This window comes from Metarhizium album (assembly GCF_000804445.1).
Source record: "Metarhizium album ARSEF 1941 chromosome Unknown scaffold_6, whole genome shotgun sequence".
In the NCBI taxonomy this organism is placed as follows: Eukaryota; Fungi; Ascomycota; class Sordariomycetes; order Hypocreales; family Clavicipitaceae; genus Metarhizium; species Metarhizium album.
This window is the reverse complement of record NW_024467580.1, coordinates 412,840-480,173: the sequence shown is the minus strand read 5'-3', so window position 1 is coordinate 480,173 and position 67,334 is coordinate 412,840. Positions and strand designations below refer to the sequence as shown.

Below are 67,334 nucleotides of genomic sequence, written 5' to 3'. Positions count from 1 at the left end.
ATTCCTGCTTCAAGATGCCGATGGTGAGTCGTGCGTGAGTCGTGACTGCTGTTGGCAGGTGCGCCCACTGGTCGGTCCTTCCGCCAAGGTAGCAACGCACACCCGGGGCCACTTGTGTATTTGGCGGGCAGTCGGCGGTCCACATTGACGCTTAAAATTCCCGGCGACGCCACTTGCGCACCTCCAATGTGGAACCCAGGAACGGCGCAGCTTAGGTACTGGGTACCTGGGCACCTAGGTTTCTCTTCCTGGAGTACCTCGGTATCCAAGCACACACAGCACAGCAAAGTCGTGTGTTTCAAATTCGTGTCAAAGCATCAATTAATCGACCTATCCGGGTACATTCGTACATTACTAATTACCTACTTACCTACTTAACCTAGCCTAGGTAGATACCAAGGTTGTGTGTATCTGCTCTGACGTCACAAAACACCCCCAAGTACATGGATGCTTATTAAGTAGGTGCCTTGTAGGTCGTACACGTTGCAGTCGACCTGTTATAGAGTTGGCGAATCAACCAACACCGTCGTCGGTTGCCTTCTTTGCTGGCCCGCCAACTACTTGAGTACTTTCGAAGAAGCTACAGGACGACATCAGCACTTCAGCCTCTTGTACCAGGCCAACCGCCCAAGCGTACGGGCTGACTAGAGTCTGGTACAGGTTTTCTTGCTGTAGGCCTGCGCTGGAGACTTGCATACGCCTCTGAAGCCTTGGCTTTTCGTCCCGGCGTCGTGAGCATCAACTCGCGCCACCCCGGTGCACCCAACGGTCGACCCGCCGTCGCCCGTCGCCCGTCGCCCGTCGCGCCTTCCACTTGAAGCTCCCGGGCGCTCTTGCCTGAATCTTGCGCATCAGCTCCCCCATCCCATACGTGCTTGTGAACGCCACCAATTCACCGTTGACACGCATCAAATGGGCACCAGTCGACTACTTCAGCCCACCATCGCCCATCACGCCCAAGGCTGTGCTTGACTTTCTGGTTGCTTGCCCGTGCTCTCTCCGTCTCGTCTCTCGTTGTAGCTTGCCTCCTCCCAACAATCGCAACCTCCCATCATCACCGTCGCGCATCGTCCACATCGTCCACGTCGTCTACGTCGCAAGCTCGCCAAGCTCGCCTCTCCTGCATCTCCCTCGCCGCCGCCTCAGTTCTGCAAGAACAGGGTCGTATTGCCAGAGCCACAAGAGCCAACAGTCGCAGAGTCGCAGACCCGCGCACCGCCATGGACTTCTCGTCGCAGCCATTCCCCTTCACGGCTGGTCAGCCCTACCACCAGTCCTTCATGAGTGTTCCCCCACTGACGCCGTCCAACTCCCACTCCACGGGCTCCGACGACTACAACACCGCTTCTCCTCCGGTCAGTACCCTTCGCTCCATTGATTTCTGCTGTCTGCTCCCCGCCATAGCGTGCCCGTTTTTCGCTCTCTTTTCTTCGTGCTGTCCCTCCCCTCTGGACCGAGTTACTGGGACCACGCCGCCAATCCGCTTCCTCCCACTTGTCCAAAGTTGCCACCCCTTCCACAGGCATCGTACTTGTATTGCTCCATGCCGTCATCTTTTCGCTAACCGGTATTCGCGATTTGCAGGAGGTGTTTGACAGTGTTCCCAATCCTGACCAGTTTCGAGGCTTTGAATACAATCAAGGATTCCACAATCCTTCCCGACACCAAACTTCAGGCTTTCCTGGTCCGCCGACTCCCCCGAATCCTGCGACGTATCCTGGCCAGCAACCAACCCCACAGCTTCACCATCAAGCTTCCAGCTCGAATGCTCATCTCAGTGGTGCACTGTTGGGAACCAGGTCCGATGGCGCCGACGACAGCAACCATGCTCGGGTGGGTAGTGACGAGGACGATTCCCTGACGCCTGCTCAGTCGCGACGCAAAGCACAGAATCGCGCAGCGTGAGTGCCCAATGTCTTTTTATTCGCCTACACCTACCGGAGAAAAGTACGTTTAACATGGCCATATTTAGCCAACGTGCGTTCCGTGAACGGAAAGAGAAGCATGTCAAGGATCTGGAAGCAAAACTTGCCCACATGGAGGCCGCGCAGCAGCAGGCGTCGGTGGAGAACGAGAGACTCAAGCGGGATTTGCAGAAGGTTTCCACGGAAAACGAAATCCTGAGAGCCACTTCCTCAGTGAGCAACGGACACCGTCTTTCGCACTCTCCTGAACCAACAACAACCGGCCCCATGAAGTATAACCCCACCGACTTTTACTCCAACGTTCTTCAACACCACCAGAACAAGTTCCCCTCACATCGCATTGTCACCTCTGACGATGGAGAGCGCCTGCTCGCTGCTGGCGCAACTTGGGACTTCATCATCAATCACGACCTCTACAAACGAGGCCTTGTTGACGTTGGTGATGTCAGCGAAAGGTTGAAATCCTGTGCTCTGTGTGACGGGCAAGGCCCTGTCTTTTCGGAACGCTCCATTGTCAGTGCCATGGAACAAAGCGTAGCGAGTGGCACCGATGACCTTTTGTAATCGCCCAACCGGCTTGGGCTGAAAAGGTCACGTACAATGCCTTGGCTCTGATATAGGTTTGACGTTGTAGGGCCATGTCCATGCAAGTCATGTCGGAGCAGTAGGGCTTCAAACAAGGTGTTTTGGTGAAAGGGGTATTTCGAATTCAAAAGGCGTCGGACTGGCTGTCACTTGTGGGTTTTGGGAGCTAAAACATGAGACGTGCTTTTCGCTGCTCGTCAGTATTTGGCGGCGCATGCGGCGCTGTAGTTACACCACCGCCTGATGGGTTTTGCATTTGGTACCGCGGCTGGCGCAAGCTGGGTAATGGCAGTAATCATTGTCCGACGTCGTCCGCCAAGCATGGCCCCTGGCCATTGTTTGCTGATTTGCACTACTGGGTAATCGGCATCATGGCAGCAGCTCTGTTGGGGCGTGGACTTGCGGGAGCTTGTGCGTCACCAGAGAGCATCGATGCGTGGCCACGGCCACGGCCACGGCCACGGCCACCAGGCCAACAAGCGAAGTGTCTGAAGCCGATGCCATGATCTGGACGGCCATCTTTTCCTGGTGGAAATTTGGGGCGACGCCACGGGAGGCGTTGGGTCGAGGACGGAGTGCAGGAGGTTTTGGTTTTATTATTTTGTTCTTCAGTTTCAATCTATTAATATTTCACGCAGACATGTATTGCCAGGTTCACTTTCAATACAGGCTGCTCTTTTTATTTTATTTTATTTTATTTTATCTTATTTTATTTCGCCGCACCGCTTCGTTCGTCTCCCCGGGATATACGCGTCTCCTGCACTGAGCTGCTCCCACGTCGTCCGTCAATACATTGCGACAACGGTAGCCAAACAATGTGCTCCTGCATCGACAGCTCTGCCCCGTGTGACCACCCGCACTTCACTCGTGCGGACCAGCAAGGACATCATCCGTCTCGTATTGATAATACAATGCGGAAGCCGAATGCGAGCAGAAAGACGGACCGATATTATGCAGCGCAGAGGATCCACGCCATGTAAAAACTAAAAGCAACTGATACGCTTAAGACTACGTGCCTCATAACTCTTACAACATGTCTGTTCCCTAAATTGCAACACGACGTCTTCCCTCTTCTTTTCCCGCGTCCACGGCAGCGCCGCGGTTTCCGTGTCCGTTTCACAAAGCAGCACAGACGGCACCGACAATGGTGCGATCCAGCTCCTTGGCACCGGAAACCCGCACTTTTCGCTGGCCACTTGTATCTCTATGCGCGTGACCCATGGCTTTCGTTCTCACACGTCCTAATCCATCATCTAGTGTGTCCCTAAATCTCTCCTCTGTTCGTCTCTTCATCGTGTAACCAGATATTTACTCGCAACTGTTCCGCGCCATTACTGCAGCCCTCACACATTTTTCGTTTCCGGTTTTGGGAGAGTCAACCCCGACAGAGCGGCTGTCTAATGTATCTTCTCGCCATTCATCTTCGGGACGAACTCGTCAGAAGGGTGCTTGATGGTCAAGCACCAAATATCGAGGTAGTCACATATGGACACGATGACATCAACGACAAAGCTGCCATAGACACCGAGGGCGATACCAAGGATGAGGAAAACAAAAGAAACCTGGTATTCATCGTGTCCAAGAGCGCTGGGCCAGCCAACGCCGAATCGTCTGACGAAAACGGGTCCAAGAGCATCGATGACGCCGCATGCTAGGGGAATGCTGAGAACATTCCAGTAAGGGAAAGGAAGCTTGACGAGGTGGGCCGTGATCATCCGTCCAACGCTGTAGGCATTGACAATACCGGCGAAAAGCACAAAGGGAACGAGGTGGTGGTACAAAATGTGAGGCTGCAGGTGCAGGTAGGTGACGATCATAGCCCACATGCCAAAAAACGGTAGTAGGCCGACAAGAGCTCCGCGTGAGCGGTCACCACGGTTGTGACGGGCTCGGATGACGTTGAACGAGGACTCGACAGTGTTGAGGACTAGGACGACGGCGCCTTGGGCGAGGTACCACTCGGTGAAGGAGAGCTCGTAAACGAGTTTGGGGATCCCCAGAGTCTCGGGAATACCAATAGTTTTCAGCATGCTCTGTTGCCAGATGTGAGCTCCGCCAAGCAAACCGGTGAGGGTATATACGGCGACCAAAATCAAGACACCTTCTACCGGACCGTTGACGATGCCAAGGGTGAGAGTCTTGGTGTGGTACTCATCCCAGGTCTGAACGTAGAAAGTAAGGAGCGCTGCAGCTCAGAGAGACGTTAGCAAACGACTTTCCAACCCTGCACATCATTAGGAGAAGTGTGCGCACGCGGACCTACAAGCAAACAGAGTAGCAACCGTCTTCCATCCTTGGCCCATGTTTTGAGAGGCAGCGAAAATGAGGACCTCGAGACTAGTGTTTAGAGCATCAACACCGTGGTCAAAGAGCTCTCCGAGGGGACCGGATTGCTTCGTCCGGCGTCTACAGGTTGCATTAGTTGCAAACGTTCCATCGTGGAGGCCAGGCTCCGGTTCCATTCCGAATTTGACGCTGAGATGCCACAAGGAGCATGTCATCAGAAGCGGTGGGGTATAGACTCACGCTTGAGCACCGTCGACGGCATCAAAAGTCTGGTAAAGGAAGAGACCCAGAGCCCAGCTGAAATAGACCCAAGCGGGACAGTCCTGGTCGAGGGTAGGATTATACCACAGGAGGGTCAAGACGTTGATTACCACAAACAGGAAACCAGTGAGCGTGATCAAATTGGGTGCCATGCTCATAGGAAACAGCTTGATGACGAAGTTATTGTAGAACGGCTTGAGGATGTACTTGGACGTGAGCGAGCGATCGACCGCCGAGTACTTGTACTCCTTCAGCGCCGGAAGCTGGTTGTGTCGGAGGTAGACCATCTTGGACGACGTGCGAGGGCAACTAGGAAAATACGAGTGTTAGGTGAGCGTACACGCGCGTGGCTTCGATTGACTGTTGAAGCAGAACTAACCGGCGTGCCACGACAATATTATGCACGCAGTCGACAGGTCGGTGCAAAATTCGAAAGGGGTGTGGGACGTGGGAGAATCGACTCGGTTCGGACAATCGCAGGCTCAACCAAGAAGTAGCGGCCAGGCAAGAAAGGAGATACGTCAGATCAGTAGTCAGCCCACGGCAGCGGCACTTGGCCTTTTGATCAGAATCAGATCCGCGCGCGCGAGTCTAGGGACAGTAGACACGCAGACTGGGAAGAGAAAGGGATGCTGTGTGTATCCAGGACTCAAAGTTTGACGGGTTTGACGAGGGACGAGGGACGACCGACGAGGGACGAGGGACGAGGGCGCCTGGTTAGTTATTTGGTTACTTTGCAGGGTTGCGCCTTCCCACTCTCCTGGTCGTGTCGCGTGGCTTGCGAGTACCAGTACCCCGGTATTCTATCAGGTGAATGACCCGTCTCAAGGCTGTGAATGGTCCGGTGAAGTCGTACCGGGTACGTGCCAAGGTAAATCAGTAGGTACAGCGGACACTTGACAGGGTTTGTGGATGCAACGCTGCTTGCTGCGTGCTGTGCGCTGGCTTTTCCACTTCTAGCCAGGTCCCTCGAACAGCTCCAAAGTTTTCATACTGGCTGGCACCGACGCCGTCGGCAACGTCATTTTCCCCTGTGCCGTTCGGCGCTAGCCCTATAGCGGTTCACCCTTCTCACATTCTGAGCCTGGGCCCGACGTTGGGGGCTTGTAGGCACGTGTACGTACCAGTACCAGGCGTCACGTGTCTCTCTTAGCCAACTTACCCCGTGCGCGTCCAGTTCAGAACGAGCTGCCTAGGTGTGTTGGTGAAGAGGACCAAGCAGACTTGTTCGTGAATTTATGGAGAGGATGCTTTGCCGGGTACCAGAGGAGGGGGTCACAGCGGCAGAGCTATTTGATGAGCCCTGGGTACATTCAAAGTCTAGGTAATTGCTAAATGTCGTCAGCGGAATGTCTGTACACCTGCCTGTGGGATAAAGCGTCCAGCATCCATCCTGTGTTGCTTGGGACTCGGGCCGAAGGGAATAGCTGTAGCAGCAACCTGGACAACCTGGACAAACTTGTTGGCCTGCAGCACGCCCAACTCCAGTAGAGAGCTTGAGGGCGATATACAGTGTTGTGAGTACTGACGTGACGACAAACATTAGACAGACGGCGTGACTGGGTTTGTAGTAAACTGTAATACTACAAGGGTCTACGGCCAATGGCGCCAAAGACCAGGGCGGCTTAGGTTTGTTTGGAAGTCACAACTCCCAAGAGGCCTCGTTGGGCGGCCAAAGCCGCAGCACTTGGCTTTATTTTAATAATCTAATTCTAGTATCTAATGTTAGTATCTTTAGCTGTTAAAGACTTCAAGGCGTATTTGCTTTAAACTCGACGAGTTACTGTTATCTTAGGAGGCTTACTTTATTGAACATAGCTCGCTAAATCTACTAAGTTTAGTACTTTTTATATTCTTTAATTTATTACTTTTACTAGCTTTTATTGAAGCGTTTTAGGCTTGAACATATCTTGCTAAATTCTGAAACCTTTATGGAAAAAGGATTGATACTAAATATACAAGTCGAAATTTTTAGTATAGCTACTAAACTAATGTACAATAACTAGTATGCTTGCAATACTTAAATTTTAGAAGTTAACAAAAGAGAGAACCGGTTGCGCTCCTTACAAACGTCCGTAGCTCCACACATCGGGAAGCGCAATATTAAATATCCGCTGCTGTATTACGATTCACCTGTTACACTTGTTTGTGTACCTGTGTTCGTGTTGAACGCCTTCACCTTCAACCTCAACAAGGACCCATATCGTCCCCCCCCTTGGCAACTAACCACCTAGATACATACCTGTCTAGGTAGGTAGGTAAGTATGTTTCCACATCGTGCAACGGCCAGACAAAGAGCTGCTTCGACTCTGTCCTCGGACTCTCAAAAAGGATGGCAAACTAGACCGCACTTAACCATCAGAGTTGACGACCTGCCCGCCGACGTTTCCACAGAGCATATTTACCGATGGTTTGCATCAGAGGGCAAGATATTGTGGATATACATTTTTGGCGCCAGGGCCTCCAGATCTGCGAGGCTTTGTTTTCAGCCTCCGCCACGGCGCAGCTTCTGGGGCCGCGAACCCGTCCAAGTCGAGCATCAGAATATTCAACGGCATCCAAAAAGACTCAAAGTGAGGGTGTCTCTTGTGGTGGAGAAGCCATCGGTCATGACGCTCAGTTGTGCAGACAGAATTACACTCGAGCTCGATTCTCTTGCCTTCGGCAGTATGCTGGGCCCATCCTTGATGCGAGTGATGAAAACCATCGAACCGCCAGGAGGCATACCGCTGGAACTCCATGTGACAAAGCAAGTCATGACCGCCTCGTTCTCTACCATCTCCCACGTCGGCGGGTGGGAAAGTTCCAAGGAATTTCAAGTGAGATTTCCAATCTCCAAAATCAAAACTATCCTGGAGTCTACTACAGCCAACAAGGAGCTACGGCATTGGGTTGTATCTCTTCCCTATCCTCCAGAATATTTTGGGAAAGTAGACAACCTCTTAGAAGTCTTGCAAGGCAATCCTGAAAGATGGCACTCGGCCTATACTTGGCAAAGAGCTACAGAGATTTCTCCATTTGATAATGACCCACCAACGCACCCAATTTCTATGCACGATGAGGTGCAGCCTGACGAACATATCGATATCGGGCGGTGGACTACTTTCCGTCTATCCTTTAATTCCGAAAGAGCAGAGAATTCGAAGTCATACTCGCATCTCCAGGCTGCTTTCAAAGGCCTCAATGTACTGGTCCGCCCAAGTTGTGACTTCGACACCATGACAGAAGCCCCCAGCATGTGGGATTACCTCGAGCATCCATCGGCGGTGCGGGCCAGCCAGCCTTCTGCTCTGCTTAGTATGCCACAAAAGATACATTTGCCTTTTCAAGTTCGCTACCAGCTCGAGGTGTGTGTATCTCGGGGTATTTTAAACGAATACACAATCGGCATGGACTTCTTGAAAGAACTCAACAGCCTCCAACCCCTGGATGCAACCCGTCGGCTAGAATACCTTGTCGACCAAAACACAAGACTGCTTGATCCCATGAAACTTTTCGGCATGGAAGATGCGAAAGCCTTTGTTCCGTCCACAAGAATTCCGCATTATTGCACCTATGTTCGCAAAGCGTCTATAACCCCCACGACTATCCGCTTCAACTCTCCGACCGTGGAGACATCCAACCGAGTCGTTCGGAAGTACAGCCACCTGCAGGACCGATTTCTTCGAGTGCAATTTGTCGAAGAGTCCGAGTTGGACCGACTTGGAAAATCAAACTATAATAATGACAAAATCTGGAAACGCATCGAGAGAGCCTTGTTCCAAGGTATTCGCATTGGGGATCGACGGTACGAGTTTCTGGCGTTTGGGAGCTCACAGTTGAGACAGAGCAGTGCCTATTTTTTCTGCCCTACTGCCCATGTATCCTGCGACAACATTCGCGCATGGATGGGACAATTTGATCACATCAAGTGCGTTGCCAAATATGCAGCTCGTCTGGGCCAATGCTTTTCAACGACACGGGATATCCGAGGCATATGGGTGCCTCATATTAAACGCATTGACGATATACAGCGCAATGATTACTGTTTCACTGACGGCGTGGGGCGCATATCGAAGTTTCTTTCTCAGCTCATAGTTGAAGAAATGACTCTAGACATATTCGATCAGCCAACGGCGTTTCAATTTCGCATGGGAGGCTGTAAAGGGGTTCTTGCAGTTTGGCCACAGGCCCAAGGCATGGAGGTTCACATCAGAAATTCTCAAGAAAAGTTCAAATCCAACTTTCAGGCTCTGGAAATTGTACGCTGCGCGACCTGTTCGACCGCGACTCTAAATCGACAAACAATTACAATATTGGAAAGTCTGGGGGTGCGAAGAGAGGCTTTCATGAAGCTTTTAAAGCAACAAGTAAACTGGGTTGAGAGTGCAGCAAAAGACAACTCCAAGGCCATTGAATTACTGACCAAGTTTGTGGATGAAAATCAGTCTTCATTGGTTCTGGCCGAACTTTTAAAGGCTGGGTTCAAGACAGATAACGTGCGGGATCCATTCACTGTAAACCTTTTGAATCTCTGGGTGTCTTGGTCACTACGCCTCTTGAAGGAAAAGGCAAGGATACACGTGCCAAATAGCGCCTTCGTCCTCGGGTGTGCGGACGAAAGCGGAACTTTGCGAGGTCATTCTACTGAGACCGAAGGCAGTGCTGACAAGGATATCAAGAAACTCCCCCAGATCTTCTTACAACTTACGGACCCAAAACAATACGGGAAAACAAAGATCATACAAGGGCTTTGCATAGTGGGAAGAAACCCATCACTCCACCCAGGAGACATTCGAGTTGTCGAGGCCGTGGATAACCCCGAGCTTCGACACTTGAAAGATGTTGTCGTCTTTCCGTCAAAAGGAGATCGGCCGGTCCCACACATGCTTTCTGGGGGTGACCTCGATGGTGATGACTTTTTTGTCATATGGGATCAGGAGCTTATTCCCATGCAATGGAATCGCAAGCCCATGGACTACCGAGCCAAAGAGCCCCGACAACTGGACGGGAACGTTTCGGTTGATGCTTTACGCGAATTTTTCATAAACTACATGAAAAACGATTCTCTGGGTCTCGTTGCAGTCGCGCATCTGGCACTTGCGGACAGGTATGGACCAGAGGCACCAAGATGTAAGCAGATTTTTGGACTGAAAATCAACCAGTGGGCCGTCAGTGCTAATATGTTCATGTATGATTAAGGCTTGAGGCTGGCAGAGTTGCATTCTCAAGCCGTAGACTTTGCGAAAACCGGAGAACCAGCAGAATTTAGTGCTCAAATGCAACCAAAAAAATGGCCACACTTTATGGAGAAAAGGTCGACTTATCAGTCGCACAAAGACCTGAGGGCGCACATTGAGAAAAGGTCGACTTATTGGTCACACAAGGCCTTGGGGGCTTTATACGACGAAGTGATCAAGCACACATTCCAATTCCGTCCTGAATGGGAGCACTCGTTCGACAAGAGAATCCTCGATAAATATGAAGCAGACGATGATACCTTCACCGCAGCCAGAGCAATCAAGGCGCAGTATGATTCTGCCATACGGCGACTGTTGGTCCAGCACCATGTCGAGACCGAGTTTGAACTGTACACGGGCTGGGTCATGTCCAGCAATGGCATCACGAACAATTACAAGAAACAGGAAGACGTGGGCCTCGAATTCAACGTTGTAAAGCAGCGGTTCAGAGAGCAGTGCTGCAATGTCGCTGGCGGCAGCGAAGGGCCCCAGCTGGATAGGTTTGTTGCTGCCATGTATAAAGTGACCGCGGAACAGGTCGAGGAGGCGCGAATCGGTGGCGTCGAAGGATCCGTCGAATATGACATGTCCGACTCGAGCGAGCGCACGAAGCAAAACGTGCCGTTTATCAGTTTTCCCTGGATCTTCCACTGGGTCATGATTCGACTTGCCATGGGTGACAAGTACAAGCCAGGCGACTCCGTTCTGGCCGCAGCTCGGCGGGCTCGTCTGTTCAACAGCCGCTCAGACGTGGAAGGTCGTCTTGAGCCTATCGGCGGTGCAACGGCTACGGCGCTGCGCAACGCCGACACAAACAGCAGCACGAAACAGGGCGCTCTTTCTAGCCTGTCGGAAATTGGAGAGGCTCCTGGTGGTCACACGACTAGCTTGAAGGGAAACGACCCTGTCCGGGAAAGTGACGCCATTCCAGCTAGTGACAAAACTCTACAGCAGGATGAGGGCGATATAACTGAGGACATTACCGAGTACGCCGTCAACCGTGACTCGCAGTCGGGCGAGGCTTCTGTTTTCCAGTTGGCAGCCATGCTTGGTTTGGAGGATCACTAGATGTTGCAAGAGGTAGGCAGTGATGGCGCCAGTATACACGGGGAGTTCAGACAGTCACTTGACTGCGGGAAAATGTACTACATCCAGGGAATAATTTGCGTTGAGGTGGTTGGGTCCCGAACTGCAGAGGACCAGACTATGCGTGTTGCTCGGACGTCCAAGATTGCTGATCACTAGCTATTCCTCCGGGGAAGCCCATGACTGGGGCGCGGGACGGAGAGAGGCATTCGTATGATAATGCAGGCCAAGACGACTCATCTGAGCATCATGGAACCGGTAACATACATTTCAGATGCCGGTCAGATCATATATCTAGCTCGTTTACATGACAACTTTCTACAACAGACATAGTTTAATTTTACACTTGCCACGTCGCCACGCTGCTGTACCGAATCGACTAGATTCTTGTTCTACATATAGAGGCTTTTTTATTTAATTCTTGGAGTTTAACATGCATTTGATTCGTGGCATCTCAATGTAACGCAGCATGTCCCTCGACTCCCACAAACTCATGGCTTGTGTTGGCTGGGCCCAATCATGAGCTCCGGCTTGACGAGTGCGTCGAATTCTTCCTCAGTGAGAGCCTTGAGCTCCATGGCGCTCTGCTTCAGGGTAAGGCCCTTCTTGTGAGCGTTCTTGGCGACCTTGGACGCCATGTCGTATCCAATTTTGGGGTTGAGGCAGGTGACGAGCATGAGGCTTAGACGTGTCAGCTTCCTGGTCTGGCATCTAAGAATTTGAATGAAAGAGGGGGCGGGGTAGGACTCACGATTCCTTCATGATCTGAGAAATCTTGTCCTCGTTGGCCTGCAGGCCAGCAACGAGGTTCTTCTCAAAGGAGCGCATGCCGTCGGAGAGGAGGCGAGAGCTGTGCAGCAGGTTGCGGATGACGAGAGGTTTGTAGACGTTGAGCTCAAATTGGCCGTTCATGCCGCCAATGGTGGTGGCCACGTTGTTGCCCATGACTTGGGCGCAGACCATGGTCAGGGCCTCGCACTGCGTGGGGTTGACCTTGCCGGGCATGATGCTGCTGCCTGGCTCGTTCTCGGGGAGGGCCAGTTCGCCGAGGCCGCAGCGGGGGCCGCTGCCCAGGTAGCGAATGTCCTGGGCAATCTTGGTCAGAGAGGTGGCGACGGTATTGAGGCTGCCGTGGGCCTGGACGATGGCGTCGTGGGCGGCGAGGGCCTCAAACTTGTTGGGGGCGGTCTTGAAGTCGGTGCCCGTCATCTTGGTGACTTCCTCGGCTATGGCCTCTGCGAATCCCTGGAAGGTGTTGATTCCGGTACCGACGGCGGTGCCGCCCTGGGCGAGCAGACGGAGGTCGGGGATAGAGCCCTCGACGCGCTGGATGCCAAAGTCGAGCTGGGCGACGTAGCCGGAGAACTCCTGGGCGAGAGTCAGGGGAGTGGCATCCTGCAAGTGAGTGCGGCCGATCTTGATAATCTTCTTGGCCTCGAACTCGTCGACCTTGGCCTGGAGAGCGTTGCGGAGGCTTCGGAGGGCGGGGAGCAGGTCGTTCTCGAGCTCAAGGACGGCAGCTATGTGCATGACGGTCGGGAAGGTGTCGTTGGAGGAGGCGCTGCGGTTGACGTGGTCGTTGGGGTGGACTGGCTTCTTGGTGCCCTTCTCGCCGCCGAGAATCTCGATGGCGCGGTTGGAGATGACTTCGTTGGCGTTCATGTTGGACTGGGTGCCGGAGCCGGTCTGCCAGACGACGAGCGGGAAGTGATCCATGAGCTTGCCATCAGCAACCTCCTTGGCGGCTTGCTGGATGGCTTGTCCGATCTTGGGGTCTGGGAGAAGTAAGTATTGTGTTGGTGCAATCCGCTCACGGAGTCGGTGGTGGTGGCAGCCAGCCGTCAAGTAGGAACATTGAATCGAGGTCTTGACGCACCCATCCCATGGTGCTCCGGCCACCCAAGACATGTATGTCGAGGCACACGTCACACGTCACTCGTCACACGTCACGCAGCACTCACCCAGGCCATATCGCATGTTCACCGTCGCAGCGGCTCCCTTCAGGATTCCAAAAGCCTTGACAATGGGAGGCGGCATGCGATCCTGGGGCTGGTTGATGCGAAAGTTCTCGAGGGATCGCTCCGTCTGGGCCCCCCAGTACTTGTCCGCGGGGACCTGGATCTCGCCAAAGGCGTCGCTCTCGGTTCGCGTAGCTTGAGCCATGTTGCTTGCGGTGCTGTGAATGCTTCGGTACGACGAGATTCGGGAGTTGAGCTGTGCTTGTAGCTGCGGGGTCCATGCAACGGCGCCGCCGTGTCTGGCTGAGGATGCTGCAGCATTAGCAGCTCGTCCGGCCCTCGGTCTCGGTGTGCTCGGTATGGAGCTCTTGACAAGGCCCGAGGCCAACGCTTTGGATGACTTGGACCGCAGCATGGCTCAATTGGCGTGTTTTTCCTTTTTTTTCTTTTCTCCTCTTGTGTATTTTTCTTGGTGAATTCAATGGCTCCGCGCAATGCTGGGAAGTTATTGGCTGGTAAACACGGAGAAAGGAAAGGAAAAAAGTGCAAGCACTGAAGCAGAGCCTCCGGTTTTTCCCTGGCGTCCGTCCAAGGACCCAGGTACGCTCTTTCCTCGTCCTCAAAAATGCGCTCGAAAGGAACCGAGATTGGCCGGAAGTTTTGTTTGTCCACCGCCGGGAGCCCCTCGACCCAGCCAATCCAATCAAGAATGCCGGGTCGTGCAAGCACCTCCTCTCCCAAATAAATGTTCGGCAAGCCTCAAAGTTGACCACAACTCTGACCAAATTGAACTTCTCACGCTTTTCACCTTGGATCACTTCGAAATCGGTTGCTTTTCACCATGGGGACGATCCAACCGCCCGGGTGGCGTCAAACCCATGGCCCGAGCGCTGAGGACGTCGATGCGGCGCGTGATCCGGTTCCCAACCCTGCCACCACTCCCAAGCGTCGGTAAGCCTTGTATAAAAATTGCCTTTCTCATTCCATTGCCAATCAAGGTACCTATCAAGAGCAAGATGTTTCACAAACGCAAGCGGCCTGGCAGCTTCTGCACGCGACACAAGCCACTATACGCGATGTCCCTCCGAAGTCAATCTATCATCATTCCTAAGCATTCCTCCAGCTTAGTAGACATGTCTACAAAAGAAACCTCGAGACAGCAATCCCTTGGAAGAAAGAGAAGGCGCAGGAAGATACTCTGTCTGGAAACAGATTGAAGGCTGGTTTGCTCCAGGCGTGCGGAATTATTGCTACCAATCAGCCCATCGCCTGGGGCCGTCGCACAAGTTCTCCATCATTGGCTTTCCCATGACCTCTGGCGTAAGCGAGCAGAAGACTGTAACCTGCGATTTTTTACTGCGCAAGAAGTTGGAAAGTACACTTCACTACAGTCAAAAGACTCTCTGCCCTTGGCCGATTAAGTTCAAACTCAAAGATGGCTTCTGGGTTGTTCTCTCCCCACTGGGTAGCCATGATCATCATTTCCTTCATCTAAGGGACAATGGGAATGCCCTGCCTGCGAGAGAAGAAAAGACTGCTGTGGTCTTCGACAGACTCGCATACCTGTTCGACCTCTGTTGCCTGCTTGAGGTGCCGACGATTGTGCCAAGCGAATACGAGGCACACTTTGAAATGCGCGAACGGAGGCGGTGTGGTAAATGCCGCAAGGCGTTTCAAAACCAGCACAGCATATCACATTATTTTATTCCTGTACAGGTTCCTTGCCATCTATCCTCAAACTCTCCCGGCAGCCCTAACAAGAACAAAGCTAGGACTATCTCCAAGGAGGCTAGACTTCCCCCTTATAACTACTCTATAACAGGATTTAAAGGGGGGAAAGGGCAGGTGTCAACTGTACATTCTTACAATTCAGCAGGAACCGACGCTCTTGTTTGCACGTCTACCTACTGGTGGTGGGTTATGTGAACTTGGGTCATTTTCCTCGTTCTTCATTTTCATGCCCACTTCACTGCAGACCGGAGGCTCGCTCGGGTGGGACAACGTCCGCGCCGAGCGTGGGCGTGAATTCCTCGAGTCCTGACCCCTACTACTCAAGTGTCGAATCAATCCTCTCTTGGCTTGCAAGTAGCAGAGGCTTGCGACTCCTCCGATTGCAGCTCCCAGAACACACCGCATGCTTTGCCCAAGAAGTGCCTCAAACCCAGCACCTTCGCGCGACGCTGTTGTGGCTCGCTGTAAAGAAGTGACGGAACCAAGGACCACCGGCATTGCACTACAACGACCGGGTTTGGGTTAAATCCGGCTGGCAGGTGAGGTTGGCAGAAGTGGCCACGCTAAAATATGTACGCGAGAATGCCGACCCTCGTATCGCCCACATTCCTGCGGTTTTCAACGTTTTCAGCATAAAAGGCTGGGGGGAGCGCTGGGACATATATTGTCATGGAACATATACTGGCACCGGATTACAACGCCTGGAGGAAAGCAAACAAGAATGGAGAAGCAGCCAAGCAAACGCTCAAGGCTATCACGACCACGGTCTACCATATTTGGGATATTCCACCGCCAAAAAAAAATATCCCCTAGGGCCGTTTGAGCGAGAGATCTCCGTTGACAGATTCTTCTCCGACTGCGGGGCAGGTCGTCGGTTTCACAACCTGTTCGAGCTGGAAGGCTGGGTTAACGGCAAGATGGAAGAAAAATGTCATCCAAACCGGGTCGCAATGCAGGGGGAGACGTTTCACCTCTGCCATTGCGACATTGCGATCTTACATAGAAGTACATCAAAGTTGGCGAACAGATCGCCGTTATTGACTGGGGTTTCTCTGGTATATATCCTCTTGCTTTCGAGGAATTTGCCCTCATTCACCAATTCAACCTCCAGGGCCTGACATCTGCGAAAGCTCTACAGAACGAACTATTTGAAGCTGGCATCTCCAGAACAATAGTAGCACTAGTGCGCCCGGCAACATCTCACGCCGTTGACCGCTAAAGGAAGTCTTGAATACAATTCAATGTATGAGGAGTAGTCTCACGCCATGCCAGGATGGATGTTTGATAGAGTGAGTCGAGCTTGTTCATTGTCCAACCTGCGCGGTTGTTTTGATGGTGCAATCGGTACCTGTTCAAAACACATTTCCAAAAAGAAACAACGTCTCATGAAATCTTTAGCGCCGGGCTCCTGATCAGCCCTATCCACGCCTACGCGTAATAGTCAACACTCTGCATCCTAAAATTGACGTCCTATCCGGCCATCACCTGCGTCCAGCCTATAATGTTTGAACAGGACTGTATTGTTCGCTCGTTCAAGCCTTCCGCGCTTCCGGTCCTCCGCCTTGAGCTGGGCTCTAGCACCCGTCATTCGCAGTCTCGAAAGCTGCGCGGCAAGCAGGGCCTCACAGCTACACGCAATTTCGCGGCTTCCGCCCCCTCCGCGCCGCTGGAGAACCGCGAGGCTAGAATCCGAGGCTGGTTCCAAGCGCGAGGTGACAGGATCACGCTCCCGGTTCCGTATCGGTCGGCGGGCGGCTCGACGCTCATGGGTGTCGAGCTTCTTCCGGTGAGAGATGAGCTTCCCCGATGGCAAGCGGACCGGCACGCTGGCGTCGCGTCGCGTCTGTTCAGCCACGGCGTTTGTGGACGGCGGCATCTCGTACAATTCCTCGGTGTCGGGGGAAACGTTGAAACGGCAGTGGCCCCTGGCCACCATGTGCTGCCGGGCGCCTTCGACGCTGCTCCGCCGCGCGCCGCAGGCTATGCACTCTCGGTAGCCGCAGATGATGAAACGCAGGAACGACACGACCGTTTCGAGGTCGACGGCCAGAAATTCCCGGAATGGCACGCTGAAGCCGTGCGCGGCGGCCATGTGTGCCATGTTGTCGTCCAACCCAGCCGACCCGTGCGCGCAGAAGAGGCATTGGCCAGGATCGAACTCCGGTGCTGACGGCTCGTCCTCCCTGTCGCCAATGGATTGCCGGTGTTGGCTAGCACTGCACTTCCGCACATCGCCCGTTGGACCGCATGACGGTGCTGCGGGCTCTTTATCCGAACCTGCTGGGTGAGGAGGGGTGGGTGGCGGCGACATGACTCTTCCGGGCTCTGCTACCTTTAATCGAAGCTTGTAGACGCTGGGGACCAAGAGATTAGCTATACATACCTCTCTGTCTGTCTCTTCTTTCAAAACGAGCGAAAAACAACTTGCTGCCCCTCGCTCTTCACGTGAGCTCGCCATGTTTGCAGACCAAGCAGTTGCACGTGGCAGAGTCTGCAGAAGGACGGGGCTTGCGCAACGGCGAGTGGCAGCTGGTCCGCGGCAACGCTTGCGTCTGGCATGCCGGCCATGTGTGCGGTTTCGTATTGTAAACCCGGGGCTCAGGGCGTGGTGTTGAGAAGATGGGGTCGAGTCGATTGGGATGTCGTCGTTGGCGAACTTGGGGGCAGGTGCGACAGACGGACCGTTATTTGTACTTGATACGGAGTACGGAGTACTCGTGGTAACAAATCCGCAGCCACAGTGGGGCGGCCGGTCCGTCCGGGTCCGGGTCCGGGTCCCCGTTTCGGCGGCGCGAATTGCCATTTTGGGAGGACAGTGTGGCCAGTGTGACTCACGAGCCAGCGCAACAAGCCGTCAAGTGTTTGCCAACATGCTCCCCGTTTCGGGTGGGTAGACATGGCTGGCTTGTCCGACACTCTGATACCCAAGACGTGGGCCCTTGATGGCGGAGTGGTTTTCTGTTGCAACATGATTGTGACGCAACAGTCTCGGGAGGCTTGGAGCGTCGGGGGCCCGTGTTGGAGGCTGGACGCGGCCCCACTCGACCCTGCGCCACTATGAGTCGAAATGACTACGTACTCCGCAGGACTGCCATGCCAGCGCTTGACTCACCAAGGCGCATCTATGGGGTTAATTTGAATGCCACCAGCATATGAGATTTCGCCACGCGGGCAGGAAAGATGAGGGACCCTCAGCATTCTAGCGCCAAAATGGTCGACCGAGTGCGGTGCAGCAGCAGCAGCGTCGTCGTCGCATGTACCTTTCGACGAGGAATCGCGGAGCAGGCCCGGCGTCGCGCTCCGATCCGCACTAAATCCGGCGGCTAAAACTGGGTCCGTCGGCGCCACACAACGTTGGCCGTCGTGCCGGACAGAGCTGCGCATGTTGAGCGAAACATGGACTTGCTCAACATGTGTCTAGGTCTAGGTGGGCGCTAACTATTCCATGTCGACATACCAAGGATGGGCTTCTGAAGATGAGAGCGTCGATCCAGTCTATAGAGAATACAAGCAAGGGTGTCGGGGTGGATGGGGAGTCTCGAGCAGCGAATCCTCCTCGAGGCGCATCTTGATCCCCGACCCCAGACACCGTGGCAACAGCGTGTGCGAGGAACAGTACACCGTGACGGCTGGTTCTTGGGAGATTTACACGACGCTCTGTTGCAACAGGTGGAGCTTGTATTCGGCGGAACTGAGACGATTTTGGTCAGTCCCTCGAGTTTCCAAGGTAGCGTAACCTGGACCTCTTCAAGACCCCCCGCTGGATTATTACGACAAAAATCGCACGAGCGAACGATGCTTTGTGCCTCTTCCTGCCTCGATGCAACCGCTTACCATCAGTGCCAGCGCAACATTTTACTGTCGACTTTCAAGAATGTCGGGTTGGGCTGGGGTGTGTGGTCGTGTGCTCTAGGGTAGCCATGCCGTCAAGAAGCACGACTATGCGCAGCTTCAATTCGACAATGATCATGCCAAGAGCCGCACAAGCAGCTGATCTGCCGGAGAGATCGAGACTGCAGCCCTAAAATATCGCCGAGTCAGTGCAGCAACCCAACGATAAAACTTGGTATGCAAATGCGGAAGGCCATGCGAAGCGCCAAATCATGATGACGTAATCCCCGGTACCCCATACTCCGTCCGTACGTGCCAAGATTGGAGCAGCGACGCCACACAAGCTCGACTCGACGGGTAGGCGGCGCTGCGCAGCCACTCCTTCCTTCAAAACCCGCCACCGACATCCCAAAAAAAAGAACGTCCACGGCTCGGCATCGTCGCAATCGCAGCGACTCAACCACGACCAAGGAGAAAGAAGAGGAAGAGGAAGCGACCGACCGCCCTCACCGACGCGACGGAACAGCCCAAGGACAGTGGACAGTATTGTATCCCCACAGAGCGCAGGACGCAGAGGCAGTCCAGTCCAGTCCAGTCCAGCCAGCCATGCCGCCTAAACAGCCTACCAACTGGCGCCTCTGGACAAAGGTCCTAGTCGGGTGAGTGATTCTCCCCCTCTCTCCTCTCCCGCTGGGACAGGGAGGAGAAAAAAACACGCCGCAGACGGCATACGGCATACGGCATACGACGTACGGCAGGTGGCAGACGGCAGCTAACGGGAAACAGCGGCGCAGCCATCAGCGTGGGAGGCCCCCTGCTGACCATGAGGCTCACGCCGACCGAGGACGAGCTGCGCGCCAAGTACAATCCCGACCTGCGCAAGAAGAGCATCGAGACGAGGGAGGAGCGGCAGCAGGAGTTCGACGACTTCGTGACGAGGCTGAAGGAGTACTCCAAGTCGGATAAACCGAGTTAGTTTTTGGCCCCCCTGCGAGTTCGTGTATACCATTTGTTTTTTTGGGCTCCCCCCCTCAACAACCAGGTGGCAAAGCCCGTGGCCCGTGTATACGCATGACGCGTATGGGGGAAGCGAGTGTGCTGACGCGTACATGGCTCGCTTTCCGAACACAGTCTGGATCGTGGTCAAGGAGGAAGAAGAGAGGCGCAAGAGGGCCGTGCTTGACGCGGCCAAGGTGCAGCGGCAGGAGGCGGATGCTCGCCGCGACGAAATGCGACGGGAGGCCGGCCTGGCCGCCAAGTAGTGGGCGAGCAAACATGCACCTCTGTGCTGCGTATGCCGACGAGGAAATTCGAGGGGGGGGCAGCATCGTGGGGGCACAGATGCGTCCGTCGATTTGTTGGACGCTTGTCGAGGAGCAGTGGTTGGGGAGAGACGGTTTTTTTTTTGCGTAAAACGCCAGAGAGGACACACTTTTCTTGCGGGACCGCGCCTGCATCGTCGCTCATTGCTTGTCCTTGTACGGAGTGCAAACACGGCTACAGGACGTCGCTGGTGGCTACCCTGACCCTGTTCGTTCCAAGAGCCTCATGGCACATGGGGCACGTGGACACAATGACATGGGCCCGGGCATATGGGCATATGGGACCTTTTGCAGACTATTTATTAGCAATAGTACGCAATGGCAACGCGAACGGGTCGAGACGTGTAGTTAGTTGGAATCCAGTCTGGGGAAACTGGACAAGGGGGCTCGGCGGGTGGAGGCGGCTTGAGGTGGCAATGTCAGGTTTGACATGTCGATGCGACTTCAGATCTGCCTACCGTGTGCTCCATGCTTGCTGGGTTCCATGGACAGCAAAAAAAAAAAAAAAAAGAACGAACCAGATTGCCGTCTCGACTTCAAGCCAGCTACTGCAACTCCCCTCCTCGCCACTGACTGTAACAGAACCAACGTCCGGGTGTACGACGAGACGTGGCGTTTCACCGCAGCCATCTTCATTGCGGCGGGACTATTGCCCCGTGACAGGAACTTTTTTTCCCTTCTGGCAATCCAGATATTGTGCATGCGTGGCAAGAACCAACGCAGGTTGCCAACGTGATCCAGCTCCATCATAGTTCCATGTCTATCGCAAAGCCAGCTCAGACTCTGGGAGGAAGGAAATCAATCTCATGACTGGATATGGCCATCTTCCACACCCCCCTCTCCCATCTCGACAATCATCTTCGTTGGGATCTTGACCGAGTACTACTAGTTATTCGAGCGCAAGTTGTACGGAGCACAGGCGGTACCACGCATCAACGAGTCCATGGTCCATGGTTGGCACAACCGGGCTATGACCAACCACACCGACTTCTTTGCGCCTCGTCCGAATCAAGCGTCTTGGCAGCAGACAAAAAGTTCCCGTCAACCAGCGATAGTCCCGACGACAAACTGCCCTCTCCCCCCAACGACGGTCGCTGCATCTTCTTCCTGTTGACTTTATTCTCGCACCTCATTGCGGTCATGGCCTCGGTGTGGTTGTGGAACAGTTGATGGTAGTGTACTGAGAACCTGACAAAATGGCCGACGATTCGACAGGGAAATCAGTCAAATGTTGCCAGAGTTGAAAAGTATTTCCAGCACCTCTTCGTTTCAAACTTGCGTTGCTGCTCATCCTCCCTCGAATTGGACCACTCGAGACCTCGCCATGGTTGAAGAGGAGCAGTTCAGGGTCCGGATCAACGAACCAGGGGTGGCCCTGCCAGGCTTTGATTGCACACCGACGACACGGAAAAGTTGCTGTACTCGAACATGGGCCATGGCAGCCGGCGCAATGCTGGCTGACGAACTCGGAACAGTGACGGCTCGTAGCCGACTGGGCCCCTTGGGAGGGGCCAAGATTGTGCACGCGCGCCGGCTTCATTGAGGAAATTGCCATGTCAATGGAATGCAATACGAAGTCGACAGCGAGCGTACAAGCATTGGCGAGGCTAAGATAACCGATGAATTGCGCGATCAGTCGCAGAGTTGCTTCGAACCCAGACGGCTGCCTTTGGGGGGAAAAGGAAATCACGGTTTGCTGTTTGCTGTTCGCAGCAGCCACAGAATTGCATAAACCACCCAATCGTGCGGCAGACTCATCACTTGCCGACAATTCCTTGGCGATACGAGATGCCCAGAGATCCGCAGTACGCCATGGCGTCTGGTTGTCAGCAGTGAGCACCTGGGGGAAAGCGTACTCCGTACACTAGTAACAATCTTCTAGATTGAGCATTATGACACGAGAAACTCGGAAACCCGGCGTCCGTGATTACCGTACGCCGTTGCCACCTGCAGGTGGCAAAGAAACTGTCGACATTTGCCTACCCAAATACCCCTGTGTACTGGCATCAAGCAGGGTTCGCATTAGATGCGGGCCTGGGCCCTGAATGGTAGGTTGCCATTGCTCCAGTTTCGATGAGATCCTCAACCAAAGTAAAACACCAAATGTGGAATAGTGCAGCCCGCGCGTTGGTCCAGGAGAAGCGTGAGCTGTCCCTATTTGAGCATCAGCCAGGGAGCATGAGACGACGGTTATGCAGAGTACTCCGTAGTACGACCTGATATCTGTAACTGGTCCTCCGTACAGTCTTCTCCGTACCATTGATTGATTGTCAAGATCCACAAGAGGCGGCCTTGTTGGAAAGAAGAAGGAGAAAGAAGAGGCTTGTGTCGACGCAGTGACGCCCACGAAACGCCACTGAACCTGGCCACTTCAAACGTCAACCGGTCGCATTCCGCGCTTCGTACTCCGTATAATCGAAAGATCTGGCAGTAGTGGTAAAGGTCGCACGCGACAAGCCCCCAACCGGCTTGTCTGCGACTGAACAAAAGTTCGTCTGGGGTCACTCGTCCCGATACCGTTGACCCTCTCTCGCGTCTTGACCCTTTACTCCATCATGGTCTGGGGAACCATGGCAAGTGGATTGATTGGTTTTCCAACAGCCGCTACGATTTCTGGCTGCCAATTAGAGGCTAGTTCAGCGGCGCGGCGCCGATAGTATCACCAATTCGATTGGTGGTCAGTTCGTGAATTGAGCCGAGAAGCCACGCGCACGGGCCGTGGACTTTACGCGCATTGAAGCTTGGCTTGCTAGCCGAGTCTTCGAGTCGAAAACTCGTGAGTGCGTTGGGCTGCCGCCACGCAAGCCGTCCTCTGTATGTGGCTGTATGTAAGTCGTGCGTTTCGTCTCTGTGCTGCCAAGTGACGAGGTGGTCGATTAGGTGCCAAGTACGGAGTAGTAGTGCCTTCGTTCGCATCCGTCCAGCTTTTCGACCATGTGGCGAGACCTGTCTCACTGCATCGCCCGCCACCGAAGCTGAAATCGAACGCGGCCCACAGACCAAAGGGAGACCAGACCAGACCGCCGGGGAGGGAGGTCCAGGGACTGCTGAGCGACTGCGTAGGGTTAGGGTTGGTGGGATAATTCCTGGGCAGATATATGTGCCAAGTGGCCAGTAGAGACATTGACCGGAGAGCACGGTCGTTTCACTAGCCCAGTACGGAGTACGGAGTACTCGGTAACAATTTGGTGGCGATAACATCCTAGATAACATCCTAGTTCGATTTTGCGAGGTTGGCAAAAGGTCCTTGCCGTCGCATATTACTCCGTCCGTCCCTCCCAACAGATAAGAAAGCCACTAGGAATGCACCGGGAAGGGAAACATCCACTCTGGTCAGTACAGACCTGGTCCTGGTGGTGAAGTCGGTACTGAGGAGTTGACTCGCTGCGAGGTCTCGGTACGTAATATCGAAGCTAAAGGACTGCTGGCGCAGGTCAGCTATCAGCACCAAGTAAGTGGCCGAGGAGCTCAAATACGCCCACGAGATGGACAAAAACCGAACCGCTGGGCAGCCGTATTGGGCAGGTCGGCGCATCACTCCGGTTCCCAGTCTTGTCATCTGGAGACTGGCACAGAGTGGTCAGGCCTGAGGGCGCCGAGGCCAGTGTGGAAGCGGGGGTACCGAGTACCACATGAGCCCGTCGTGCCCTCTGTCGTACCGCTGAGCCTGGGGTGTGAAGGTTGTCGTGAAATCGTGATGGGCACCCCAGTCTCCAGGGGTCTCCGAGTCCCCTGCCTCCATCATGCCCCCATTGCACGACCAGCTGGTTGCCCACGCCCAATTCAGATGCGGCACATGCAAAGACACCGAGAGGAGAACTGACCGCCCACAGTGTTCCAGGCAAGCAGAGCCGATGGGACTTGGCTTGACGCTCCAAAAACAGCCTGTGTCTCGGTCATCGGCTCCTCACAGTCTTCCGATTTCGTGCGCCTTGCTGCACCAACCATCCATGTCTGAGTGCAAGGTGCCCCGTACCGCTACGGAATCAGCGCCGTGCTGTCTGTTCTCGGCCGGCTACGGAGCCCTCTAGATGATTGCCAAAAAAAAGGATGTGGCTGTGGCGGTGGGTTGGAGGACGGACGGTTTGACCTTTCTGTGTGGAAATGTCGTGCTCCCGTGCTTCATTTTCCTTGACGTCTCGTTCGGTGCCCCCCTTGGATATAAACGCCGACGCCCCTCGCTCCTTCCCCCTCTGTGTTCGTCCAGACTCCCCGGCCCGCCGTCCTGTCACCTGTACGCCTGATCTACCGGTGCCAGCACAGAACGTGGTTCAATCATGGGCCTCAAGGAACGCTTTGGTGTCAAGTCGACTGAGACTGCGAGCGAGACAACCGGCGCCGATGTCCTCCCCAACGCTGCAGGCACAGAACGCGAGCTGCGCCGGTTCAGGCGCCAGCACCAGTGGGATCCCTTCCTGGACGTCGACAAGCTCGACAACATTGACGATGCTCTCACCTCTGGCAATGCCGAGAAGGAGGCTGCCATTGACGAGTCGCTGATTCAGGAGAACTCGCCTTACGCCGAGGTCCGCAACTCGGTATGTGCCAGGACTCTCTGTCCATCCTCAACCGGCTCGCCTGAGCCCTTGCTGCAGCAAAACAAGCAGCGACAATCCGATTGTCGTTGAACGGGCTGACAAAGCTTGGCCGCAGGTTCCCCCCGTTGACCACGATGTCCCCGTCAACACGCTCCGGGCCTGGACTATTGGAGCTCTTCTCTGCACCGTCGTGGCCGCTTGCAACGTCTTGCTCAGCATGCGTCGCACCCCGATTTCCATCTCATCTACTGTTGTCCAGTTGATCGCCTACCCGTGAGTCCTCATCCTACGGCCTGCGCGCCGCTCCAGCCTCACCCATGTCCTGATCATTTGTCTCAGAATTGGTTGCGGCTGGGCCAAATTCATGCCCGTCAAGACATTCAAAATATTCGGTCACACTCTTGAGCTCAATCCCGGTCCCTTCAATACCAAGGAGCATACCATCATCACCATGATGACGGCCGCTGGTAGCTCTCTCAGCTACGCCATTGACATTCTGCTTGCACAGGAAATTTTCTACAAGCAGGAATTCAAGTAAGACTGGACCGCGTAGCTAGCTAGCTCTTCATCGCTCTACTCCGCTAACATGTTGGAACATAGGTGGGGCTTCCAAATTCTTCTCATGCTTTCCACCCAGGCCATGGGCTTTGGCGTCGCTGGTATTGCTCGAAGGTTCCTTATCTGGCCGTCGTCAATGGTTTGGCCTGCTACGCTCATCACCTGCACGGTCATGTACTCTCTTCATGACCATCGCCCGTCCGATCCCTCCACCACGAACGGCTGGAAGATTGGCAGATACAGCTTCTTCCTTCTTGTTGCCGGCTGCACTTTTGCGTGGGAATGGTTTCCTCTGGTCATTGCTCCTTTCCTGAGCTATTTCATGTGGCCTACTTGGATTGCTCCAAACAATGTTGCTGTCAACCAGGTTTTTGGTGGCAACACTGGCTTCGGTCTTATGCCAATGTCCCTTGACTGGGCTACCGTCACTGCTTTCTTAAGCTCACCGCTCCAGACGCCTGCTTTTGCCATTCTCAACGTCTGTGCTGGCATCTGTCTTATGACGATAGGTGCTGCTGGTCTGGCCTTTGCTGGGCCTGAATACTACCGATACCTTCCTATCAGCGCCAACAAAAATTTCGACAGATATGCAAAGTCCTATAACACGACCCGTATCCTCACCCGAGAATTTACAGTCAACGAGACTGCCTACCAGCAATACTCACCTATTCTCCTCGGTCCTACCTTTTCCCTCTCTTATGGCTTAGGCTTTGCTGCACTTATATCTACTGTGATGCACGTCATCCTCTTCTATGGAAGGGACGTATGGAGCCGTGCTAGAAACTCACAACACGATGAGCCTGATGTGCATATGAAGCTCATGCGCAAGTACAAGGAAGCCCCCGAATGGTGGTTCGCATGTATTTTTGCAGTCAGCTTCGCCTTTGGCATGATTGCCTGCCAAGTCTGGGACACCCATCTACCCTGGTGGGCATACATTGTGTGTATTCTTATCGGCGCCATTCTTTTCATCCCAATTGGCATGGTTCAGGCCATCACCAACCAGCAGACCGGCTTGAACATCATTACCGAAATGATTATAGGATACATGATGCCCGGGCGTCCCGTCGCCATGATGTTGTTCAAGAGCTACGGGTACATGCTGTCATACAACGGATTAAACTATATTTCTGACATGAAGGTCGGCCACTACATGAAGATTCCTCCTCGCAGCATGTTTGCTGCTCAGGCGTTTGCTGTCATCTGGCTATCATTTGTCCAGATTTCCGCCTACAACTTCCTTCGCGGCAACATTAGCGAGATCTGCACCGAAGATCAGAAACAGGGTCTAACCTGCCCTAACGCGCGAACTTTCTATAACGCGAGTGTCATCTGGGGTGTCATTGGCCCAAAGAAGGTCTTTGGTGCCGGTGGAATGTGAGTATTTACGCTTTTCAAGACACTCCCTTGCAGACTGTAAGAGCTAATTTCTGGACAATAGTTACTCTTGGACAAACTGGTTCTGGTTCATTGGCTTTATTTGCCCCGTCATCCAGTTTCTGGTTGCCCGGAGGTACCCTCGCAGCTGGGCACGCTATGTCATTACGCCTGCTCTTTTTGGTGCCGCTGGCATGATTCCTCCCGCTACCCTCTACTTCCTCTTCCAGTGGGTCATTGTTGGTCTCGTCTTCAACCTCTTCATCCGCAGGGCTTTCCTTGGATGGTGGAGTCGTTACACGTATGCTTTATCTGGTGCCCTCGATATCGGCACTGCTCTTTGTACCGTCGTTACTGGCCTTGGTCTTGGCCTAAGCATGACGGATATGCCGGACTGGTGGGGGACCACTGTCTGGCAGGACACGTTGGACTTCCATGGCAAAGCCGTGACAAGGGCGTTCATTCCAAATGTAACCAAGCCTCTCGGCCCCGACACGTGGTGAGCGGAGGAAGAGGAGCGACACCATAAATAATAAGCCATTGAAGCCCTTTAGGAGAAGCATATTCATATTCACATCTGGTAGTAGATATGTGATTCAGATGTCAAGAAGCGCGCGCCTCTAGCAAGTTTGGTACATTGAGTCATGGAGAAAGCGGAGTACCAAAGTAGCGCAAATGCTTCAACAATGATGAAAGCCGCCTCGGCAGCTTCACGGAGCATCTACATCTATTCTATACGGGACGTGAAGGCTTGGGTATAGATCTATGCTGATATAAGTGTATTGCTACATGATGTACCTGACTGTCTGCTGGTTTTTCCGAGTGAAGTCAGTGGATGTGAAGTTATTTTCATATACTGACGATGGATGTGCTGGGAATTCTGACAAGCTGAATCTGGATTTGAGACTGCCTCGTGGAAGAGGACAAAAGCCAAAACCACAATAGTGCCGCAAACGCCCTACAGCTGTAGCAGGCGTACGCAGTAGCACCTGCTGAAATTGGGAACGTTCTTCGGGGGGCGGGGCGCTAGCTAGCCCCAGATGTCTGGCCCAGCCAACAGCCAACGGCGTTGAGCAGTTGAGCACCAGTGGGGTATCCTTTCGGGCAATACATTTTTCCACACGCGAAAACTCTTGGCAACGCACAAAAACGACTCTTTCTTTGCTCCATCACCAATCCATGCCTTCGGCGACAAATCAGCCTCTTTGACGCAACCCCTCATCTTCTTTCGGTACGTGTTGACTCTCCCAACCAATGTTGTAGCTCGGCTATTTGATCTTGATGTCGGCGCCGACTGATCCTGTACCCGAATCCCTACTCTGGCAGCGGTTTTGTGCGATGAGTCAGAAGCTGACAAGTTGACGGGCGGCGGGCCAATGTAGTCCTCCTCCATTTCCTTCGTAACCTCTCAGCATGGCTGACGTCCAGGAGCGCCTCAAGAAGCTTGGCCAGGCTGGCCGTATTGGTGAGTAGAGCGAACCATGGGGAAGTTCAGTTGCTGGAGAGTGCCAATGGGAACTTTTGGGGGGATTGCTAACTCGTCCACTTAGGGTAAGTTCCCACCGCATATCCGACTATATTTTTAGCATCATCATCCGCCCGTTGAAGTTTCAACAATCTGGTCACTCCACGGACAGCTAATCAAATCATTTGATTCCGAAATACGCAGCGGCAAAGGCACGCCCCGAAGAAAGGTCAAGCGTGCGCCCGCTCGGTCCGGCGCCGATGACAAGAAGCTCCAGCAGACCTTGAAGAAGCTGAACACTCAGCCCATCCAGGCTATTGAGGAGGTCAACATGTTCAAGTCCGATGGCAACGTCATCCACTTCTCTGCTCCCAAGGGTGCGTATATCTGTCCACCTCAAATCAACCACGGGCCGAAAGCAGACCCCAGGTTCTCCGGCTGACATCCCGCCGATGCGCACAGTCCATGCCGCTGTCCCCTCCAACACGTTTGCTATCTACGGTAATGGCGAGGACAAGGACCTCACTGAGCTTGTTCCTGGGATCCTGAATCAGCTGGGCCCGGACTCCCTCGCTTCGCTCCGCAAGCTCGCCGAGAGCTACCAGAACATGCAGAAGGGCGAAAAGGGCGAGGAGGACGATGACGAAATTCCCGACCTTGTTGAAGGCGAGAACTTTGAGAGCAAGGTCGAGTAAAATCTGCCTTTTGAAGATTTCCTCTCCAGCACGAACATTGTCCCATGACAAACGGGAAGAAGAGGAGGGGAAGGGGCTTAGGACGGGATGGAAAGGGTCTAGGGTGGCATATTCCTCTGAAATGAAGTGCTGTCAGGCTGGCCTTGGAACGAAGTACTAGGTGCTTGGTGATGCTTTTCTTTCAATTGGGCCTACTCTGGTTTGCTTTCTTCTCCGTCGTGGAAAGGACCCCAATCACATATTTTCTGCTTGCTGCAGGAAACTAGTCTGCGACATTTTGCCATTGTTTTCTTTTTTTGTTTTCTCTATCAAAAGAGCAAAAAAGGAGTTGCTGCAAGAACGGTCGGGACACTGCTGGTTTGACGGTGGATGTAGGCGGGACGGGAGCATGAAAACTGTCTTCAGCTGGTTCGGGGTTTGGAACAAAGACCCCAATCGCATTTAGGGAAAATGCCAAATCTCTAATGATGTGACCTATGTTGTCAACCAATACCTGCTCACGGATGGCCTTTGCCCTCTCTCTCTCGTCTTGGTTTTCAGGCACTGGTACACAGTGAGAAACTTGAGTCGCCTCGGTTTGGAACCCAGCCAGCCAACGCAGTCGTTCGAACAAGGTCCTTGACACGTCGTCTATCCGCCAATAAGTCCCCGTCCTTGACATCTTGGTAGGTCTTGGAGCTCAAAAGCTGCCTGATGTCTTGGTGGCCATCTAAACTGTTAGATACTTCCACGGCAGCAGCCCACAACTGTCTCCTGGACATGTTACTCGCACCCTTTGGGTCGAAGGGCTTCCTCCCTTGGATGACACCACCTAGTATCGTCTCCTCCACCCCCGATGCAGACCATGCGGCCGCAATATTACTCGGCGCCATCTTTTCAGAGTCTTGTCTTACTTTATTTCGCGAAAACTCAAACTCTTCGTCCGTGGTCTCGACTTTGAACGGACGGAACTGATAGCCCCCTAGCCAAGACGCATTCGTCAAATTGCTTAGCCGTTCCGAGAACGCCCTCTGACAACCCTGAGCTGAGTACTGAGACTCGGGGAGCACCAAAGTGTCGATATACGCGCTGGCCGGATCGACAAAGAGCGACGTCAGCGATGAGAGGAGCGACGTGCACTGCTTGAGGGCGATTTTGTCGGAGCAAGATTTGGACAAGGTGGGAGGGGCATCGCCCCGTGCAGGCTTGCGTCGAACAACACCCAACTGGGAGAAATAGGCTCGACCCGGAAGCGATGTCGTGGTTGGACCTGACTGTGTCGTCGCGGGCGACGGGGGGACATCCCATGGCGATGCGTCGTCTTGGGCTGCCATTATCAACTCCATGCTTGCATCTCCACCTAGGGAAACTGTTCAGATCCTCATGCTAGAATTGAACGTGAGGAAGGCAGGCATACAGGGTGCTTCCGAGCAGTACATGTGAAGCTTCAAGCCGTCTCGGATGCGGAAGGGTCTACGTTGATGCGAGCCGCTTGCCTGCAGAACTGAAGTACGCTTCTCTCTCTGTAAAGATCGGCACTCGTCCATGACAAACCGGTTGAATGTCCGAATAGCAAGAACCTCGGCGTGCCAATCGTGAATCCCGTTTCCATTTGCCTCATGAAGCCTCGAGGCCGGAAGACACTTCATGCCTGTGCTGGAGCAAGAAAAAGCGCCGCGTGTTTTAGTGCCCATGTCTTTCCAGCTGTGCCTTTGACCGGCGAGAAGGCACTCACGCCAAGGCTAGACAGGTCCATTCTCCATCTTGTTCGGCGACAATGCCGCTCAACGGAACCCATTCGTGCAGCCCGTTAGTTCGGACGGCGGGCTTTCGCTTCGCTGGTAGCTTTCGGAACTGCGATATGACGGTCTGCGCGATGGCATTCGCCCTTGAGGTGGATGTCATTTAAGAAACACGGCGGCTGGTCTCACGGGGCCGACAGCTCCAGTCGGTAAAAGAGGAGGTCGAGGCTTGATTACTTTGCAAAGTTTCGATGTATATGAGTTTCGTCTCATAAAGTTTGTACAGACTCGGCCTTGGAGGAGGGTCACCTTTTCGGCAAGGTGGAGCCCCACTCACCAATTGACCACCCAGAGTCGGAGTCAGAATCACAGTCGCTCGCGAAACGCCCATGTGATCACTCACGTGCCTTGGCATGCCACAATTTTAGCGCCTCGCCTGCCCTAGACGCTTAGTCATGTTGGCACACACCTCCAATTCGAGAAATTGCCCGTATCACGCCGCTCAACTTTGCCAACCCGCCAAATCCACGGTCCTCGCACATACACCTTGTCGCTATAAACCCACAACCGCGACAAGATGCGTACCTACGACGATACATTCTCGGGCCAGAGAATTTACCCTGGCAAGGTACGATGTTTTGATACTTTTCCCCTTTGGAGTGCTCCCTGTCGTCATGGATGTGTTCCGGTGGCGAATCGGTTTCTTGACGGACGAATTGATGCACATAACAAAGAGTGAGGAGAGACGGTTTAAGACGTGGCATTCAATGAATATACGTTATTTGGACAAGCAAGCACCCTTGATTTCAGACCGCAAGGCGTCATGACGAGCGGGAGGGGGGGATTGGCCGAGGTTCGGCAGACATAGCTGCTAACACGACGTCTAACAGGGTAAAATCTATGTCCGTGGCGACAGCAAAGTGTTCCGTTTCCAGAATGGCAAGTCGGAGTCACTGTTCCTGCAGCGCAAGAACCCCCGTCGCATTGCCTGGACTGTCCTGTACCGCCGACAGCACCGCAAGGGCATCTCTGAGGTACGATCCGACTACGTGAACCGGTGCTTGTTTCCGAGACGGGACCGAGCAGACGTTGCCGAGCCTAGGCCCGAGGCTTTTTCTCTTTTTTTTTTTTGCGAAATTCAAGGGACACCAGCCAGCTCGGGAGACAGCAACGAATACTCAGGTCCTCGTCGGACGGATGCACTTGGGGATTCCTCGCCGCACAACCAAGTAGTCTACTAACGCCTCCTTGCAGGAAGTTACCAAGAAGCGCACCCGTCGAACGGTCAAGTCCCAGCGTGCCATTGTCGGTGCTTCCCTGGACGTGATCAAGGAGCGCCGCTCCATGCGCCCCGAGGCCCGATCTGCCGCCCGCGCCCAGGCAATCAAGGAGAGCAAAGAGAAGAAGAACGCTGCCGCTGCTGCCAAGAAGGCCGAGAAGGCCAAGTCTGCCGCCGCCGCCGGCAAGGGCCAGACCCAGCGAAACATCAGCAAGCAGGGCGCCAAGGGCGCACCAGTCAAGGTTGCCGCCCGTACTCGCTAGGCCAGGATTTGAAATTTTTGTCTTGCGGGGTTTGGTGCAAAAAGCGGCATGAATTCAAGAGCAAGCTTGGAAGAGTGCTGGAGTATGTGGTTCTTGTGTCCTTTCCGGCCGGTTCTTCTACAAATTCTCGGGTGCATGGAATGCCAAAGGGTGCATTGGTAGTTGAGCAAACGACATGCCTGTGCAACGGTTCAAAGCAAAACCTGGTTCCTCCTTTGTCGCGTTGCATACTCTGTGGTTTCCGATGACTGGGGCGGCAAGGTATTGTTACAGACAGCCATTTGTCATGGCGGGCACATTGTATGCTTGCTGGGCCCATCTATCTATGTGTGGCCAGGGATCGATCACAGCTTGTCCTAGTTGAATTCAAACCGCGGCCTCTTGGCAATTGCCGAATGACCCCGACGTGAATGGCCGTCATTGTCAAAAAAAAAAAAAAAGAAAAGAAAAGAAAAGAAACCTCAATCTTTTCAACGTCTGGAGGCTCATCAGTTGCTCGTCCTAATCGTAAATCCATCAAATGCGCGGTAGTCTATCTAATGCTGCTCTGCCGTTGGCGCCTCGTCAAGTTTACAGATTGGCCAAAACACCCTCAGCGCCAGACCTCTCAATGCCACTCCCGTCCTCCTTCTCGGCATAGACGACCTTTCCGTGGTCAACGACAATGGCGTAGCGAGCTGTGCGTTCGCCATCGTTCCAGCCAATGGACTTGCTGAAGCCCGGGTCGGAGGCACAGATGATGAAGGCGTCGGTGATGCCGTGGGCCTTGGCCCAAGCAGACATGACATAGGGGTCGTTGTAGGCAATCATGACGACCATGTCAACACCCTTGGCCTCGAGAGCGGCCCGGTTGGCAACGTACGAGGGGAGGTGAGCGGACGAGCAGACGGGGGTGAAAGCGCCGGGGACGGAGACGAGCACGACTTTCTTGCTCCTGAACTCTACGTGGCACCGGTCAGCTGCTGGTTCGTCGTCGCGTAAAGCCCACTCCAGGAGCTCGTGACGGGGAGGCCCGGAGCATACCGGCGCTGGCATCCAGGGCCCTAGGAATCCCGCAAGTGTTGATGTCGTCGCCAGAAGGCTCGACGTAGAAGAACTTTACTCCGTCGGGGAAAAAGTCGCCGGCCTTGAGTCCAGACATGATGACGGTAGGTGGTGTGGTGGTGTGGTGTGGCCGGGTTTTTGCTTTGAATCTTGTCTGTCGTCTTTGAGCTGCGGTCCAAGTAAGAAGCGGCGGGTAGTCTGAGACGAAGCAGAGAGAAGCAGGGATGGCCCGAGGTCTGCGTGCGCATTGACTTTATAATTGTTCTCTTGCCCTCGGAGGGGCCGCGGTTTACGATTCGAGGGCCCATAGACGACAGACGACACGACAACTTCAGGGCAACAGGTGCAACAGGGCTCCGGACCCATGGCAAAACTAAAAACACGTTACATGCATGGTTCGACTGCCCAGGTGGCCGGCTCCAATTGTCGAGAGGGGCCGCAAGACATATCTCATGGTAACTACCCCGGGGGATTGCTTGGAATTTTGACTTGGCGGGTGGCGTTCCTGCCTGGCCGTCTCTCATCTCTCAGACACCGATGTCGCGCCCAAAAACGGCGGTGCCCACACCACACCATCCCACCTTGTGTGCTGTGCGACAATTTATGCCGGCAGGAGCGGCCTGGTCCGTCCGTGACGAGAACTGTAAGCATGACGAGGCGCCCATCGATGCACGCACTCCGTGCTCTTCTTGGTAACTCCATCTTGTCGGCAACGAGGCTCTACATTTTTCACAGCCCCTTGCTTCTTTTATTCTCCCGCGTAGACGCGCAAGCAACATTCCTGGCTGCAAAAGAGGCCACGGTCGGTCCGACACCGACACAGTCCGTCCCTCGCTCACCACCACGGAACCATGACTGCGAAGCCGGGCACCCCGATGGCTTCAAACGCCGCGGGCTTGGGGACGGTGTCCTCTCGGGCGGAGACTGAGCTCCAACCAAGGTGAAGAAACTTGGCCGACCAGCACGGATAACGCGTTGCCGAAGTCGGGCGACTTTTCTCGGACACACCTTCGCACCTAGGCTGAGTGCGAGGCCTCCTCGGTCTACGACGACGGAGCTCGTCGACTCGGGCCGTGACGCTGTGAGTAAGTTGGTCGGCCCCCAAGCGCTTCGGCACGTGGTCCGGGAGGCAGCAACCCCCTGTCGGCTCATTGGACGGGTGGGCTGTGACGTCCTCGCTCCCCCCTTGGGGCCGGGATGTCCTACTCCGTGGAGCAGGACGAAACTTTCCCCAGCACCGTCTGTTTACCACGTTACTCGGGCTTCGAGACTCCGGGCGCCCGGAATCTCTCCAAGATGCCTTGTCGCGTCAGATGCTCCGTCCCTCTGACGATGATGATGTGAGGATTCGGAGGCCGAGCCGGTAACCGATAATGACGTCGCGGTATTTGCTCATGCATCACGATGGCCCTTGTCAGGCCCATCAAGTCGCTAAAGAAACCCACCCACGCCAATCATCATTCCACGCACAATGTACCGTTCTGGCCGCTGTTTCCAACCATGACATGCGGACGATGAGGTCTCGCTTGCTTTGTGGTGTCAAGAAACTGAATGAATGTGGGCATGGCTGCCTCATACAAGCGCTGCTTCATCACGTTGGCGTCAACCCGAGATACCACAGTGAACCGACATACTTGACGCAGGCACGAGCGGTGTATGTTGTATGTGCACGCAGAGGCCGATGGGCGTTTCTGAACTCAGAGGCCGTGCCCGTCCATCTTCTCTCAGAAAGTAGAGCCGGCACGAGAAGACCATATGGCATGCTCATCTAGAAGCATTCTTTACCGGGTAGCATTGAACGTGGCAGTCATACGGAGTGAACATCACTTGGCAAGGAACGTCTCAGCTTGGCTTAATTGTTCTTTTACTCGTATTCCACACGCGGCCGGCTATGTTCTCCAGGGATCATCATGGGCCCCAAAAAGAAGAAATTCGTCAAATCCGAGACTCCAGTTCCACATGCCAAACGAAAGTCTGTTTTTTTATTCCCTACCGCCTCACTCCCTAACCCACAGGACTTCCGATTACGCTGCTTAGCATGCATGGCAGCATGAGGAAAAAAAGGCAACACTTAGTGGGACACAGCGAAAGCACGGCGGCGGTCACGCTCCTCAGCAATGGTGAGCTTGACACCCTTGCCCTTGGGCAGGGAGATCCAGGGCTTGTCCTGGCCAATGACGAAAACGTTGCTCTCACGGGTAGCGAAGCTGTTGTCAATGGCGTCCTTGATGTGCACAATGTTGAAGCCACCGTCGTGACGCTCACGGTGGGTGATGACACCAACACGGCCCATGTTACGACCACCAGTGACCATGGCGACGGCACCCGTGTCGAACTTGATAAAGTCGGTGATCTTGCCAGTGGCGAGTTCAATCTTGACGGTGTCGTTGACCTTGATCAGGGGGTCAGGGTAACGGATGCTAGATTTGCGCAAAAGGAGATTGCAGTCAGCCATCTGGGAGCTTTCTCTGAGGGGACACAACATTACAGCCGTCGCAACAAGCCACGTTCTCGTCTCTTTCTCGGAGCCTCTTTTCGTCTTTCCGGTCCACGTTATTTTCTTTTCCCAGCCCCCAAAATCGTATGTGTACCAAGCACATTACATCGTGACAATGTAATCAATCGATATGGCAGAAAACGGGTGTGGAAAACCACGTGGATTCGAAGAAAGAAAAAAAGACACACGAGAAAGAGTCCTTGAGAAAGGAATCGACCAAAGCTTGATCCAACGGCTGAATGATGTCTGACAGAACAGGGTTTGTTTTTGTCCAAACAAAAACAAAAACTCACGTTCTTGCATCGTGCGTAACCAAGAATGGGATTCCGCCACGGCCAAGCTGGACGCGCTTGACCTTGCCGAGCTTGTACTCGGCCTCCTCGGCCTGGATTCGGTGGACGGTGAAGCGGCCCTTGGTGTCGTAGACGAGGCGGAAGTTCTCGCCCGTCTTCTCGATGGCGATGACGTCCATGAAGCCGGCGGGGTAGGTCATGTCGGTGCGGATCTTGCCGTCAACCTTGACCAGGCGCTGCTTGAGGATGGCCTTGGTCTCGCGCAAGTTGAGGGCATACTTGAGGCGGTTGCGGATGAAGATGATCAGGGGCAGGCAGTCGCGGAGCTTGTGAGGACCGGCCGACGGCTTGGGGGCATAGGTGCCGGACAGTTTGTCCAGCAGCCAGTGCGAGGGGGCGCTGAGGCGCTTCTGGTGCTTCTTGCTGTTGCAACAGAGTTAGCAAACCCAGCTTCGGAAGACAAGGTGTGCCTCGAACCGGCGGACTGCAAATGTCAAGAATTGTGCACGACGGTTGCAGGAAGAAAAAAGGACCGTCGAGCAACTTCTTGACCTTGTCGTCCCCCTCTCGTGGAATTGCAATTGCCGACCAGAGTCACTTACATTCCGCGGGCCATTTTGTCGACTACCTGTTGGCGATGGGCGTGATGAGGAAAGGTCAAAGGGTTGAGCCAACGACTTGCCGCTGGTGCAAATATCGGGGCCCACGGCTTTTTTTTTTTCCCCTGCCCGCAGACTGCGCTTGAGGGGCTTCGTGCCCTACCAGCCCGCAATTATGCCACTAGAAGCGAATTTCCAAAAGTGGAGCATGTGATGTCGCACGTGATTCCTCTTATCTCTCCCCTTACCCTCCCGTATCCTTGTTGTCCGACCGTCTGCACGACCCTGGTCGGTTCGAAAGCGTCGCGAACCATGATGGCGCTTGTTGATCCAAGACTTGGGCTGATACCGGACCGTGGTCTCCTCGAAACACTCGGCCCTTTAGCATGTGAGATTCCGTCGCTGGCCTTTTCCCTGGCGTCTCTAGATAAGCAGGAGCAACGTTCCAATCAATTGCGCCGGGGCTGGCACGTGCATTCAACATGGGATGCTCTGCTTCATTATTTCCTGCCCTTGACCTAACTATGTCTACCTGGACGGGGTGGGATCAGCCTGAAGCCCAGCGTCGGTCAGCTGCAATCCGATTGCCCCGAGAATGGCCCATTGTTTCTCTCCCGAGGAACCCTGCCAAATCTTCCAAAATCCAAAAACGCCGAGGTAGTACTAGTATTATAGCTCAAAACAGCCGGCGGGTCCCCGTTGTACGATGCGATGCTCGTTTTCAACATGGACATTCCCTTTGTCTAGTCCACTCCTCTATTTTGATCGATGAATTTATCCCCAACTCCGTCCCAAGGCTCGTAACAATTCGTAGAAATACAATGCTATTCGACCCAATAGCAAAGTTTCCTGATTTCCTCCCAACCTTTGTCATTGACGTAGAGGGAGAAATAAAAAGAAATAAAAACAAGAAATAAAATGGGTATCTATCTCAACATCGGACGGAATGGCTAGCGTGCCTGTCGCGGCGCGGCTCTGTGATATAGGCTGGCGGCGATGATGGATCGGGAGAATAGTCTGCAGCATGTCGTGCAGGTGCCTGAGTCATCCTGGAGTCATCAAGCAACAGTCTCGAAATGTCCATCTCACCACCCATGAAGTGTGGCCCACCCGTCTCACCAAAATCAAAGGTCTGCGATGGCTGGGTACAGTTGGACGCGTCAACGACGTGCAATGGCCATGTTGGCAAATCCTCCTTGGCGTTGTGGCTGGATCGAGGAACCTTGGATGATTCCTTGGACCGTTGTAGAGAGCTGTCGATGGACATGGTGACGGAAGGCTCGAGAACGTTGCTTCGAGCATCGTCCTTGGAGTTGAAGGTTCCCTTTTCAATGCGCTGATAGATGCTGTGGTACTTGTTGCGGACGCGGTCTCTCAAATCCGTCGGCTGTCTGCTGGATAGGTTGAAGCGAGTGTCACGCTGGATCTTGGTCCAGGCCGGGCCATATATATCCAGCCCCTCGAGGATCTCACGATCATCCTGCTCAGTAAAGGGTCGGCGTTCACGTCTATGCGACTTCTTGAACGGGCCGTGAATACCCAACTCGGCCAGGTCCTCGAGCTTCTTGCGGTGGGCACGGCTCTTCCTAGGCTTGGGCGTTGAGTCGGACTCGCCAGCCTCTTTCGGCGAGGGCGAGTCCTCGATAAGAATGTTCTCCGAGTGAATACCCGACTTGGTCCGACGTCCAGCATCTTGAGGCGCTGCACGGGGCGAGCCAGCTTGCGAGGAGGACTTGCTTGAACTGCGTAGCTCCTCGGGGCAGCATGTCCTGAACCTATCTTTCAGGTCCCCGGCAGTTCGGTCGTTGAAGGTGAAGTCTGGATCCTCGAGAATGCTGGTCCATTTCCCAACGCCATGTCGATTCACGCCCAAGAGCAGGTGCTTTGTCTCCTCTTCGGACCACTTCCTGCGAGGCTTGGCAGCCCGCTTCCTGCTCTTGCCCGACTTGTCGGCCTCGGGTGACCGCCTGGCGCGATCCTCGACAGCTCCCTGTAAAGCACATTCATTGAGTAGCCTCATCTGACTGACAACTTTCTCATCATAGGCATTCGACACAATGGGAGGAAACAAAGCCGGATGGCTTGGAGGTTCGAGTAGACCATTGATGATGGGCGGCATGGCAGGCGCCTGTTGAGCCGACTTTTGTCGCTTCATTGGCTGGGGCAGCTGGACGAAGTCATCCTTGACATGGATGTTTCGGGCGCGCTTTTTGCTGTAACCATCGTCGGAGGCATCACTCAGGTCGTTGATGGGTTTGGAGCGGCCGTGAGAAAGCGGCTCCGCGACGTCGTGGTCTGCAAGGAACAGGCGCAGTGGATATGCCGAGGCGCCGCTTGGCCGATAGGCGGCATCAAGCTCGAGCGGCGGCAGAGGTCGCTCTGTGGAAGTCGGCAGCGGCAAAGCGTGCAGCGGAGGCAGGTCAGCATGGTGAAGCTGAGGTGTAGATGTTGATTCGTTTAACAAGTGGATCAGGCGAGGCTCGATGGTGGCCATCTTGGGCTGTATGTGCCTGCTGGCTTATATTGCATTGGGCAGAGGAGGTCATAGATGGAACGAGGCGAGTGTCCAACGACGGAAGGACAGGGGAGAGGGGGGAGGGGGCAAAGATATATATCGATGGAAGCCGACAAGGGCGCCTCGGACCGTGACTTGTGTCTTTGATCAAGGCGAGCGTGCGCTTCACGGCAGAAATGCCATGCCAGGCGGCTCGGTGGTGTCGCCTGTTGTGGCATGCAGCTTGCTTGGTCACAACTTGACAAGCACGTGAAGCGGACCTTCACATGGGACGATGTTGGGCAGAGGGTGACGGACGGCGGCGCGGAGGGTTCAGTGGTGGAAAAGTGGGGTCGGCTGGTGGGGGGTGCCACTGGGAAGGGGCTGGAGCCAGGCTGGCGCAAGCTGGCGCAAGCTGGCGCAAGCTGGCGCTAGCTGGAGGACCGCTGGAGCACGCCGCGGCCGGTGTGTTCACAGTTCGGCAGCCGGCGCCAAGCAAGCTCCGGTCGTGGCTGCCACGCAGGCATGCAGCGGCTTTCAGTTGCCCCAGGACGCCGTGCAGGTGTCAGTCGGGCAGTCAGGGCAAGGGCAGGTGGGCGCTGGAACGAGGAACCAATCGCCTGGCCGCCTACCCAGGTAGTCACTACCTACGGAGTACCTTAAGTAGGTACTTACCTCGTACGCAAATGTAACTACCAGGTCGGCGACATCTGAAGGCAGGAGCGGGCGGCAGGCGGCAACAGAACCTCAACTTTTATCAGCACAGAGGCTTCGACTGAAAGGCATTTTCAAACATTGAAGCCCACGGCTGCATCTTCACTCTTGACCCGGGTTAGGCCTGCCGCCGTTCCCAAAGCCGTGCGGAAAACGTCAACTAGCATCCGTCAGAGGCGCATTGGGCACCGCTCTTGTCCGTCAATATATTTCATGTGTTACGTGCATCCGTCTCCGCGATGTCTCCATCTGGCCGTCCAGATCAGCAGCGTCAGACCAATATTGCCCCTACTCCGTTCCGCAGTTGTGCTGATGGTACTTTGCGCTTCGATTCAAACTCGTGCCGGTGACGCTCGCGGGCATTTTATGCACCCATCATGACAGGGCCAGATCAGAGTCCAGACCAGCGGCACAAGTGCTAACCAACTAACTAGGACTCAGGAGGATACAATGGCCGCGAGCACCACCAACAGCCGGTGTAGATGCATTGATGCCAATGGCTTGGAAGGGTCGGGGCACACTGTGACTGGGGGGCGTCCGCAGTGCGCACCACGGAGCTCCAGCCAACAGAAATCCGACCACGCGTACGGAGTACTCCCTACGAAGTCGTGACACTGGGCTAGCGGCAAAGCGCCTTTGTTCGATGCGCATACCAAGCAGTGGCGAGGCGTCGATGTCTTCAATATCTTGCCTGCTACCATGCCCACGGCGCCAAGATCCTCGCCATAGCGTCGGTCAGCCTCTCTGTTTTTGGCCATCACGCCGCTGTGGCCACTACCTCGGACTGGCTGCGGACCACGGCAAGGCATTCGTATCAAACTTTGGTCGGACTGGACTGGCTTTCCAGGACAGACTTGGACCTGGAACTCGTACAACTGCTCAAGCTGCGATGCCGACACGCCATCATCAACTAGTAATTTTAATGACCGACTAATTCACCTCGCGCCCTCGAGTGTCAGCTCTTGCTGCCCAGTCACCTTGTCCAGCGCCTGCCACTCTGCCACCTGTCCGCTTTTCTAGCCCTGCGGCATCGAAACGCTCATCTCCGAGGTCTGTCAGATCCGAGTGATTTGTTCCCTTTGCATCGCCTCGCAGCATGGCTTCGCGTCTGCCGACCATCCCTCGGGTGACCTTCACCGTTATCGAACCCATCTCACTGTGAGTACTCCGTACCGTGGCCATTGGAGTCCTCGTAAATTATCAAAATCTCGGGCTCCGACCCCAAGACACCCGCCGTCAACATTCCAGACCCGCAGTTGCGTTTCCCCCTATCCGGTCGGTGCCTTTGTCCCTTTCCCGCGGCTTGCAGCAGGCATAGTGTGGCAAAGTAGCAGGTCGAGTAATCAAGGCACAATGCGCAATGCACAGCACCCGATAGACAAGCCAAGATAGCTAATTGACCGGGAGGTAGCGTGGCTGGCTTCCTCGGTGCCGTCAGCAACCCCAACAGATCCCTCAGAAGCTGGTTCCTGTGGCCGCTGTCACCGAGAACAGCATCGTCCTGGCATGGCAGCTCGGCAATCTGTACCTGCTCATGGCCCTGGTGGGCCTCGTCGTCCTCAATTCAACGTCTGAGGTCCGGGTTGTACGGGGTTACCTGTGGGCGCTTTGGCTGGGAGACATTGGGCATGTGGCTTTCAGTTGCTATGGCCTAGGAAAAGAACGGATGATGACTCCCTCGGGATGGAACGCCATGGCTTGGGGCAACATCGCATTCACCGTGAGTATATCCCTTTTTAAGCACACCTGGGATGATGTCCTTCATCTTGCACATGGATGTACTGTGCACATGTGAAACCGAAGATATCAAAATTCCCCTGGCTTCATTCTTCTCCCATGAAGGCTCATGCTAAAAAGGGACTCTCTTATCCCCACAGGTCTGGTTGTTTTCGATGCGCTCTGCCTATTTTCTGGGCATCTTTGGTCGAGACAGGCCATCTGCATCCACCCACAAGAAGTCGACTTGACGGCCTGACAAAGCAAATCCTGGCGTTGACAGCCGAGCATACAAAGTCCTCCAAGGGCTGTCTATTTATCTCGTATGGGACGGGGAGGAGGTGGACATTCACAGGCACGGACAATTGCTCGTGCTCGAGCCCTCGGCCGATGCTAGCAAGGTGAGAAGATGGGGCCTTCGGTAATGACACGGCCCGGTTCCTAGACATCCCGAATGATGCAAGACAGATGCGGTGTCGAAAGTTGGAGGGGAAAGAGGGACGGAAAGTGGTGTGACGCGCGTGGCATATGCCGTCCCAGTCAGAATACCGCGTGGGAAGGTGGGCAGAGGTCCATGATAAATACTGTCACATGTTGCCCAATAGCAGTCTTTCAGTCACGCAACGGAGTCTGGACTGGCGCAATGCGGCCGACGACTGCAGTGGTTGTTGTCGTCGCTGTGTTGTGCGGAAAATATCCATGCCTGCTTGACAGCCTCGTTTCAATTTGTGCGCTTTGCACTTTGCACGTGCCAGGCGCTAGATGCTGGCTAAACTTACCTGATCGTCCCTCCAGCCGGACTGAAAGTGGTTGCGTGGATGCCGACGGCGATGTGGCTCTCCGTCTTGAGGGCGGTCTTGATCAATGATGGCAATGCGGCTGCTGCGACTATTACTACGACTAGTACTACGACTACGACTACGACTACATACTCCGTACTCCGGGTGTCAGGGCACACGAGAGGCCTCGAGACAAGTCTTGTCTTGAACCTTGGCGCCCTCCTCTTTTGTGCGTGTTTGTGTGTATCGTGTGTGATGACTCTATGAGAGCGCGCGCAACTTAGTCATCGATCGGCTCAATACCAAACAACACGCAATCTCTCCTCTTCGTCTCACGAGCCAATCATGGGCTGCTGCTGGGCTGCAGGTGGGACCGCATACCAAGACCGGAGCCCACATGGAGCCAATCATAGCACAGACAATGGGGTCGGAGCCCACGATTCTCCCAAGCCGAAAATAAAAAACCTGCAAACTTAGGGTAGGGGTTAGGTTCACGAGACCTCGGGTTAGGGTTCTCCTCCTCAACTGTCTCGCGCGCAGTCGAGTCCGTGAAAATCATCAGGAGTTGGGCGAGGCATACAGTCGCGCTGTACGAAAACTACTTCAGCTCATCCGAGGCGCCTCTTGGTCGGCGGCAACGGGGAGATTCGCTTCACTGACCTCGGCTCAGTGGCACGAGAACTCGATGCAGTTTTTTTCTTCCCAGGCTCCTTGACGCTGTCAGTTCTCACCGTCGCCTCACGTTATAGTATAATCTCGCTTCCCCTCCCGGAAGGGTAGTTCGGTAAAGCGATCGGAATCATGGCAACGCGCACAAGGGGGCGGAGACGAAACAATCCTGCTTCTGAGACTGTGGCGTCTCCTGAACAGCAGACGAGCCCGCGAACCACGCGACAATCTGCCACTACTGACAAGGACATCGTCGCATTGCAAGGATATGGTTCTCTCTCCAGGGATCCTATTCCTCGCCGCGGCGCCCATCAACGAAACGATGCAGCCAGCATTGCCAGCCTAAGTTCGAGGGTCAAGTCGCGCAGCGAGATGGCCGAGGATGAGGATGAGGAGGAAGAAGAAGAAGAAGAAGAAGAAGAAGAAGAAGAAGAAGAAGCGCGAGATTTCCAGACTCGACAGAAAGAGACGCCGTCTCAGGACGATTCGCCCAACGCAGACGATGAGGAGCGGTATCAAATCATGGTATCTCTCCTACCAGACCTCTCAAGAGCCACGGATGACCTTCATCGTCGTCTTGTCAACGGCGACTATGAGGACAGGGTGTTTGCCGCGCTTCTTGAGTCGAAGCGCATTACATTTCACGCTCTCCTGAAAAATCTGAAAAATTACCTGGAATCCGGCGACCACTCTCCCTTCATCGACATTGGCCGGGCAGGAGAAGTCAGCCAACGTACGGGGAGCGATGCTGGAGTTCTCAACGCCCTCTTACGCGCCAACATTGTCACTGCCCTCGATGGCATCCGGCAAATCGAGGACGGCACCATCGAGGACGCTTCACACGCTCTGGCGGTCCTTGACTCTGCGTTTATTCATCTCTTCACCTCCCAAGATGGTACTGAAGATGACTGGAGGACAGCGTTGGACCTCCGTACGTGCCATCTGATTGAGGCGTTGGCAGCTCAGGGGGCGCATCCTGATGTGGAGCAGACAGTTGCGTCTGTGTTTTGCAAAGACACGGACAGCAAGGATTTTGCTCTTCTCTTTGAACATGGACCTTTCAAGAGCTTGACGAGAAGATATGAACAGATTAGCGATGACGAGGACGAGCTGATCTCAAAGCGAGCAAGGTATCTATTGAAACTCGCTCACCAGAATAGGAAAGACCACGGTCTGGGACGGATGCGCGCAGAGTTCCCCCTGGGTCAGACACTGAACAAGCTGTCACAGTGTCTCGTCCGATGGTATATCGACTTGAAGGATGCCGAACTGAGTGAAGGAGCAAAGCTCAACGGGCAACCCGACACGGGCAGGGAATCTTGGCACGATGCCGAAGAGACTATTCCTGACTCTATTACAGAATCGCAGCCAATTATGCGCCCTACAGAAGAGGAACGAGGGTACGCTTAGGATCCCATCCCATCCCATCCCATCCCATCCCATCCTTTCTTCTTCCTGTCCTACATCTTCACCCCAGAGGGTTCATTTTCTGACCATGACTGCCCAAAAGAGCGTCTTTATTCCAGGGAGCAAGGTCTCTCCGAGACCTCCAATCCCGACCAGATCGCATCCAGGGGATTCCTCCCTCCCATCACCGGCGACGCAGCAAGGAAGCGTCGTCCACGCCGGACGACTATCCACAGGATGCCACGAGGGACCTGCTACGCAACGACGAGATCCGCGGCCCAGATGCGGCGCACAAGCGAGACCGCAGCGATGACGAAGACGACGAGGACGACTTCGAAGAGGACACGCGCCAAGTCCCCGAATCTCGCATCTCCCGCATCAAAACCCGGTCCTCCGCCGCCGCCGCCGCCCACGCCGCCAAACGCCAACGTCTTCCCGCCGACCCGCCCTCGCGGTCCATGCCGCCGCCCCCCCGGCCAACCTCGCCCTCGCCGCTGCCACCCTCCTCCGAACAGCCAGACTACGAGACCATCAAGCAGCTCAAGACCGAGGCCATTGCCCGCGCCCGCGCCCGCGCCCTCAACTCGTCGCAGCACCTGTCCTCCTCGGCCCCGTCGTCGTCATCCACCACCACCGGCGCCGCCGCAACGCCGGGAACGACGACGCACACCATCGCGTCGCCCCCCAAGCAGCGCTACGTATGGAGCGACAGGGACTGCAACGTGCTCCTCAGGCTCGTCCAGGAGAGGCACGCCGCCTGGGCCGCCATCGAGAGAGAGCACAACCACGAATTCGAGCACCCCCGCAACCAGCAGGCCTACCGCGACAAGGCGCGCAACATGAAGGTCGACTTCTTGATCATGGACGCCGTCCTGCCCTCCGGCTTCGACCTCGTCACCCTCAGCAGGAAAGAGATAGCCAGGCTGCTGAGTCTGGGCAAGAACCCCTACAGGAGGGAAAGCGACAAGCAAGACGGCAAGGCTATCAACACGGATATCTAACATGTTGGACATGTTCCGACCCGCCTGCGCCAAGCCAGTCCATCAGTCGTGCATGCTCATCCCGTCCGGGGCTTATCCGTCGTTGCCGTTGCTGCTGCTGCTGTTGGTCCTCTTCGTCTCTCCCTTGTTTTCTGTCTTGTTTCTCGTTTTACTTTTACGGCAAGCACCTGTTGGAAGAGAGTTTCTGCCAAGTCTGTACCCCAATGTCATGTCGCCTGTATTTCTCGGCCTTGCTCGCGTCGCGCTCCACGCGGCAGTTTCTTGTAATTGACTTTTTTGCATGTTTGATGACGGCCGACTCTCGCGCCCTCTCTAGGTGACCTTTTCCAGGTCGTAGTTGTTCAAGTGCGATACGGCCCGGGCCTTCGTTCGCGTCACCAAGACGATGCGTGGGGACTCCGACGCTGGACGAGTCGCGGCACGAATCGCCAATCAAGCGGCGAAAGGAAATGAAAATCTTTCAGTAACCCACCGGCACAACACGCCGCACTCGCACCTATTGTTCGCCGTAGGATACGATGCGAAAGCGGCCCGCCGGCCGATGCTGTTTTCACCATGACACATCATGACCGGACTGCCCTTGTTCAACGGCCAGTTCTTCCAGTCTCTCACGGGCCAATCTGCCATCTCATCGCCATCATGTGCAAAATCTGTCAAATTCATCAAAACTACTGAGGCAAGCCTCGTCAATACCGCTCGATTCCTCCCCCCGCCCCCCCGGCCTGGTCTTTTCGCACACCTACATTCCCCCCTCCCTTATTTCCTGCTCTCGAGTTTCAAGGAACGGACCTGGGAGTACTTCTTGCTCCCATTCAGGAAATCCATTCATCCTGTTGGAAAGTCGCCAAACTCCTGGCGTCGAGGTCAAAGACCCGGCCTCCGTCCACCCCCATGACACTTTCTATTCGTTCCTCCAGGTCTGAAATCCTCGCGAAACCCTTCATCAATTTTTTGTCCAAGACAGAAAGCAAAATACTGACGAAAAGATGAAAAAGAAGTAATGAAAATACTGACACAAATGGTCGATAATGGTACCCGTGCAGGTATGTCGACGGTGAGAAGAATTGAAGGTAAAAAAAAAAAAAAAAGTTACAACGTTGACGTGTTGGTTAGGATAGACATGACGGTTGTTTCCCGGACCAGTCTTGTGAAAAACATGTTGCCACATGAGAGACAGGAAACCTGCCTCTTGCACAGGGGCCGGCATATTCAGACTTTCTCACGGTCCGATACTACTCACAGAAATACAGACAGTCAGGCTGTCATGAGTCTGTGGCAACTGTGTGATACACGCTGATTGGTGACGGTCGGTAAAAAAGGCGCCGTCTCGCCGGAATATCTAGTCAGACGGGAATAGAAATGGTTATAGGAAAAGGCAGAGGTATGTCGAGGCTGTGTAGACAAAGAAATAGTTCGGGAGACTAGCTCCAGCGGGCAGTGCCGGGAGATCAAAATCCAATCCATTGCTCAGACGTGGCATCGGCACCGGCAAATGGCGAAGCTCGCCAAGTCGCAGGTAGGGTGTGATAACAACATCCATAATGGTAACTGACGTAGCCAATCAATGAAGCGGCGCCCCGTAGATTTTGCATGTTACTCTTCCTCTAGAGCGCCGCTTCGTGGTATCGGATTTTCGTGACAACAAGCGAATTGCACCTTCTATCGATGACGATAGGGCAGGTCTCGCAGCTTCAGGCGGTTCGTTCTCCATCCTTCATACCATTGCTCTCGACTGGCCTCACGCAACTCACCTCGCCACTCTGAGAAAACCGTCTCCTTCAAACGGGTGAAGTCGCAGTGCTGCTCATTGTAAGGATCTGCAAATCCCCAAGGAAACTGGCGGCCGATCACAGCTGGTTCGTACAAGTCCGGACTGATGATGGAGAGGGGCAGGAATGGGATCTCGTCTTCCTTTGTCTCCTCCTGGGCTTTGTGGCGACGGATGGACTGTGTTGATAATCGTTTGGAGTTCGGCGAACTCGCCAAAGACGAAATTGCCTCGCCGTCATCTACAACAGCGGCTTCCTCCTCCTCCTCGTCAATTTTGTCGGAATTGTTGTCGCTGTCCTCGTCCAATCCGAGAGCCTCGAGCGGATCCAGGTCAGCCTTCCTGATACTGTCCCAGACAGACTTCTTTAGCACATTCATATGCTTGGTCGTAATAGTGTCGGCTTTCGCAATAACCGGAATGACAGTGGTCTTGCGGTGAAGACTGCGAAGGATTTGGAGATCGAGGTCATCGTCAAGGGCGCCCGACGCCCGAGTGCGTGGATCATTGCCCTGGTAACGAGTTGCCATGTTTCGGGAGGCCGCAATATTACGATCGAGACGGGACGGATCCAAAACCAAGAAGACTGCGTGAATGTGGGTATCCTGAACGCCGGGAGATCGCACAACCTTCATCTCTTCTGCAAACGTCTCCTCAAACTTGCTCTCAAGAAAAGCGCTCAGCTCTCTCAATTGCAAATCCACCAAGTTCTTCTCAATACCTTCCGAGTCCCACAAAGTCAAACCAATTCGCTCGTTGTCAATCTCGGTTTCCATGAAGTGAGGAATAAAATTTCCCGAAGCCGGAGCTGGGATTTTGAAGTCATCGTCGTCAACCTTCCTAGGCCGCTTTCTAGGTGGAAGAGCAAGTGCCGTCTTGAGAAATTCGAGAAATGAGGTCTTGCCGGCACCTGCAGTCCCAATGACTAGAATACTGCATTCCCCATAGTTAGAGACAATGAAGCAGATTGAGACAACGATGTGGGCTAGTGCCAAAGTTGCCAAAAGGAATGGCGGGTGAGTGACCTGGACACTTGGTCACGAATGGAGGGGCAACTCACTTAAACGGAGTCGGGTCCTTTCTTCTACGAACCCTCCTAGGGCTGTTGATGGAGCTGATGGCGCTGCTGGCATAGCTGTACCGTCCACGGTGAGTCATGCTCTCAGTTCGAGCATAAGGGTCGAAGGCGCTGCTTGGAATCGGTGGCACTGGCGGAGCAGCGCTGGGTATGTAATGGCGAGATTCGTTGGAGGCGCGCCCGTAATAACCACCGGGGCCCGAAGTGGCGAGACTGTACGTGTACTCGGCGGGTTGCAAGTCTCGGGGGATGGCCTTTGACAATTGCTCGGAGTTGTTGGCGAATTCGGGCAGCTTTGGAGGAACTCGTGATGCCGCTTGACGCTGGCGCTCCAGCTCGGCCTCTCTGAGGGCCTGAGCCTTCTTGCTGCCTTTGCCAAAGTCACCACTTTTGGTCCGTCGAAGCAACATTCCGAAACTCGAACGACGTTGTCGCGATTCGTTCATTACAGGAGGAAACTGGGAAGGCATGGGCAGGAGGCGTCGAAATGAGTGTGATGGCTTTCATCAATGACAAGCCCGGCCACGGGACCACGCGCGGTCCACGTAGGTCAGAGGGTACAGGAGGCGGGGAGGAATAGAACGCAACCACAACCAGCCAGGGGCCAAATTGGTTTGATGTGCGTCGTTAGGAGGAAGGGGTGTGCCGCTCAGGTTCTCACAAGCCAAGGGGCATGCATACACAACCTACAATAGCCGGCGGTTGGTGATGAATGGCTGAGATGGCTGATGACCGAAGGCGGCTGGTTCACGGAGAGGGGATTTGGTGGTGTTGAACAGGAATGCGTAGGTGCGCCGCCCATGCAAGAGATTGAGGGCAACTTCAATGAGAGAGTTGGACACGAGCCGAAGACTGGCCTCGGGGGGGGGGGTTCAATGAGTCGCGAGCACCTGGGCAGAGGCGCTTGGAGCCTTGAGCCTTGTGGAGATTAGGGGATCGCTTCTCCAGACGTACAAACGGCCCTGGCTATTTCTCGACTGGCTTGAGCGGACGGCGGCGGGCTGATGACAACTGCCGGAAGTGTCGAACGCGGACAACAACACGGCAGGTCGACGAACTGGTTAGTGGGAGGATCGGCCCACGGGAGATTGTGCGAATGAGTGACGAGAAAGGTTAAAAATGTGACCCGTGAAAATGAGTATTTCAGGGGACTGCAAAAGCACGGGGGCCACCCAGCAAGCTTCAGCTTGATGTGTCCAGAAGTCGAGAAGAAAGAAGCCTTGGACGCACACACAAGCCAGCTGGGCCATCCATCCTGCACCAATCATGCCTGCTCCCGGGGCCCGGGTCCAAAGTCCAAGCCAAGCCAGATGAGAGAGCATGATGATCGATATGCCTGCCCTCCACGGTCCCATCCCAAGCATCCCAACCAAGCCAAGTCTGGGCCAGTTCAAATGCTGTCCCCGTGTCAGCACGCAGGGCCCATCCATTTGGCCAATTATTAGGCAGCCAACGTCTCTTCCAGCCAAGTAGACGTCGAATGGGGGCGATGGAATAGGGGACGAGGTCCAGCCAGAAATCCAGCCGTTTCCTCCACGGCCAACGGCCCCCCAGAGTTCGAAGTGGCCATACGGCGGAGCCAAGGTTTCGGTAGCGGCGGAGACGTTAGGGGCAACTGGGGCGCGCGTTCGACGCTAGAAGCAGCTACGTAGTTGGCGGTTGTGGAATCGGCAGGCTGCGAAGATGGTAACGTGGTGAGCATGCTAAACATGCATCTCGTCTCGCAGTCGTGAGTGCAGGGGGTCGCCAAGGGCTCCTGGTTAGTACTCCGTAGATTGGACGACACGTGTGGGCGATCGCCTGAAAAGAAAAGAAAAGCAGGCCCCAAGCCGGCAGCTCGCAGGCCCGTAGCCGGCCATTTCGAATTTGGAGGCAGTGCAAGTTCACATCGGAGGCCCCGAGTAGCAAGCGGTGATGAGGGAAATGGTTCTGTGATGCTCGTAATTCTTCATCTCTACCCGTGGACTCGCGCCTTCCTCTGTCGCGGCAACTCGAGGAGTCAGATTGTACGTACTCAGCTTTGCATACAGTCGCTCCTTCCTTCCTCGCCTGCAAGAGGGCAGCGACGCATCCATCGATGCACGATGCACAGTAATCACTGACAACATGGATGACAATCCGATTGTCCGTCCCCTCTGTGTTCTGAGCACGGATTACCCAAGACATGCATGATGGTCTCACTCCAAACTCGCAACTTGACTCTCGTCTTGCGCATGGCTCTTCGACTCGGCCTCGTGAGTATCCCTCAACCACTCTGCTCGGGCCTTCGTGCTCCCCCGCACACGAGTTTTTCTCTCCAAGAACCAATTCTGGCTGAACTCCGCGCCATCCAGCCGAGCTCAAACATGTGTTGTGCGGCCACTCTTCGCCAAGCTGGTGCCCTACGATAGACAGCCAAGAGCAATAAATATGTTTGGACGTCAGACCAGGTACCAAAGAGCCACAGCCGCTTGCAGCGGGGAGAGTCCCAGCGTGCGTGGAGGAGGCGCCCCTTTCACGAGCAAGATTATTGTGCGCCACTGGCTTGCAACGCACCACATGGACAGGATTCAGTGTACGTAGTTGTTGACGGCATTGCACTCGTACGGAACTCGGTAGACCACGATCGGACCACGATCGCCAATGGCCAAGAGAGAACACACAGACGCTAGCGAGTAGGAGTGAACTCGAGACAGTTCCAAGATCTGCATGTGGGGAGTCACTTGCGTAAGGTTCCTCCTCGTCCAGATGTTAGACTTTAGACTCGGACGAGCAATCGACCATGTTCCATTGACAATAGTAATCGTGGACATGTCAAGTTTCAAGTCGCTTTCGGCCCCCGACGATGCTTGTCGTTTGACTCGTGTGAGGTCTGAGCCGTGTCAGGTCTTGGGGCCCGTCTCCTTTCAGAACCTCTCAGACGTTGCACGACGAAAGGATGACCCACCCGCCTTTGTCCCGCGGACAGCAGCCCCTGCAGAAAATGAGATGGATTGTTTGAGGTACAACTCGTCTGTGAGAAGTTGCACCTCGTTTGATCCTTGTCAGCGCTCTTCTTTTTTTTTTCAACTCTGTGCATCGGGGTTAGGGTTGGAGATTGGCAGAAATTTAGCAGGCTGCTACTCCGTAGTTGGAACACAATTGGCAGCTTTCCTTTGGTGCTCATTTGGCCCAAACGAAATTGGCAGACTCTCCATTTCCTCTTGGCATCTAAGCCTTTAACAGGCATCTACGCGGCCTCCCAAGGGCCGGTCCCTATGCCCAGGATATGTACGTGCACTAATTCTAGGGTTAGACACAATTTGATACAGAGCAGAGTTTGGTGACCGGCCGTCTCCATGTTCCTGAACGCCTACTCGTTCAAGTAAAGCGCGGTTTTTTGCGTGTATCTGCTACCACTCCGTACACGTGGGCGATATCGTGTCAACAGTCGATACGTGCCATGACCAATCACGCGTTCCTGCGTCGTTGTATGTCGCTACTTTGCGCACACGACAATCACGAACAGAGCTCACAGAGCCGCGGGAACCAGGCGGGCGAGCGCTGCCGACATGTTTATATACCTACTCCGTACGCGACGGATGGACGACCTTGGAGCGCCAATCATTCACATCTCACCCTCATCGGAGCAAACAGCCACGAAGCGGATGGACGTGTCAATGATGTCCGTCTCGTGGCACGGAACTTTTGCACGACTCGGCGCCTCAATTATGGTCATGGAAAAAAAAGGCTACTCACGACGCACGTGTCATGAGAACTTTGTTTGACCGCCTGGGTCGCGGCTTGATGAGTTGGCAACACGGACTTGTACTTGTACTGTACGAAGCATGGTCTACCCAGGACACAATCGACTCATGCACCGCCACCGCAGATTAGTTATACGAAGGAGCACAAGTACAGCATGGGAACACGGCCTGTCGCAGATGTGTGGCCAGAAATAACGGAGTACTTATGCGCCCGACCACCTACGGAGTAGTTGCTCGACTTCCGACTTCCGATTTCCCGTGCCCACGTCTTCTGGCCGGCGACTCGTTTCATCTTTCCGCACAGGGTAGCGTATGGCCTCGTGGAACGGAGTGCAGGGACAACACAATACGGCGCATTGTCCAACCACATTGCGGCTTCGTGCCGTCTGGGTGGAGGTAAACGTGTGACGAGGGTCGGTCCGTTTGTATCCCTCGACTTTTTTTTTTTTTTTTGTGCACTCAGCACTCTGTCTGTACTTTATACCTCTTCGGCGTCGGCCATCTCAGTCCCCACTTCTTTTTGTTCCCAGTCCATGACGCCACGCTCCGTCCACCCCCCGGCCTTGCCATGGCCACGCGCTGCGACAATTTCGCTGATGCCCAAGGCTCAGCAGTCGGTAGGGCACAGGGGAAAATAAACTGACGGGTAGAGCCAAAAAAAATATAAAAAAATATATATAAAATATGAAAAAAAAAGCTCATAGACCCAGGAAAATCAGCAGGGACGCACTTTGCATGAACCGAAATTACAGGAGCAACCACTGCAACCCGGTGAGCGACGCGTCCCAAGCAAGTCCCTCGGCCACCCTCTCCGCCCGCCTGCCCGCCTGCCCGCCTGGCTGGATGGATGGATGGATAGATAACTGATCCCGATCCAATCAGAGCCAGCGTGCCGCCGGCGACAGTACGGAGTGCGGATCGTCTACTGCGCATTTCGTGCGCGGTCTCACGTACGCCGTACATCCGTCCCGTCGTTTACGTACAAGAGTAGCTGGGCATGTGCCCGCCATGGACGAGAAGAACAAGAACAAGCACAAGAAGAACAAGCTTGGCCGGTGCCCCGTGTCGATCCGCGTCATGCAACTTCCCGCGTCCGGCCAGCTTCGTGCTGCACGTCTGACACGTCCGCCACTCGGCGCGCGTCGCATCGCACGGGTTGGGCTCCCAGCAAGCCTTTCACGACGCGGATCCTATTTTAAGCTGCATGCATGCTTGCTTGGCATGTCGTCCAACGTGCTCCGTATATCCGGCCGCCTCGTCATGTGCATGTGCATGTGCGTGTGCATGTGCACGGCTGGACGCTCCCGCGAGTCCGGCACCAGCATTTATTAGAGCCGTGTTTCGTCTATCCTCCTCCACGTCTGTCTATCGACGGATGCAAAGCCCCCGAGTGCATACGCTCAGCCCTCAAACACGCCGTGCTGCAACTCTATGCCGTAGTCTTGCGCCATGCCTCTCATCCTGCTCTCCATCTCGTCCTCCATGCCGCCCCCGAGTCCCAGCCACTGCCTCAGCTTGAAAAAGTAAAACGCGACGTCGGTGCCCAACATGACCGTCTTGAAGAGCAGGTGCCGCCATGCGTTGGCCAGCCTCTGCCTCGCGGGCAGATTCTTGTCCTGGAAGAGGCTCCTGCTGGCCCACTCGCCCATCATCTTGACCCTGTTGACGGGCGACCCGAGATACTGGTTGTTCCCCTGCACGATGCGCATGTTCCTGCCGATGAAGATGAGTTCCTTGGGCCACTTCTCCTCGTCGGCAAGCATGTCCCGGAGACTCTGCTTCATGAGCTGCTGCACGGCGTACTGCCGCTCCGCGGGCGTCTTGGAGTCCAGCTCCTTCTTGAGGTGGTCGTGGAGCGAATTGTCGCCGCCCTCGTAGGGGCGCATGAGCGTGGCGCTGGCGAAGAAGTCGGCGCCCTTGATGCCCCACTCCGACGTGACCCTCGAGATGGTCTTGTTGTCAAACGTCATGAGGGCCTTCCAGAAGGCGCTGTACTGGTGTCGGAACGCGGGCGACATGTACACGTAGAGGCCGTGGTCGATGAGGACCAGCTCCGCGCGCCCGCTGGGGAGGCGCCGGATGAAGATGTTGCCCGGGTGAGGGTCGCAGTGGACGACGCCCCATTTGAAGATTTGCGCCGAGAACAGGTCGACCATGGTGGTCATGACCTCCTTGGTGGACAGGCCGAGGCCGCCGCGGCCGCGGACGCCCTTCCACTCCTGGCGCTCGGGTTTGATCCTTTCGTCGTGCGGGTTCGCTCGGAGCTCGCGGCGGGCGGCGGCCATGTCCACGGGCGGCAGCGGTGTCTTGGCCCCCGGCGAGCCTTTCCCGTGGCCGCCCAGCCAGCGGGACGTGAGGGCCTTCTTGTCCCAGAGCCGCACGCCCTCGATCCACTCCGTCGTCAGGACGCGCCTGGTCGTGAGGTCCGAGTAGACGACGGGCACGTAGACGCGGCCCCTGAGGCTCCCTTCCGAGTTGACCAGGTTCCTCATCCTCTCCGAGTTCTCGGCCTCGTTGAGGAAATCCGTCTCCAGCTCAAGACGCTCCGTGATGAAGGGAACGAGGGTGTAGAGCGGGAGGTCGAACCACTTGGAGTAAATCCACGTGATGGACCTGTTGTGCATCCGTCAGGTTTTAAGAAAAGCACCGTGGCTGGCGTGATGTGCGATTCGCGGCCGGACGACGTACCTGAAAGCCCACAGATCCCAGGCAATCTGCTTGGCAATCTCCCTCTTCTGGATCTTGACGGCCACCTCTCGGCCATCCGGCAGTCTCGCCCAGTGGACCTGCGCAACGCTGGCGCTCGCCCTCGCCTTGCGCTCCATGACCCCCATGCCCTCCTTGCCCGTGAAGCTGACGCCGAACACGTCCTCGACGCTCTTCCCAAAGTCCCTCCGGATGACCGCCTCCACGTCCTTCCAGTCATCCTGGGGCGCGTCGTCGAACATCCGGCCAAACATCTTCTGGAACTCGGGCGGCAGCACGGCGCTCTGCATGGCAATGGCCTGTCCAATCTTGAGATACAGTCCGCCGTTCGCACGGAGCAGCTCAAACAGCCGCTCCGCATTCCGAGCGTGCAGCTCCGGCACAGAACCAGCCGTCAGCGGCTCCGGTCTGAAGTTGATCTTGTAGTCCAGCGCGACGAGGAGCGTCGTCGTAAACGTCCGCAGCGTCCTGGCAAATCCCGACGCGTAAACCTGGCGGTCTGCCACGTATACCGTGCCGCCCGTGACGAGGCCGACGACGAGCCAGCGCGTCCATCTCCTCCCCCTCCTGTACTGCTTCGCTGCCCTCGGCGCGCCCAGCTCTTCTGGCGACGGTGGCCGGAGGGGCGAGAAGCCGCTTGCGCTCTGGATGCTTCGGCCGGAGGCGGCGACGACCTCATTGGGGACGGGGACGAGGCCGCGGCGAGGCACACGACAAATGGCCCTCGCGAGCATGGGCGTGCTGAGGCGGCGGAACATGCCGGGTAGTTGCTGCCGGCCCGGCTGATGAATGTCGCCTGCTTTGCGGTCCTAGGTGCACGCGAGCATTGAAGATGGCTTGGACGGCGGTTGTGAGGACTCGACGAGGTCTGGGGAGGAGCTTGGCGGTGACGGCTCGGCCGGACGTGGGAGACAGCGAGGGGACCTTCACCTTTTTTTTTCTTCTCTTGCTTTTTTTTGCGGGCCGAACAAAATCCCCGAGAACCCTCAACGTTCAGTTCCGATTGGGGTTCCGGCCCGGCCTTCGGTCGAGTCAACTGCTCCTACGTCCGAGGTATGACTCGATCGGTGACGTTCATGCGGGCCTTTCATGGTTACGTAGTGTGTGGTTTTGCTTGGCTTGGTGTTGAAGGCTTGATCTATGACGGAGCACCTGTCTTCGAGATTGTACTCCAACTCGTGCTCCGCAGGAAGTAATGACGCAAACGAAGAAGCCCGCCGATGCCACCACCGCTAACCTCTTGTCAGGCACCGAGACGCGCACTTGTTCCATTGCGTACCCCTGCACGTGATGGTCGGGCACCCTCAAACAAACCTTGTAGCCGTCCACGATTCGGTAACAACAGCAGGACTCGAAAGTGTAACATGTCGACTCTACTATAGGGTAGCGCGGAAGAAAACCTCAAGACCAGGCAGCCCCCTACTTTGTCCCCTTGGGTCAGTGGTGAGTAGCCTGCTGGCCACCGTGGTAGATGGGACACTCCATGGCTGTAGGAAGTAAGTTAGTTAATTGCCGCAAAGTCTCCAATACTCGTCCGTGCAGGCGATGGGCTGCTGAAGTCTTGTGCTTATTCTGCTTCACGGCAGACCATCTGACGATCATGTTGACCCAGGCAGAGACATTCACGCATGATTCCAGCAACCGAACAAGCAAAAAAGAAGAAACGCTCATTTCCCATATTCTGCAACCCCGCATGTAGCAATGGTCGCTATCAAGCTCCACACAAGGACGAGCGAGATCCACACGTCGGGGACCGCATCTGAATCCTGCTTCAAACAGCCCTACGATCTTGCCGGACGCCACCGTGATGGTTCTGGGGCCGAGTTCAAAGATTGACTCGTCTGCTAGGCTCGAGTTTCGCCATGAGGCAGCATCTAACCGAGAATTCAACAGAGTACACCGTACTCCGTAGAACGGTGCCGAAATGAAGGTGCCGCGGAGGCCGTTGGATACGAACATGTTTGGCTCCGGGGTTCTCTCGCTGGAAATCAAATTCGATGCAGGAAACGTCCTGACCGATGCTGTTGAGACGTTGGGGTTTATTGCGGGGGGCACGATTGCTGAGATGGACGTCTTTTGCATGTGCATTCGAAATGTGGCTTATGTAAGTACTGAGTAGTAGTTCGTACACGGTCTGCGTCTGCGTCTCACCAGATCGTACGGGCAGAAGCAAACACCAAACACGTGCAGAAGCAGGGACGGCCAGGAACCATGTGGATCCGGTCCGCTCAGGCCCCCTGCGCCGCATGTTGAAGGGGCATAAGCGAGGCATCATCGCAAGGGGACCGGTAATTTGTGAGTGGTGCAAATTCCGTGTTTTCTGCTTCTCCCGCCTGGGGGATGGTAACCTGGAGTCAAGGACGGCGAGCATCATATTGCTACTCCGTGCGAGGCACCCCCCCCAAAGCCGTGATCCGTGGATCGTACGGAGTACTCCGGAGTAGGACTCGGAGTAGAATTGCCCAGTGGATAAAGACAAGCCGCTCGCAGCGTTACCAGTACTAGTACTCCGTAACCGAGTGCAGTAAACCCGACCCACCAGTAGCACTTCTCACTTACAAGTTATAGTCTCATACCATTGCGTGGCTTATTTGTCGCAGATGGATGCGGAAGGTACGTCCAATTTCCAGCGCGGTCATCCTCGATCAACCAACTGACTGAGGCATGTGTCTTGCTTCGGTGACCTGTCATTATTATGGAAGCCGGCACCTCCATTCTGACAACCGGTTGCGGCGCACGGGTAATCGAAGATGAATCGAAATTATATGATCCAGACTCGGGGGGCCGGGACCTTGCCGCCGTGGGCGTTGAGCGCCGACAGATTATTTGCGGGCTGCCCTTCGCATGTGAGGGACTCAATAGAAACATGTTGGATTTCTTCCCTTGCAGCAGGGACTCGGTACCGCGCCAAGTGTGTTGTATACAGAAGGAGATCCTTGAGTAAAGACTACCTAGGTACCCAGGTAGGTATCAACAACGCAAGTGCGAAACACCCCCTGTCGAGAGTACTCAAGCGTTTACGTGTACAGACAATCGATTCAAGTAATCAGTGGATGCACGACGGACGATTTGCACCCGCTGCACGTATTCATCCATGAGCCTAGCTGCGTATCAGGTGATCACGCAATGTTGTGTACCAGAGTGCAATGGTTGTCCAATGCCTCCAAATGACGTATAAAAAACAAGCTGTCGCGGCCTTGTGTGTGCTTAATTCTTGTCGACGGAGCGGAGCGCATCATCCACCCGTCTTCTGGGGATATTTCACTAGGCCGGCGAGGCTAGTGGAGTTTAAGGCCGAGGCTCATAAATGGCGTCCGCCGCCATGTTTGTTGATGACTGGATGCGTGGTCGGAAGTTAGAACCTGGAGAGGCGCGGAGACACGGGCCGGCGCTGGACGAACGTGAGACGACGAGCTCTAGTCCTTGCGCCGGCTTGTAAGGAGTACGATGATGGTAAATCGAGATCATGCCTACTCCGTAGGTCGTTGGTGGTTGCAGCAAGGTTATCGTATCGTGGTGATGATGCAGGTCTGTTGTGTTCGTGCCACGGCGGATCTGACCAGCCAAGCCGAGCAAACAATTCGCGTCGTCGGTTGCAATTTCACAACACCGCGGTTGCACCTCCCGTGGGTGATGGTAACCTAAATTTGCCACTTCAATCATGCGCAGATGGTTGGATTTTTTTTTTTTTTTTTTTTTTGAAAACTTGGCGCGGAGTACATAAATGCAACCGAAGTGGCTCACCTTGGCTAGTCGTGGACGTTGTCGTCGAGCCCAGATTCAACGCTCAACGTTGTCCCCCACCCACTGGTAACTACGGAGTACCTCCCATCGCCTGTATCCGCTGGCTACGGACCGACGGGACGCTTCGTTTCTCTGGCCAAGGGTGTTCCGTACGTAACTACATTAAGTAGATGACCCGTCCATTGCTCAGCGACTGGACGTGACGTGACGTGACCATTGGTGGAGACATAATTTTAAAAGGCACTGATTAGGGTTGGGGTTAACGACTGTGGTTGCGGTCTGGTCTGATTGGGAGCAAGTCATGTTTGTGGGCTGCATGTGCAGGCTGCGGGCTTGTGCATGCTTGGGGCCTGCAAAGGAGCCTGCACTAGCAGGGCATCAGCGAGCCCCACGTCTCCGAGGCCCCAGCCCCCCAATGAGCATCGTCGTGCCGCCTCGGCCCCACTAACCAATTCCATCCTTGGCTCTTGATGAGACAATGGTCCATGGACCTTGGCCCGGTTGGCCCTGAAGCCGCTGCAAGCACCGCCGCCGTTGGCGTCTCGAGTCTCCAAGTGCCCCGACAACCCGGCTGCCATGTCTCCCATGTCTCCCATGTCTCCCATGTCTCCCACGTCTCCATGGCTGCGAGAGGTTGACGAGTCAACTCGACCAGTTGCGCTGACTGGCCACTTTGGTTCCGGCCTTCGAGGTGAACCACGTTGACAAGGTCGGGGCCCTCCCGCGACAGATTGTCCGCGCTCAATCGACCGTCATCTGTTCGCGATCCCCCTCGCGCGGAAAGCAGATGTTGCTGGACCTCAATCGTGCTGGCGTGACTCTAGTTCGCCGTCTCGGTTCCTTCATTCGCTCATTCGACTGCCGGGCCATCTTGCTTTTACGCCGTCGCTGTTGATCGCCGCGGAGACCCGAATCGGGGACGATTGAGTTTGGCTTCATGATCCGTTGCATCATAAACGCCATTGAACGACGGGCAGGCTTTCGTCAGGTCCCGTTCCTTTCCTGCCGAAACCAGCAGAGTCGGCTTTTGTCTTCTTCTACCGAGTATGCGCGACACAACCCATGAACCACCGACACACCTGCTCATTTCAATTGCTCAACCGTTCCCCGACGACTACACACACTTGTGCCTCGACTTGCGCAATATCAACCTTCCAGCCAAAGCTCGTCGGTCGGCGTAGCCGGCCGCTGTCGTCATGATACGGCCAGCAACGCCCTTGTCGGTGATGCTCTTTGTAGCCTTCGTTCTTCTCATCTTTTCCGTCATTTCAATTCCCGTCACCAAATTCGTGCCGCTCGGGTCGTCCGAAGATACCAAGTACGGCGTCTTTGGCTACTGCCAGGGCGATACCTGTACCGGTATTGCTATAGGATATCCGCGAGGTACGCTTCATCGATAACATGCCGACGTGACGAACGATGTGCTGACAATTTCGAACCCCCTTGGTAGATGGAGCATTGACCGATGAAACTCAAAAATTCAACCTGCCTAGCTCAGTCCGCCATACTCTGTCCGCCATTCTTGTCATTCACCCGGTGGCGGCACTCCTAACTCTCATCATGCTGTGTCTGGCTATCGCTGCTCACCTACATACTACATCCCATTCCTCGAGATATCTCCTTGTTCTTTGCATTTTCATCCTCATCACCTTTGTGGTTTGTGTTGCCGCTTTTGTCATAGATGTGGTCCTCTTCATCCCTCACCTAGCATGGGGCTCCTATATGGTGTTGGCCGCGGCCATCGTTCTTGCCATTTGCACCTTTGGATCTTTCGCTATGCGACGTACTATTGTTAGCAGGAAGGCTCGCAAGAAGCGCATTGCAGAGAATGCAGAGATGAGTGGCGAGAACTACTACAACAGAGAAGGCCAGGTGAAGCCGGCTCCCATCATTGCTAGCCAGCCCACTGTTCCTGTTGTGAGCGGAGGAAATTCCGGAAGAGATGGCCTCCCCGCATATGCGACGTTTGAAAGCCGGAATCAGCGAAAGGACGACCAAGTTAGCGACGAGAGAATCCCCCTGACACAGCGAAGTCCCGTGGAGAGGTCAGCGACGGCTGTTTACAGCGACATGACAAATATGGGGGACGCCAGTAGCCTGGCCAATTCAAGGCAATCGCCGCCACGGGATCGCTATGGAAACCCCATCCATGGACCTGTTGGGGGCTACCGCGGTGGACGTGGTGGTGCTTATGGTCGCGGAGGTTTCGACACCAATGGTGTAGCAGGTCGAGGACGTGGTGGAGGAAGAGGAGGCTATGGTCCCTCGCCTGACAGAGGGGGAGCCCGTGGGCGAGGTGGTTACGGGCCTTCCCGAGGAGCGTACGGGCCGAGAGGGGGACGCGGGCCGCCTCCAATGGGTGCCTACGCTCATATGCCTCAGGGGCAATATGATCAGAAACCGCCAGGTAACGAACACGGACCATGCGGACGGACTCGCCCATCGCTAACTTGATTAGATCGTGGGTGGAACGGGAGCCAACACGGCTCAGCAACGGATACCATTGATCTTCCCCGGGCCGAGTCCCCGCCGCCTTTGCCAGGACAAGTCCCGGGTGGTTTTCGAGCTCTGGAGATGAATAATACTCCTCTCCAGCCTCCGGAAAATTTCTATGGCCACCATAACCAACTTCGTGATAGCGATGTGGATGTCGTTGGCATGGTTGGCTTGCAGCAAGGTCGTCCAATTCCCGGAGGAGGGCGCGAGACGATGATGACCGAGGCAAGCAAGTACAGCACCGACGAGTATGTGTGGCTCCAACTTCATCCACATCAATCTTGTAGTTGGTCCTCTTTGCTAATGGTCGACAGGCCGCAACAATATGTTCCGCCCCGGGCTGCGTGGAACCAGATCTCTGGAAATAACTCGCCCAGAGCTGCTTCTCCAGGTGGGATGCCAGGATCGCGTAGGGACTACTATGAAGACACCAATCCTCGATATAACCCTGCGCCGCCTTCTGGATCCGTACAAAGCCACCCATCTCTCTACCCGGCGCCACTGTACGAGGAGGCTCCTGCTACGGGCGTCAGAGCACGAAGCCCGGCTGGATCAGAACGATCCAATTTCACGTCTATTTCCCAACGAGGGGTCAATCCTCGATGGGAACCACATCCACCTTTGCCCAATCAGGGACCCCAGAGCGGTCGAGCGGCCCAGATGAAGCAGCAGCGTCAGGATGTGCTCTTGAGCAACAATCCCGACTTCCAGTTACCAAGTTTACGTGGGCCAGGACCGAAACGAACTGGCACTGGGATGATTCCCGGAAGTGCTTATCCCGGAGGCGCCATTTAGGTTTCAAAACCGACTATTGTAAATAATGTCCTATCGAGTCTCAAAATATTGGATCCTTTCAAACCCATTCGTCACTACTTGCGAAAATTTCACAATCGAGCATAGCAGAGCAAAGCAGATCAGAGCAGAAGATTTCCCGATTTTCAGCTTAATCCAGAAAGGCCAAGCCGTTTTATTAATTCTCGCATAGCGAGATTGAATATTCATTCCTTCTGGCTCCGCACTTCATTAAGATCCTTTAATTGTCGACTCTGACATACAAAGGGACACAAACAACCGCTGAACTTTCTACAGAGGACAGCTGCGGTTCCTTTGCAGTTTGGCTGGGCCTTGGGATAATTTTTTTTCTTCAGCTATTTTTTTTTTCACCCTCATCTGGCCTTTTCACAAGGAGATATGCTGGCAACGCGATTCCCTGTTCGGTAACACTGAAACGACAACGTCAGAGTTATTTTCTGCTTCATTTTCTTTTGGGCACGAGCTCAAGCTGGCTTCTAATGAGAAATAGGGAAATGTATGGGTAGCGGCTACTGTCATGACGCGGAACTACTCTTTTGCATATTACTAGCTGATATTGTCGCAACGTGGCATCGCTGTTGTAACACGAAGCCACTGTCATCAGTTTTGCTGACATCATGTGTCGTTGGTCTTGGACGAGAAGTCACGATGAGAGAGATGGGTTATCTCGTTTCATGTCTAGTCAGCCACAGAATGGTGTTTGGGCCCGGGCGAACCAAGTGTTCAAGTAGAGGCTCTAAGAAAAGGGTTCATCCCGACGCGCCGCATCAATGGCAAAAGCATGCCATGTGTTTTGGTAAACCACCCTTTGTTCAGTGTGAGATTTGACGTGCCATGTAGTTGCGCACATTCTGCGCGGTGGCTTCTTTTTATCGACGGCTTTGAGCGTCCGGCGGCTCAAGGCTCAAGGCTATCGTCAGCTGTCGACAGGTGAAGTTCACAGCCTTCAAGTGTCTCGCAGCTGGCAATTGCTGCAAACTCACGAGTCACAACAAAGTACCGCTTTGCATCGAGACGGGCCTTCAACCTCTCTCCGCAACATGTCCTCGATTCGTCTCGCCGACATCGTCATTTTGGATTACTTATTTATATGCGCTCCAAGGCTGAAGGATCTGAAGCTTCAGCTCGAAGACCCGAAGACTCGATGTCGCGGGATCGGCTACATCACCACCACCTACCTACCTGCGTTCTCATGCCGACCTAAGCACATTTCTATTCCTTCTTTTCTTTGTCTAGACGCCGCGCGTAAGAAAGCTAGTTCTTGGTCTTGCGTAAGTAGCGCTTCTCCCTTTCGCCGGTGCGGCAAAGTGCTCAAGTGGTGGCATCATTTGGGAGGCCTGCACACGCGGCACCGCACCTTCCCTCCTTGCGCCTTGGTCTTGCAGGAAGGAGCCGGGCAGAAGCCGCGTCTCTGACCGTCTTGAGGCGTGAGCCACGATGCCTTTGCCCAGGGGCCACTACCTTCTTCTTGATCTGTCTCTCTGTCCTCTTTACTCGACCGCTGCTTTTTAACTTCCCCCTTGGCTTGGTGCTTGAAGGCTTCTGCTCTTTAAAGTTTTCTTATTTTTGTTAACTGCGGCTGACTACACACGCCGTCTTTGAGGACAGACGTTCATTTGGATCTCGAGAGTACAAGTTGGTGCCCAGGGGAAAAAATTTGCATCTACAAATCAACAAGTCCCTTGCGTTTTTCGTCTTTCCTCTCTCTTTATCTCTCTCTCTCTTTCTTCGCGCAAAGTCGGAAACTAGTAACCTTGGAAAAATTGCAGTGCCGTCTCGTCTGCATAATTTGTAATCGAAACTACGAGTTCTTCTAACTTGGACTTGCCGCCAGATCTCTTCCGTCAACTATCAAAACGAAGGTACGAGGAGTGGTAGATTCAGTTTGTGTATACGACATACGGCACCGTTCCTCTTGGCACTATGGACGCTACACCTCTTTCCGATGCCGAGTCTAGTTTTTCTGCGCCGGTCGATTCTCCTGTTGTGTCATTCCCCCAGCCGACTTACACTACTGCCGGAACTATATACAAGCCAAGTTCGTCCCAGCCCCTTCAGCCGCCTACTCGTCGCGGACGCTTGTCCAAGTGGTCGGCTGGCGGTATTAGTTCCGATCTTGCCCTTTTCCCCAAGTCAGTCCTGGCAGGCCTGTCCATGAAAACCCCTGCTGGTCGTCCCAACTCGGCCCTCCAGCTGTACACGCCTTTGCAGCAGAACAATCATCGGGCCGTCAGCCCCTTCAGTGAGCCCGATCACCTTCTTGCCAGGATGCCGATGGAGACGCCTCGTCTACGTTCGGGGAACACCCCAAGGGACCTTTCTGCCCCGTTGTCTGAAGAAGCTGTCCAGGATAAGCCCGTCACGGAGGAGGGCGAGCATCGCTGTGCCGACGCGAGCGACGATGACAGCGAGGGGAGCGAAGCCAAGATAACTTTGCTCTCAAATATGCCGGTCAAGTCACTTCACAATCTGGCTTCTTACCAGAATCCAAGCCAGAAGTATGCTCAGAGGGCGCTTCTGCGAGGAAGGAGGTCAAGGCCACTCGGGATGGGCTCATCGTACACGGGAAGTACCACGTCGACCAGCCCACCACCACTAATGCCAGGATTCAACCCCCCGTATAGTTCAAGTGAGGTGGGAGGCCCCTCCAACCTGGCTCTTCAAGAACAGACAGATCTCTTGGCCTTTAGACGGGCTCGGCTTGATGCTTCCAGGATGGAGTCATGGACTAGTAGGAGAAATGGCACATCGACACCAACTTTTTCCAACACTCCCCGGAACCGAGCGGTCAGCGAGCTCCCAAATTTGGTCGCAACTTCTTCTGCATCTGCAAGCGGCGCACTGTTACCTCTGACTGCCGGGCCACCAGGGCAGCGACAATATCGTCCCTTGGCTGTTGAGTCGACAATCAATGCATCGGCAACCGCAGGACCCTCTTCGCCACCCCCATACAACCCAGCGGATGACGATACGCTACAAATTGCCAATCGAGTTCTGGTTGAAGCCGGCATTGAGGATGTCTGCATTGAATCGCTTGGATCTTTATTTGCTGAAAACTCGAACAGTGCTTCGTCCTATCTAACCAGCCAAGGCGCTGGCGGGCATACGGAACAGCTGCGACCTGTGCTACCGGGGGCGACTGGCTATGACGAAGAGATGCAGCTCCAATTCCGGGACATTGTAGGTCCTCTGGAGCGCATGAAGGTATGGGACCCAAATGAAAAACTCATCCAGACAAAAAGTTGGCGAGACCCCTCTCCGGAGGTTCGAGCTCTTTACAAGCCTGGCACCGATAGATTTACCGATGAAGCGATGGCAGCTCACAATGACAAGGTGGAAGAATGTTGGCTCTCGGGAGTCAACAACAGACGCGAAAGAATGAGACCTCAGAGTACACTCTCCGAGAGTGCACTACTTTTCGAGAGTACACCCCTTCCCCGAAGCAGGCCCGAGGCTTATCAGGATTTCGGGGTTATAGGAGACAGAAGGCTAAAGACGCCGATCAGCCCTTCGGAGAAAGCTTCAGTTGAAGAGACGACGGAAGTCCCCGCATCAGAGCATGCAGCGTCGCTGTTGGAGCTGGCAAAGCACACGCAAAGCCAAAACGGAGATGGTCCCGCAACGGACTCTGCGATGCACTGACTTGCTGAGCGGTAATGGAAAACCAGCCATCTGATATCATGGGTTGCGTGTTTCGAGTAGATTGTTTCTGTTGGAATCGTACATTTGTGAACGAGATAAGCAAGGCTCATCATGTGGCGAGATGGATACGATGAGGACAAGAACTGAAAGCAAACACGACATTCAGATGTGGGGTCTGGCGACTAGGAGTCAAGAAAATCATAGTTTGGGACCTTTACTGAGCTTTCCAGGTAGCATTATCTCATATTTGTTAATCATGTTGGCCCAATGATGTGACGGTCACCTGCGATGTTGTCTGTCCACGCCAGACACTCACTGGCGCGACTTGTCACTTTGAGACACTAATACGAGGTACCGGAGAGCGGTACACGTACGACTATGCGAGCAGCAGATGACTACATGCGCACAAGGAACCATGGAGGTAGAAAAAGTCTGGTAGCATCATCATCTCATCGTTCTTGCGCGCTTCCTCAAGACTGCAGGCGTGAATGCGTCATGGGGATATGCTGACTGCGTACGTCTCGCAGTCAACCCCGCTCCCCAGGATCTTGTCATGTATTACAAGACGGCCAAGCTGACGCTCCTCTCAGTTTGCCGCGCTTGTGATCCAATCAATTCGTTATCGAGACTCCATGTGCTGTTTGTCATATTGGCCCGATTCATACGGAGTACCTGGTGTTCACTCGAAGATAGAAGTACCAGGCATCACGGCCTGCGCCATCGTCAACTGCGGCGAGGATGTCAAGCTCAGGTGCCAAGGCGCCAGCTGGTCTGCGTAAGTGTCGCCACGCACAAGAACCGGAGGATCGACAAGGGCAAAATCGACGGCTGACGGAAGGCTGCACAAAGTACTGTGGTGTATCTAGAGACAACCGAGATTTGATTCCAAGGACCTTTGTCCATAAGAGAGGTAATGTCCGAGTTGCGCTGACCCTAAAGTCGTGGGAGGCTCTACAGAGCATTCTGAGGCCGAGGAATCTGGCCCTTCAGAAACCGCGGAACGTCCGCCAAGCAGTGATCTTGGCTCCGAACAGAGTCGACTACAGATCACAGGCGTTTTCCTGAATGGGTCCAAGCCGCCGGTTTGGTTCGTTCAAGTTTCGTCGCGACGGATTTTGTTCGCATTCGGAATCCCCCGAGACCCCTTCGACACGCCTAACTCGTAAACAGGCGCTTCGACATGATGTAAGATATGAAAAAGAACTGAATTTACTTGAAGCACCTTGTTCACGCAGCTCGACGCCTGGCCCATGATGGGCTCTGCAAGCCTCTTCACGGCCGGTCGCTTTGCGAAGTGAGTGAGTTCGGGCGGCCGGCGCCGCTGCCAACGACATGTTCGGCAAACTATACTCCTTTTTGCTAGACTTGAACGAAAACGTACACTGCAAATTGGCTTATATAAATGTCACATTCTCTTTTGGAATCTGGATGCTGCTGTTTCCCACTTTGTTGGCATGCTCGAAAAGGGAGAGCTGAAATATCAGTCGCCGATCGACCTCTCCCGGGGTTTGGTGTTCCGCCCGGAAGGCGTCGCTCCATCCTCAGATGACCTGTCTTTATTTGGCTGAGGAATTGAGGGCGAGAAACCCCGATAGTGAGTTGAATAGGACAATTAAGATTCCTGCGGTATCGCGCGGTGCCAGTTGGGGAGCCGCGAACTGGTTCATGCTGTGCTTTGCTGGCGAGGTGTCACGTCGATCAATCGGAACGGTCCGCCAGCTGACGACTGATTATCATCAGAAGAGAAACGTGTCTACATATCTAGGTGGTAGAGTCTTGGGCGAATTCTGGACTCTTCTAGTCGGATCTGGAACGACTGATCTGGATGACAGTTGCGGAGGGAGAGTCAATCAAGCAAAAAGACCCGAGGATGTATCCCGATTCCCGGGCCTCCTCCGCCAGAAACTTTTCCAAGGGCGGTTCTTTGCGGAGCAGTGTAGTCTGTTCAAGGCAATCTTGAGGTCCTACGGGTTTGTCCGACCGTTTCTTTGCTTCTTGTTTTGACGCCGCCATGGACAAGAACAGCCCCCGGCCCGGCCTCCCTCGCGT

At 54.6% G+C, this 67,334-nt stretch overlaps 18 protein-coding genes across 18 annotated transcripts; 9 read left to right on the top strand and 9 right to left on the bottom strand.

Moving 5' to 3' along the window:
- Window positions 1-1,220: 1,220 nt before the first annotated feature.
- MAM_03270 (bZIP transcription factor (Fcr3)) lies at window positions 1,221-2,489 on the top strand (the record flags this gene model as incomplete). The annotated part of the gene is made up of 3 exons (XM_040822069.1): window positions 1,221-1,355; window positions 1,405-1,901; window positions 1,973-2,489. 3 exons carry the CDS (start codon window positions 1,221-1,223, stop codon window positions 2,487-2,489), a joined length of 1,149 nt encoding a protein of 382 aa, XP_040679874.1.
- A 1,418-nt stretch (window positions 2,490-3,907) lies between these two features.
- On the bottom strand, window positions 3,908-5,344 carry MAM_03269 (ethanolaminephosphotransferase; the record flags this gene model as incomplete). Its single annotated transcript, XM_040822068.1, has 3 exons — window positions 3,908-4,695; window positions 4,774-4,916; window positions 5,037-5,344. 3 exons carry the CDS (start codon window positions 5,342-5,344, stop codon window positions 3,908-3,910), a joined length of 1,239 nt encoding a protein of 412 aa, XP_040679873.1.
- Window positions 5,345-7,666: 2,322 nt separating this feature from the next.
- On the top strand, window positions 7,667-11,344 carry MAM_03268 (suppressor of ascus dominance; the record flags this gene model as incomplete). Its single annotated transcript, XM_040822067.1, has 2 exons — window positions 7,667-10,146; window positions 10,354-11,344. The coding sequence occupies 2 exons, from the start codon at window positions 7,667-7,669 to the stop codon at window positions 11,342-11,344; spliced, it is 3,471 nt and encodes a 1,156-aa protein (XP_040679872.1).
- Window positions 11,345-11,853: 509 nt separating this feature from the next.
- MAM_03267 (fumarate hydratase) lies at window positions 11,854-13,735 on the bottom strand (the record flags this gene model as incomplete). The annotated part of the gene is made up of 3 exons (XM_040822066.1): window positions 11,854-12,043; window positions 12,114-13,137; window positions 13,324-13,735. 3 exons carry the CDS (start codon window positions 13,733-13,735, stop codon window positions 11,854-11,856), a joined length of 1,626 nt encoding a protein of 541 aa, XP_040679871.1.
- Window positions 13,736-16,507: 2,772 nt separating this feature from the next.
- On the bottom strand, window positions 16,508-17,362 carry MAM_03266 (uncharacterized protein; the record flags this gene model as incomplete). The annotated part of the gene is made up of 1 exon (XM_040822065.1): window positions 16,508-17,362. The coding sequence occupies one exon, from the start codon at window positions 17,360-17,362 to the stop codon at window positions 16,508-16,510; it is 855 nt and encodes a 284-aa protein (XP_040679870.1).
- Window positions 17,363-19,488: 2,126 nt separating this feature from the next.
- MAM_03265 (Cytochrome b mRNA-processing protein 4) lies at window positions 19,489-20,144 on the top strand (the record flags this gene model as incomplete). Its single annotated transcript, XM_040822064.1, has 3 exons — window positions 19,489-19,541; window positions 19,669-19,853; window positions 20,014-20,144. The coding sequence occupies 3 exons, from the start codon at window positions 19,489-19,491 to the stop codon at window positions 20,142-20,144; spliced, it is 369 nt and encodes a 122-aa protein (XP_040679869.1).
- Window positions 20,145-24,481: 4,337 nt separating this feature from the next.
- Window positions 24,482-27,180, top strand: MAM_03264 (oligopeptide transporter OPT-like protein; the record flags this gene model as incomplete). The annotated part of the gene is made up of 5 exons (XM_040822063.1): window positions 24,482-24,742; window positions 24,858-25,015; window positions 25,082-25,276; window positions 25,343-26,677; window positions 26,742-27,180. The coding sequence occupies 5 exons, from the start codon at window positions 24,482-24,484 to the stop codon at window positions 27,178-27,180; spliced, it is 2,388 nt and encodes a 795-aa protein (XP_040679868.1).
- Window positions 27,181-28,090: 910 nt separating this feature from the next.
- On the top strand, window positions 28,091-28,837 carry MAM_03263 (Nascent polypeptide-associated complex NAC; the record flags this gene model as incomplete). The annotated part of the gene is made up of 3 exons (XM_040822062.1): window positions 28,091-28,142; window positions 28,355-28,519; window positions 28,605-28,837. The coding sequence occupies 3 exons, from the start codon at window positions 28,091-28,093 to the stop codon at window positions 28,835-28,837; spliced, it is 450 nt and encodes a 149-aa protein (XP_040679867.1).
- A 536-nt stretch (window positions 28,838-29,373) lies between these two features.
- Window positions 29,374-30,721, bottom strand: MAM_03262 (Adenosine deaminase/editase; the record flags this gene model as incomplete). Its single annotated transcript, XM_040822061.1, has 3 exons — window positions 29,374-30,176; window positions 30,234-30,472; window positions 30,552-30,721. The coding sequence occupies 3 exons, from the start codon at window positions 30,719-30,721 to the stop codon at window positions 29,374-29,376; spliced, it is 1,212 nt and encodes a 403-aa protein (XP_040679866.1).
- A 414-nt stretch (window positions 30,722-31,135) lies between these two features.
- MAM_03261 (60S ribosomal protein L24a) lies at window positions 31,136-32,100 on the top strand (the record flags this gene model as incomplete). Its single annotated transcript, XM_040822060.1, has 3 exons — window positions 31,136-31,186; window positions 31,449-31,592; window positions 31,813-32,100. The coding sequence occupies 3 exons, from the start codon at window positions 31,136-31,138 to the stop codon at window positions 32,098-32,100; spliced, it is 483 nt and encodes a 160-aa protein (XP_040679865.1).
- Window positions 32,101-32,670: 570 nt separating this feature from the next.
- MAM_03260 (Thioredoxin-like fold protein) lies at window positions 32,671-33,241 on the bottom strand (the record flags this gene model as incomplete). The annotated part of the gene is made up of 2 exons (XM_040822059.1): window positions 32,671-33,041; window positions 33,124-33,241. The coding sequence occupies 2 exons, from the start codon at window positions 33,239-33,241 to the stop codon at window positions 32,671-32,673; spliced, it is 489 nt and encodes a 162-aa protein (XP_040679864.1).
- Window positions 33,242-35,215: 1,974 nt separating this feature from the next.
- On the bottom strand, window positions 35,216-36,550 carry MAM_03259 (ribosomal protein S4; the record flags this gene model as incomplete). The annotated part of the gene is made up of 3 exons (XM_040822058.1): window positions 35,216-35,564; window positions 35,935-36,357; window positions 36,537-36,550. 3 exons carry the CDS (start codon window positions 36,548-36,550, stop codon window positions 35,216-35,218), a joined length of 786 nt encoding a protein of 261 aa, XP_040679863.1.
- Window positions 36,551-37,464: 914 nt separating this feature from the next.
- MAM_03258 (MYB DNA-binding domain containing protein) lies at window positions 37,465-39,027 on the bottom strand (the record flags this gene model as incomplete). Its single annotated transcript, XM_040822057.1, has 1 exon — window positions 37,465-39,027. The coding sequence occupies one exon, from the start codon at window positions 39,025-39,027 to the stop codon at window positions 37,465-37,467; it is 1,563 nt and encodes a 520-aa protein (XP_040679862.1).
- A 4,010-nt stretch (window positions 39,028-43,037) lies between these two features.
- On the top strand, window positions 43,038-45,313 carry MAM_03257 (uncharacterized protein; the record flags this gene model as incomplete). The annotated part of the gene is made up of 2 exons (XM_040822056.1): window positions 43,038-44,305; window positions 44,416-45,313. 2 exons carry the CDS (start codon window positions 43,038-43,040, stop codon window positions 45,311-45,313), a joined length of 2,166 nt encoding a protein of 721 aa, XP_040679861.1.
- Window positions 45,314-46,972: 1,659 nt separating this feature from the next.
- On the bottom strand, window positions 46,973-48,569 carry MAM_03256 (septin; the record flags this gene model as incomplete). The annotated part of the gene is made up of 2 exons (XM_040822055.1): window positions 46,973-48,014; window positions 48,142-48,569. 2 exons carry the CDS (start codon window positions 48,567-48,569, stop codon window positions 46,973-46,975), a joined length of 1,470 nt encoding a protein of 489 aa, XP_040679860.1.
- A 4,715-nt stretch (window positions 48,570-53,284) lies between these two features.
- Window positions 53,285-55,348, bottom strand: MAM_03255 (ABC1 domain protein; the record flags this gene model as incomplete). Its single annotated transcript, XM_040822054.1, has 2 exons — window positions 53,285-54,497; window positions 54,573-55,348. The coding sequence occupies 2 exons, from the start codon at window positions 55,346-55,348 to the stop codon at window positions 53,285-53,287; spliced, it is 1,989 nt and encodes a 662-aa protein (XP_040679859.1).
- Window positions 55,349-59,530: 4,182 nt separating this feature from the next.
- On the top strand, window positions 59,531-61,625 carry MAM_03254 (Actin cortical patch SUR7/pH-response regulator PalI; the record flags this gene model as incomplete). The annotated part of the gene is made up of 4 exons (XM_040822053.1): window positions 59,531-59,717; window positions 59,785-60,741; window positions 60,793-61,078; window positions 61,145-61,625. 4 exons carry the CDS (start codon window positions 59,531-59,533, stop codon window positions 61,623-61,625), a joined length of 1,911 nt encoding a protein of 636 aa, XP_040679858.1.
- A 1,941-nt stretch (window positions 61,626-63,566) lies between these two features.
- MAM_03253 (uncharacterized protein) lies at window positions 63,567-65,285 on the top strand (the record flags this gene model as incomplete). Its single annotated transcript, XM_040822052.1, has 1 exon — window positions 63,567-65,285. One exon carries the CDS (start codon window positions 63,567-63,569, stop codon window positions 65,283-65,285), a length of 1,719 nt encoding a protein of 572 aa, XP_040679857.1.
- Window positions 65,286-67,334: the final 2,049 nt, after the last annotated feature.